Source organism: Pleurodeles waltl, chromosome 2_2 (assembly GCF_031143425.1).
Source record: "Pleurodeles waltl isolate 20211129_DDA chromosome 2_2, aPleWal1.hap1.20221129, whole genome shotgun sequence".
NCBI classification, from domain to species: Eukaryota; Metazoa; Chordata; class Amphibia; order Caudata; family Salamandridae; genus Pleurodeles; species Pleurodeles waltl.
Genome location: NC_090439.1, coordinates 88231834 through 88303922, shown reverse-complemented (window position 1 = coordinate 88303922; position 72089 = coordinate 88231834).

Sequence of the window (72089 nt, the reverse complement as noted above, 5' to 3'; positions counted from 1 at the left end):
GAAAGTTAGCTCTTGGTCCAAAAGCATGTTTTTTATGATTTGAGATATTAAAGGAAAAAGAAATATGGATATCTAGGGACATGTATCCTCAGTGGATCCAACAGTCCATGCTGATATCTAATTTGCTGCCAACACTTCAACCAGGAAGTGTTGGCAGCCATTTTAGGACTTCGTTTCAGAAGGGTGCCAAAGAAAATGTTCAAAAAAGGAAAAGGGGACAGGGTAGGAATACCCTGACCCCCTAGCCTTGGTTCTGGGGTCCCCCTGGTACACCACCAGGGTAAAACTATTTTTTGTTTTATTTTAGTCACAATTTGTGAAGGATGCATGAATCCGATGAAAATTTAAAAAGAAAACAAGTGTTGTCTCCTGTGCTTGTTCAATGTAGACCCTTGGTGGGCCAGGTCCTGGGGGCATGTGGGAATTATAAAACAAAGAAGGGGGCACATGGGCCGCTCCTCCTAAGACTGTTTAGGCCCTGAGGACCAACACCTTTCCCAGGGCTTTACTGTATAAGAATGAGGGGTCATGCACCCCCTCCTGGGGCTTTATTATGTCCCGGGCACCCCCACAGGGCTAAACAAAGAAAGCTGCTGGGGCTGCACAATCTCCCCGGTCTGGGGGCTTACCACCTCCTTGGGGCCAAGTACAAAGTTTGAAAAAGGAGGAATGCTCGGCCCCCCTCCTTTGCCATATACAGCCCTGGGGACTACCACCTGCTTGGGACCAGCCTATGGTAATTAAAGGAAGTGGGCCCTGCTACCCCCTCCTGGAACCAATAATGGCCCTGGTGACTGCCACCCCCCAGGGCTGGCTCGTCCTATCTCCCGAGATTCCCACTGTTGAGAGATAGCAGTTTGCTTTTGCTTGCCAGGAGCTGTGACAGCTCCTGCCAAGCAAGAGATAACACTAACTCTGCTTCCAGCAAGCAAAAGCTATCAAACTGCTCCTGTTTGCTGGAAGCAGAGTTTTTATCTGTTTCCCTGCCTGCTGCCATGCGAGCAGGGAAACAGATGAAAGATTGCTCCTGCACGCAGAGAGAAGAATATTTAGCAGCTCCCTGAGTGTGTGAGCAATGCCGTCTTACGCAGGAGAAAGGGAGCTGGCTAGGACCCTGTGGGCCATGAGACGTCCCCCACAGTCCCCATAGTTGCACACTGCCACCAATTTTGGAGACACATTCATGATGCACAGAAATATGATCACGTCTCTACCAAAGTAGCACTTACTTCTTTAAAGTACAAACCATCCTAATGTCTTGCGTATGGCCAAGGTAAAGCAAGCATGTTTTCTCTGCAGTTACACCTTGAAATGTTATCTGTAGTGCTCAATAGAGGTGGTTGCATCCTTGCTCTTTCAAGCACAATATCTTATGTGGTGATACTAGGAGCATGTAAAATGGCCCAGAAGTCCCACCCATTTGGCCCTGCCCCACATACATTAGTGGTATGCAACATCTTACCGCCCTTTTCCGAATGTGGTGGACAGCTTACTAACAACTGGAGAGTGAGAATAGCCAACATATGCGAATAGTAGTGAAGCATCTTAGAGAGAACCAGTCATACACCAAAATGCAGAGGTGTACCGAGCGTATGATGAGTCAGATTTCTCAAATTCTTCATCACCCCTTTTTGTGATTCAAATGGATGAATATAAGTTGATGTTATTTAGAATGCCCTATTCTGCTCCATCTTAAAGACATACAAAGTTTCCTGGGCTTCACTAGTTTTTATAGGTTTTTTTGCCTGCATTTGTCAAACATTGTTACCCCAACCACTCGTTACTCCGTTATATTGTTAGGGGTTCCTTTTGCATGGATTAACAAAGCCAACAAAACATTTTTGACACTGACACAAAATGTACTTCCTTCTCAACTTTGCACCATCCTGATCACAACTTCCATACACTATAGAAGCCGATGCTTTCTGATACGTGGTGAGATAGGTCTTGTCTCAATGATTTCCCAAGATGGGCTACATAAATCCTGTGGCATTCTTTTCCATGAAACTCTTACATGAGAAACTAAATTACAACACAGCTAAAAAATAATTACAACACATCAGAGCAGTGTTTCAGGAATGCAGGCATTACCACCTTGATGCCAGTCACACAAATACCATATATTCCGATGTCAAGAACCTAATGTTTTTTGGGGATCCAGACAAGCAATGGCCCCAAGACCAATTATGCTTTTTTTGTTAACTTGCTTTTGTGATTTCTCATCACCATGTCATCAACAGCACCAAAGCAGATGCTTCGTCCAAAAATGGGAACCCTGAATGTGAAACTTGCGAGGAGTCCACAAGATTGTCAGAACCCAAGATAAACTTAATAATGAATTTTTGGCACTAACCTGAGTTAATCATCCTGGCAGGAGTGATCTGAAGATAGACTGATCACAACCCTTGCCTTTCCACCAAGAGACTGGATAAAAACCACTCACTCAGGCTGAACATGCAGGAATGAGAGAACAACTAATAAACTGTATGACACCGTGTGTTTTCTCAAGTGGCTCTTGACCTCTTTTCAGAATGACATCCTTTCATTTGTGACCTCTGAATTGTAACCAGTGAATCAGCTGAAGAAAACATAAATTCCTTCTTCACTAAATAACTTGAGACATAATTGTTGTTTTTCTCTTTTACAACAAGGTTAATAACTGTGAAACATTATCTAGATATTAGTTAGCCATTATTGCTTTCAAAAACCTTATCTCAATGATAACTTTGAGTCTTTTTCCTGAAATCCTTTTGGTTCAAGTTGGTGCAGCTGCACAATCAATATAACCAGACCCAAGTTCCCAGTTTGTCTAAATATTGTTGTTAGCTTGTTATCTATGTCTTTTATCTTGCTTCACGGTTTGCCTTTAAAATCCTTCACAGCCGCTTCAAAATCTCCTTACCTGAAAGCGCCAATGTTTTACTGCTTGTTTTACTGTTTATGCGTTAGCACTAAAATTTAAAAAAATGTATTTGTACTTATGTTTCTCCATTTGTTATTGCAGGTTCATTCATGTGCCGGAAACACCCGTGTACGGCACAGGAGTGGTGTAGCAAAGCAACCAGGCCTCCTTATCGACTTAAGAAGACAGGTGAGTGAGATACCTTTTTTTACAGGTAAGTGTGAGTTGTTTGTTGTTTCCTGTATGTGGATAATTGGTTTTGCATTTGAGGATGCTTGTCTGCTGTATTCAAGGTCGAGCAGATGCTGGTTTACTGAATGCCAGGTTGCAAGGATGTTGCTTGGATGAGTGCTTGGCTGAGGAACCAAGGATGCTAGTTCCCTTCTGAAAGCTGGATTGCCTAGTAGGGTATGTTGAAGTCAGGCTACCTTTTATAGGGTTGACCCTTCTGGAGAGTTCCTCATAGGTTTCTATGGCTCCATGCTAGTATTTGAGAAAGGGATTCTACATTGTTCCTTATTGATTTCTATGGGCCCATGTTAGTCAATGGAGAAGGGATTCTTGAATGTCCCTCATTAAAGTATGTGAGCTCCAAGTTATCCAATACAGTGCTAGTGGTTTCCTCATTATAGTCTATGTCATTTGTTTCAAGTTGCCACAAATTTCATATCACATCCTGTTATAACAAATGCCAGACCCCCAAGATGTCATGCTCTAGTTATTTCAGTTTTAAGGGAAGCCAAATTAGCTGATGTAATCTCTTCTTGAGGGTGACCGTGACTCAAATATTGTCCAGGAGGGGACTGGTATTGGTTTTATTGACTGTAAAGAACTTCTTGACAATGTCAGTGTAGCCTCTGGTCTTTTGAAATCACCCAAATGGCTGGGGAAACCTAAATATTATATTCACTAAAATGTGTTGTTCAGAAGGGTTTACGTTTCATCCCTACTGAAGAGTTAAATGTGGCATTTGTCATTGTGTCATTCATCACTTTTAGCAAAGCATCCAGATGACCAAAAAACTATAGAGTCCTTTTGACAATGATTTTGGTGGAAACATTTGTCCAAAGGTGCACAAACATTTGTTCAAAACTGTATCATGTGTGCCCACAGCAAACCATTGTCCATTCACCCCACACCATGGCATACCACCAGTATGGAATTTGTTCCAGATGTATCCCTTGGAGGTATGTTTGGGGTTATACTGCTGATCCGTCCACCCCAGTGGTGCAGATACCAAGAAATATATTTTTGTAATCATTGAGATTAGGGCCAAGTACCTCACATCTCTGGGCCTTGGGATCCCCCCACCTTGGAAATCATTCAATCTTTCTTTCCACCCAGGGAATCGGATTGGGGCATTTACTCCTAATCTGCCCACCCTAAGAGGCCAGAAAGCCAACTATGACTCTGGATATTACATGCTTTTTTTAAAACAAACAATGGGGGACTTGAACTTCCTTTCAATCCAACCGGTTGTTAGATTTTGGAGTTACTCCTCATCTCCACATGCCAGGGGGAAAGTTGGAAAGCCCTCTAGATTCAAGGGAGTATTTGTTTTAATCAGTGGGGTCAGGGAACAGTCAATCTTGGCATTGTGCCTAACATCCACACCCTGGAGATCATAATTTATTTACAGCCTCATGGGGTGCCATATAAGGAGGTTTACCCACCTCTGCTGATCCATAGGTCAAACCTATGAAAAAGAAACCCCAACTTCCTCCTATTTTACTTGTGAGAGAGCTGCAGCCTGTGGGTTTAGCATTAGTTGGCACTGAGAAATCCTACCAATCCTGGGCATTTTTAACAACTAGAGTCCTTGGGCAATCCAGTGTGCTCTGGTGTACATGGATCCCAGGATATTTTCCTACACAGAACACGTTACAAACTTTAAAAGTGAGGGCCATATTTCTCATTATTTGATGAAACTCAGCAGGACATCTTGCTGCACTGTGCTACATGGACGCAATCAAGATACAGCACATTTCTGATCTCTGCCTGCACTGGTACACAAACTGTTACCTAGTGCAAATGCAGGCACCTTTGCACCAATGTGCATGGGTGCTTGCATTACAGGCAGGATTGTTTCTGCAGGAATGGATACCTTCCTGCATAAAAACAGTTTGTGTGAGCTTTTTCCTCTTACATAAAAAGGGGAAAGAACAAGGAGAAATAGTTATATTTCTCTTGCTACGCCTCCCTGGGTAGTTGTAGCAATCTAACACATTCCCAGGTCTACCAGTATTGGTAAACCTGGGTATGCTTCAGAATCCAGGAGTGGATGCATGGGAGCGCCCATGCCCCACCCATGGAATGCCTCCCTCTGGGAGAGTAATGCAAGGCAGCGACTTGCATTGCCTTTCATTTCTCCAGATTTACAAAGTCACGCAGGCCACACAAGGTGACCTTGCATGGCATGGTAAATCTCATAATAGGTTTTGCATTGCCCTGCCCTTGATAAATATGTCCCCAAGACTAAAAACACTCATCATCCTCTCACTTCCAGGGGGAAGCTTCAGTATATAGATACACCCTTTGCCGGAAACCAGGGAACCCTACAAAACCTGGCCAATTCTGAAAACTGGAGACCCAGGGGAATCCAGGGTGATGTGGGTTGAATCGCTGTGTGTTTATTTTTCCAGAAAGCCTGGAGAATTTCAAAACTATACTTAAAACACACAAGTCTGTCGGCCCGCCCGCTAGGGTGGTGAACTAGAACGGCGTGCTCAGTGAAAGTTCATTCATTCTTTGGAAGCCCACGCAGCAAGGGTTGGGATCGGGACACTGCCAGGGGGCACGAGGCGTCGCCGGGCAAGTGAACCTTAGCGTGGAGGACTGGCACAGTCAGAGAGGGCACCAACATGCAACTGTTAGGACTCGCAGCCACCCTGCTGCTGTTGCTGGACCTCGCAACGGGAGAGATGACATCAGGCACCGACTGCGCCAAAGGAAAGACGTGGAGCTCAGATCTGGGCAAGTGCATGAACTGTGGTACCTGCAGGGAGGCTCCCAAGAGTGACTTCTGCGGCTCATGCAAAACACACAAGTTCATCTTTATTTTTACTGAAGAGTGGATTCAGTATTCAGACTTAGCATCGGCCGGCAACCAGGGAACCCCACCAACTAATGTTGTGCAGTTAAGATCAAGATACAGCTTCTATGCTCAAACATGAGGCAGAAATGCAGGGCCTGTGATCTTACTGTACCTTGTAGTTTCCGCCCACGCATTATGACGATATACAAACATATTTATATATATGGAAATTAAATGCTAAGAAAAAATATTTTGATTCCCTTATAAATTCCCACCTATTGGAATCTATGAATCTAAGAGTAGTTTTGCTTCTCGGACTGTATTATCAAACGTGCTCTACTTCCAAATCGTGAAGGTCTGCATCTTCATTTTACGCCTAATTTAATTTACTGGGACGAAATTGCGTAGGCGTACTGTATTTTTCAGAGGCAAGCCTAGCTGGTGAAAACAGTAGGCTAAACAAGAGGTCTCTAAAGCTTTTAAGTCAATGTATGGGTGTGGAGCGAAATCAAATAGGAAACTGAGTTTAACCAGCAGAACAACTCACAGACGGCGTAAAGAAAAAATGCTATTTTTTTGCGAATTAAGGCACAGGTTTGTCTTAAGGTGAAAGCTTTTTGCAACGCTGGTCAATTAACCATGGAGCATGTTTTGTGTAAGCGGATTGAAAGGAGGCATTTTGGAGAAACACGGTTTCTAATGAGTACAAGATGAAGAAGAAGGTCTGTTGAATTTTCATTGACCTTTCTGAAAGGGAGCTTCGTGGCCCTGAAAGCAAATGTAGAACAGCGTGGCTGTATATTTCTTGCCGGCGCGAAAAAGGCTTCAACATCCACAAGACACTGAAATGGAGATTCGCTCCTCATCGCAGCACGCGGTCGTTTTCTCAGTACTTATTGTCTGGGACTAATAGAGCACGTTGCTTTCTACGTGAAAACAGAAACTCTTTGTTTCAGAGCCCATGGATAAAGTATGGAGGTGTTAAAAGCACGTTCTTTTCTTGTGAGAGGGCAGCAGCGAAGAGATCGATCATTGTTTGCATAAATGAAAGACAAAAATTAGGACAAATGGATTATACATATTGAAGGTGAGAGAAAATAGCGAGGAAATGGGACTCGGGGCTATGGCGTACAGAAAAAAACTGCATAATAAAGAATGAAAATAAGAGACTGGACTCCCGCAAGTCTAGTGAGTGACACTGGCTCCTACAGCCCTTGCGGCGTAGGGGGCCTACATCATTTGGGTTCCCTGTTTAGACTTATATCAGGGATATGGGAGTATCATGGGTCCCTCACCAGGGAGCCCCCATCATTTTGGCTTTAAGGCCCTGCACATAGTGCTTAATTTGTCAGAAAAGAAGTGCCAGGGCCGTCGTCAGATGATGACTGCAGCTCGCACCTCCCTTTGCCCCCGTCAGCCAGGACAATTCCAGTACCAACACAACTACTAACCATCACACTCCTCAGCCTCTTCCAAGCCCCCAAACTATGATAATGGCTTGGCCAGCAGGTATTACTCCCTTTAAATGTTTACTTAATTAATAAGAAACTGTGGCAGACTGGCATAAGTACCGGTGTTGGCAAGTAAGTGCCGCTGCTGAGCACCGGAAACCACTGGCTCAAACTGAGCACTGCCTGCATAAGCCCAGTACGTTCCAGCTTAGGGAGCTTTGTGCAAAAAGAACTGAGAAGTAAAGACTAGCTGTATGATGCTTTGCACTTCCCTTGCCTTAGTGCTTGAAATGGAAAAATTGAAGTGCAGGTACTCTGTACCAGAGTACCTGCTCGTTTCTGAGAAGTGCCGGCACTCTCCTATAAAAAGCATTATGTTTTTCTTGAGAAGTGCAGGTACTCTCCCTCTCAAAATAAAAAAAGTGCCGGTACTCAGTACCGGACAGTACTGGCCAATTTAAAGCACTGCCCTGCCTTTAAAATTCACTGGGGCTTCGGTAACTCGGATGGGAACTGAATATTCCTGTTTACAGAATGTTGGGGGAACAACGTTACACTATGTGTTTCCTCTCTGGTTCCCGCATGTCTTTGACCGGTAATACACACTGAGATTTCATCATCTTTCAGGATAATAACAGTATCCAAAAGTTTGTCACTGGTTCAAAAGCACATACTTGTGTTGACGCAGATATGCTAATTAGAAATTATTAATAAACGCTTATGTGTTATGGTTTATAAAAGTTCATAGAGAAATTAATCGTAGAGAAAAATTTGTGTGCATGTTTGAAAATGTGCCCACGGGGAATGTTAGCCACATATATACGAAATTGTACTAAAAGGACTAAAAAAGTGTGAAATAATGAAAATGTATAATAATAATGTAATAGTATGTTGTATTAAGATGTATAACATATGTTTTGCATCATATTGTAGAGTTAACTTAGCCGAAGTTGTGGCCTAGTTGCCAGGCCTCATACAGAAGCTGAATTTCTAGCGCACTGCAGAGAAGCTGGTGCATTGAACTGTCCCTGTACTGCAAACGCTAATAAAATCTGCTTAGCTAGAATTTTCTGCAATGGACTGATGAACAGGAGAGGAGGGAATAGGATATGTAACAAGTTTGGTGTAAGACAGACTTGATTTACTTTCCCAGGACTTGAACAATAGAAGCACTGAATGGAGAAGAAGATGCAACATTTTCGATACCGGATAATAAGGACATCGTACAGTGAACCACCCAACAAATTGGGGATGGGGAAATATTAGAATTCATGGGGGCATATTTACACTCCGTTTGCGCCGATCGTACATCAAACATTTTGACACACAATCAGCGCAAACGTTGCCCCGTATTTAAACTTTGACGCCCGAGCCCGCGGACGACAAAATTCCACAGTGTGCGTCATTTTTTGGATGCGGCAACCCGCCCTGCGTTAATGATATGCAAGGTAGGCGTTCCCGTCCAAAAAATGACTTAAACGCCTGTGCGTCGTATTTATGCTTCCGGGCAAAAATGCTGCACGGCCGGGAGGCGGAGCCAGAAAATGGCGCACAGCCCGGTTTTCATCAAAATTTAACACCTGGGTCACGGCAGGCGTTAAAATGGGGCAAACACATCTGTATTTAATCAGAACACACAGAACAAACAGCAGAGCAGCAGAGCAGCAACAGGGAGCCATGGAGGTCATTCTAATCCAGCATGCACGCAGACGCAGAGCCCAGCAGCAACAACAGCAGCTACAACAACACCAGCAGGGACCCCAAAGGCAGCGCAGAAGGCAGGAGAGGATATTCCGCCCATAAACCACCCTACAGGGCCTCAGGGAACACAACATCATACAGAGGTACCCGTTGAACTGGCAGGCCATTCAGCAGCTGCTGAGAAACATTGAACAGCAGTTGGCCCCCACTTTGGTGGCACCCCACACCATACCAACAGAAACAAAGCTGCTTGCCGTACTCCATATGCTGGCAAGTGGCTCTTTTCAAACAACTGGTGCTCTGGTAGGCGGAATATCACAACCATCATTCTCTGCATTTCTGCCTAAAGTACTGGATGCCATCATTCGCCTGACACCCCGCCCCATCTGCTTCCCTAACACACTGCAGAAGCAGCAGGAAACTAAACAGGGGTTCTACGCAATCAGTGGCTTCCCACACGTCCTTGGTGCAATCGAGTGCACACATGTACGCCTTGTGTCACCTGCTGCAACTGAACACCTCTACCACAACAGGAAGCACACACATTCCATCAACGTACAGGCCATAGTCGATCACCAAGGATTGATCACCAACATCGTGGCTAAATATCCTGGGAGTGTACATTACTCATTCATCTTCCGTCACTGCACCATCAACCAACACTTCCAGGATGGATGGTATGGCAATGGACTACTTGTTGGTAAGTACAAAAACCTACTTATATACACTCTGCACAGCAACCCTCTAGGACAAACAACACATACACCACAACAGCAACATCTAGACAGGAACACACTGAGGTCCTTACATCACTAGCCATGTTTCTTAAGTCACCATTGAACCTGTCACACATTGGATTTTACTGTACAGCCTAATGTGAAGACATTAATGATTGTGGTTTCCGAAATGTCACCTTGCAAATTGTAAGTGTCCCAATGACCTTTACATTAATACATTGCATAAGCCCAAAGGTATGGCATGTCCAGGGTACTTTGATATGGTCGTGTTAACAACACTTACAATTTAAACTCTACATGGAACTATCAACTCACCCCAAGTGAAGACACAAGGACACCTGTATCACAAGTCACAATGCTAGGGAGGGCACACTGCATTGAAAATCCCAAAACATACTGATGAAAAACGGTTAGCAGACAAACACTTGCTCAGCCAAGGAAACAACACAATGCAGATGGTCAAGCCTACAAGTATAGGATGTCACATCAGTACACAAAAGAGTCAAAGACAACACAAGACTACTACTGCCATGAAAGGTCTTTTCAATAGTGCCATCTACATCAACATGATCCCATTCTTTTTCTCTTTCAGCTGATCAGGGGTATGGCATCCAGCCATGGATAATGACACCATTTGGCAACCTGAGTACTGCTGCTGAGCGTGCATACAACGAGGCCCATAAGAGGACACGCAGCATTGTCGAGCGGACCTTCGGCATCCTCAAGTCAAGGTTCCGCTGCCTCAACATCACTGGTGGTAGCCTACTATATTCCCCCGAGATGGTCTGTAGGACCATCCTCACATGTGCAATATTGCACAACATTTGTGTCAAAAGGAACATTCCCCTCCTGGAACCAGACCCATACATGCCTGAAGACGAGGAAGAGGAGGATGCTGCCCTGAAACAGGAGGGGGAACAACCAAACACAGCTGCTGGAGTGCATAGGCGCCAACACATTGTGAACAATTTCTTTTTAATTATTATCACCATCACCACTTAATGAACTATTGTAAATAAACACTGATAACAAACACCACTTCATGGCCTGGCTATTCATTTCTGCACACTTTTAGTTCTAAATATCAGAAGAAGAGTGTCGTCTCATGGAGCATTAATGATATAACAATCAGGACACAGAAAATTCCACTACAAATGTGATGCCTATCATACAACGGTCACATACACACACAATGTAAATGACTGACATCCTGTACAGTTCACCTTTGAAGGGCAATAGCTGAGGACCACACCTATTACACACATACATGTTTGAAACATGGTTCATCACAGTAGATGGCACACAATTAAAACATCATCACTCAACTAGGGGAAAACAGGCCTCATACATCAGGCAGTTGACATGCTTTTGCTTCAGGAACAGGAATGTATGACCAGACTCTTGGCAGCAGTAATTCCAACTACATACAATCTTTGCAAAGACTATCTGTCACTAGAGTTACACATAAGCAGAACATACACAGCACAAGTGCCACACATACGACAAGCATCCAGCACATCACATCCCATCTACATGTCAGCCCTTTTCTAAAAACCTTACACACCCATTTGCCTGGTCAGACCCCACCTGTCTGAAGAGGTCCCTGGAATGCTGATATGTGTACCCTGAGATTCCCTCATCTACACACACACATTCACAAGAGTCATCCAGTGTGCCACACACATTCCTATGCCTACCATTGTCATAGTACCATCTCACTGCATGGAAGTCAGCTCAAATAATACACTGGCTTGGAGTTTTTAAGGCCTGGTATCACCTGTAGATTGATTCCCGTGTGAAAGGTACTGTAGGCCATTTTAAAGCAAATCTCATCCGACAGGACTTGTGAGACACTGATGGAGGCCACACCAGTGATCCCCTCCATGCACACCACCCAAATTTACATGCCCCGTCCCTGTTGATGCCTCCTACAGCATAGATGTTGTCATTTGGGCAATTACACCATTAAGCATTGCTACTAATGTTGCCGTGTAACACTTTATCAGGGTTCATGTGTCACCTTCAAAACAACACAGGACATACACAGTGTGACATGTCAACTGTCTACTGCTCCCTCTGACCAGTCCTAGTCAGACCACTGATCATGTCATTTGTCAAAGAGCTGGCTTCTGATTGACCCAGCATCCTGTCAGCCTGACTGGCATCTGTCCGTGGTTCACCCTAAAGATACCCGGTGGCCACATATGGACCACACTTGCTGTCCAAAACCTCTCTTTCCTCAGAGGCTAATTTGTCATTTGCCTCATCAATGTATACTCAAATACATTGTATTGCATCATCTGACTGTTATTCGTATCATATTTGTTACAGTGCCCTTGAATAGCGAATTCATGCCCCATCCGTTGTCTGGGCCTCATTAATGCCCAAACTACAAAGTGTGACAGTGTACCTGGGCCATAGCCTTTGATTGTGTACGTGGCCTCCAGCACAACCAGCAACTTCAGAGAATGTCCATGAAAAGTCGACACATATGAGGACCCTGACAGTTCACACGCTGAGTAACATTGTTCAAATAATAGAGATGGCTCGTGTGTGGTGAATACCAGCCATTTAATTCTGCACAGAGGCTATGATGTTTCCTGATGCATTTCCATCCACAGAGGCCAACTTGAGTACAAATGTTGCTATGACACATGCCGGATCCAGACATCTGAGACATTCTCTCACTCAGCACACCACGGTTGCCCAGTTGAATGTCTCATTACACATCTTCAGTGACAGCGTGGGACCATCCACGTGTAGGTTACCATCTCCTCAATGACTGTAGTCACATTTAGTTACAAACGATACTCATTAGATACACGATTAGCTGCCACTAACTCATGATGAGACCTGGACGTTACAGTGACAACATACACCTTAGAGGTTGATACTGGATCAACATTGGACCACACACATGTACATGTACCATCCAATCATCAAAATGGTTGCAAGCAGCCTATCACAGTAGTGTCCCAGTTGTAACCTAGCAGGAAGATTGAAACATGCCACTAAACCAGGTAATGCATAAAGGGTCACATACATCAAAAACCTATTTGCTATCATTACATAAGGAACGTTGAGAATTTGCATTTAAATCAATGCTAAATGGTATGTCAGAATTCTCTAAAGAAGTAATAGGGCAAACTTCAAATGGGCAAATGGTATTACAGATTTACAAAAAGAGAATCATACTCAATTTGCATCTATGGGCCTGCTGCCAATGGTTTAGCATTACTGAATTTGGGAAAACCTTTGATAAATTTGCAAGTCAGGAACAGTAAACCCCAGGGTGCTGGGGGCCTAAGTCCCCCTCTGCTGCTCCCCAAATAGACATTTTTTACGCACATGTGAAGCACACACATGCATAAGGGGCAGGTGTGCCCTACATGTCAATAGTGAAACATATTTTAGCTACATTCACTCGTAATTAGCACATGGTTACCCCCAAAAAAGGTTTAGGCGACAATTGCATTACCTAAATGACCTTTTTGCTATTTGGAATAGCTTGATACATGTGCTCACAAATTTGCTAATGAATACATCCTGTAATCTCTTTCATATTTTGAAAGTTGCAATCAGCAATTACCTACATATGTGCGCAATTATGAGTAATATCCATTCTGGCCAATCATTACTATTGCACTGTGATTACCTTCTATACATCCTATAAGGGACATTTGCCATAGCTAACACCAAGGTTTATCACTTAGCACCGTTTGGTCATGCAAAATTCCATTACTCTTTTGGACAAATGAAATACATATTTGTCATAATGCGTCATATTTTCACGCATACAGCTTGTGCATCATGATTTTTGACGCACAGGAGTGCAAATAATGCAGAGTCAAAAAAAAAAATTATAAATAGAAATTATATTTGGCTGCGGCTTAATTTTCACCTCTGGAACTGTAAATTATGCCGCAAACAAATATTATTGACCAATTATTAAAAATATTTTGACTCTGCATTATCTGCACTCCTGTGCGTCAAAAAATATGATGCACAACCTGTATGCATGAAAATATGACGCATAATGGAAAAAAACTGCGGCCATGTTATGCAGGATGTGATGTAATAGGATATCCTGTTTACAGAATCTGTACAGTGGGTGTATTTTTACTTTCACTTTGTAGTCTCTGATTATTCTAGACTGTGTGCCTGTGTGCAAAGTGTTGTCCTGTGAATTTGTGCTTTTGTGTCCAGAGTGCCATCTTACTTGTTGTTTTGTCATCAATATATTGTTGTAGAATACTGTCTGAGTGTGTGTTGTATACATTTGCCCAGTCCTGTGTTGTATTTATTGTCTGTGGGAGTCTGTTGTGGGTACTGTTATATAGGGGATAGTTGGGCTCTTCTATTTGTTAAGTTTTCTTTGTATTTCCTCACTCAAACTTTCCCCATTTCCCCCTTTTCTTTTCTACTACTTTTCCCTCCTTTTTCTGTGCCTAAATGTCTGGTAGGCCACGTCTTTCCAGGATGGGTGAGGAGGAATTGGGGGGATTCATATGGCTGGTTTGCCATTTCCTCCCACTGATGCTGGAGGCTGGGGGTAGGGTGATACAGGGGTATCACACGGAGGCCCGAAAAGTCCGGTGGGGGAAGGTGCGCCATCACTTGGTGCCGTCTGTATGGGAGCCAACGGAATGAGAATCAATTGAAGCACCGCTGGGCTGACCTGATCTCCAGGGAGCAAGATCTGCTGGACCACCTGGGAATCATGATTGGTGGGCCATGTTGGTGAGTACAGATCATGTAAATGTGCACAATTAAAAGCTGTGTAGCGACATGAGATGATTGGTACACAATCTGCCAGATAAGTAGCTGACTGTGTGTAATGCTAGGGAAACATACAGGGTAATTGATGCACTATGTGAAGGATGACAAATGCTAGCAGTCAGGCAGCTCATGTTTTCCACACTTACAGGTTGCTTGTTGCAGAATGTAATGTAGTGCTGCCTTTGTGTCAGACAAGCTACACATTAATGACGCAATCAGGACTCTACAGGTCACAATTGCCAGTGAAGTATGGATGTAGTAACATCATACCTACATATGTTGACGCTATAGCTAGACTGACATTGGAAACCCTACATGATGCTGAAAATGAGTGCTGCCTTCACGTCAATTGATGATAGCAATGTGGCCCAGACATATGTCTCATGTGTGTCTGGTTAGTGTGTAGGGAAAGTGTTCACAGAAGGGCCATGCCTGTTCGTGATAAATGTGCTCCTTCACATTTTATTGATACATGCCAGATCTGAACATGAACCATATTTGTAAAGGAGTCAGGTGCCCTCAACTAACATCTTAGGCAGGTATTTTTTGTTACTTGTGCCAAAAAAATCAGATTAGGGATGGCACTCCAAAGGTATGGACTAGGGTACAAACATCTATGTTTAGTGCCAATCACCATTGTTTGGACACATCAATTTATGAAACTGTAACAACATGAGGTATTGCCAAAGTACCTGGCCCTCTGTACCATGTACCTAACTGTCACAAATGTGTCATTACCACAAAGGCTGTTTGACAGGTCATGCAGTCCTCAAGTAACCAGCTTTTGGATGTCTCTATTGGATGCACATGATGAGATGAATACACACCTATATTGTTGCTGCACACTAATGGAGGTGCATGTTTGCCACCACATGACAGTCAGGGCCACTGCATGTGTGTAGAAGTGTGTGTTACTGTAGCAGGAGACCCATCCTATGTAAATGTTGCCCAGGAATTATTCCATGCAGTATGAGCATGTCTGAAAGTATTTCATTACTCATGTCAGCTTATCACATTTGTTTTTGAAATTGTTTGTCAGTGCACCGATTCTGAGCATATTCTCCCTTGCATGCTTTGCAGGTGGACCTGCACCGTACACAGTGAGAGAGGTGGCTCAGTTTGAGGACCCCGACACCTACAGTGAGTGTTGACATGTGTGGTATGTTTTGTGTTTGCTGGTGATGTGTGATGGACTACTGTATGTTGAACACATTGCAAGGTGTGATGCGCTGCCCAATCATTAGTCTTGTTCCATTAGTGGGATTTCAGTTATCACATTATTTAGAGTTGACCAATGCTTATCCATTTGTCTGATTTTGGGTTTGTAGGCCATTCCTGTAGGGCCCGCTAATGGAACTGGGGTGAGTCATGTGGAATACACTACTTACAATAAGAGTTGCACTGTGACTCGTCTCGGACTGAGTCTGCATGTCAGACTGACATTCTCCCAGATAGCTTCTGCAAATGTCTTGTCTGAAGACTGCTGCTTCCCTATTAACCGATGTACTGAGTACACTGTAGGTTGGATCTTCCGGGAGCATGTACTTCCACAAGTTATAGTAGAAGTGTGTGGGACTAGAGTGCAACAGCCTAGGTGTGCATGCTATTCATGATCATGGGTGTTCTTGCTCCTCTGTGTCTGTTGAAAATGATGCCTCACTGGAAGTATGTGATGTTGCCCTAGGTCTGTACATTTTGACATGTGTGGACCTTGGATAGGACAAGGTTTAGCTGACTCCAATTTGTTGATAGCCCTTACTGGTGGTGTGTGTGTGGAGCCAAAACCATGGTGAGCTTTCTATACACTCCTGGGTGTGCATATCTTTTGGGATTGTTTGTTGTTCTCCCCACCCCTCAAACACAGGCATGGGTTTGAGAATAGGGTACCTAGGACTGAAGCAACCAGTATGTTACACATACTTGTGATTATATGAAATATGGTTTTGAACCTAGTGTACACACTCAGTAATGGCACATGAGTACTATACTAGCAAATCCCATTACAAATTGCAGACCTTGAACTTTGTGATTGTTATCACATACACTGACATATGTAGTCCAAGCAATAGGCGGAGGATGTGCAGCATGATTGTTAGCTGCAACTGTCAGTACTTTGATGACAAGTTATTGCCAGTTGTTACCCATCATGTAGATTTTGTATGTGCTATGTGTGAGATTACCTTTGTAGGCAGGCTTTCCATGTACTTCCTCTGAGACTTTCAATGATCTGTATAGTGATATGAGCTGTTACAAGTATAGTAGATGTATTGTCAGATTGACCACTTGTGCTATTACACACAATGCAGTTCCTATGGTAAATAGTTGCCCTTTGTCTTCACAGCTGCAAACATGACTGTTGCACAGAGGCATAAATTTGAGAGGCGGGCCATGAGGTACCGACACATCCTGCAGGTGCAGTCGGGGTTCCGAAGGATGGCCCGTAAATACCAGTCGGATCGGGCCTCCGGAGCATGGTGGGCTTCACCACAGGGTGGCCCAAGGTTGCCCACTACAGCCACCACTACCACAACCACCAGTTCTCCCCAAGTGGCCCCAACCACAGCGGGGACAGTTGTCCCTGCCTCTGCAGCACACCCAGGCCCCAGCAGTGTGACAGCTGCAGGACAGTCCAGTGGGCTAGGCTCAACACGCCCACAGACCACCTCTGCCGGGACCCAAACAGCAGCAGCACCACCAATCGACCCTGCGGCATTCCTGGCTTTGGAACGCAACATGGAGAAAGTTATAAGGAAGGTGGACAATCTTAGCCAGGATGTCGCCTACATCAAGAAGCGGGTCAGGTCTATCAGGCGGACCATCCGGAGGGCCAACCTCTAGGACTGTTGTATTCAATGGACATAATTCCCTCCCCTCCCTCCTCTTTCCTTGTTATCATGATTAGTGGGCTTGGGGGATTAGTGTTAGGTTAGGATAGGTTGTTAGTTTAGTTAGTGTTAGGGAGGAGGGTGAGGGGTCCTGATTCTTTCTACTTTTCCTTATTAAGTGTGTGTGTGGGTGGGTGGGGGTCAATGTTGGGATTCCTGTTTGTTTTAAAAAATAAAATAAAATTAAAAAATAATAAAAAAAATATATCATTGTTTAGGATAGTATAGTATGTGTGTAGGTTAGTATGTGTTGTCCTGCATGTGTCCTGTCTCATAATGGTGGGTGGGGGGTTGATGTTTAGATCGATTCGTTATATGTGAAGAGTAAGTTTAGCTTAGGTTAGTTAGGGACAGTTGTGGGTAATGAGTAGTCAGGTTAGATTATTGTAGGTATGACTTTTCCCTTAGTGCCTCTGGAGTGATTAGTTTGGAATAAATATATAGATAACCCTTTGCATTATGTGTTAACTGCTACTTGATCATGGCCTTGCCATCAGTGTAGATGATTGTTGTTCTATGACATTTGTGTCCTATGCTACAAACAAAAACAAACTGTGGTGTAAAATGGTAGCTACCCCAGTGCTACCTTGGTAAGTATCCACCATTTGTTAGAACCACCAATCGGAGTTGACATGGATCACAAAGGATTTGTGTTGATGAGTATGTTTTCTACGTCACAAAGTGCGCTTCCAGACTTGGTATTGTGGGGACATTTTTAGGTCAGACTGCAGTGTGATGTTCAGGGACATCTTTGAAGATGAGGTCTTGTTAACACTCTTGTCTTCTTGTCTTCATAACTGACATAGATCATTTGTGCAAAAATTCAGCATGATTACCTATTTGGATGTTTACTCAGAAAGGTTGATTGATGCTGTGTTTTGTAGTGTTTGCTTAGATTAGACTGCATAGTTCAATGTGTTAGTATTGCATGGTGACAACATTTATCAGCCACTATTAGTTGACTTTGATTTCTTTTGATGAATCATTATTCTGTCCAACACAGCATGATGGTGTGGTTTCTCCCTTCATCAGTTATTCTCCTCAGAATGGGCAGGCTATGATGCAATCCTGGCCACTGCACAGACGTATCTGACTACATGATGTCAGGACAGTTGTATTGACAAGCTACATGATTGTCACATATGTGTTATCTACTGCACAGTTGATGTGTCAAATTACACAGAGACATATTTGGTGTGCAAGTGCTATTTATTGATAGGTGCTGTAGTGCAATATGTACATTGTCCATGTTTGCTGAGTCCATTCTAGTGCAATCTTACATGGTGATCCTACAGAAGGGGTGTAGATAATGCTACTGACATGCTGGGGTGAGGTTACAGACAGTGCAGAGGGACAGGAATTGCCGATTAGTAGGAGAGAGACATTAACTGGGCATGCTGACAAGTTATACAGTGGTTAGCAGAACAGTCATTGAGTATAGTTATTGTAAGACTGGCATTTGACAAAACGTAGGACCTTGGTCAAAGTAGGCCATGGTGCAGGAACTAGTGCTTCCGGGTACTCTTCCGTGTGAATGGGATCTGTTCCATGTCTTCTTCTTCTGATGTGTGTGTTGCCTGCTTTGTCTTTGTTGTTGTTGGTTGTGAAGGGGAAACACACACCTCAGTGTTAGAAGACTTGGAGTCAGACATCCCGGTCGGTGCTCCCTGTGAAGGTCTTAAGGGTAGTACTGCAGCAAGGAGGGTCTGCTGGTTTTTGAGAATAGCAGCCACATCACGATGGTAGCCAGCCAGGTCGGCCCTGAGGGAGTCATAATTGCATTTGTGCATGCAGTGGAATGTTTGGGGTGCGAGGTGTTGTGGCAACTACCTTACAGCAGTAGTGAATTCCTTGACAGTTTCTTGTAGTCCTTGCAGTATGGATGTTAGGCTTGCATAGCTGCTGCCTGGTCTGCAGATGACATCATGCACGAGCGCACCCCCTCAAGGCTGGCTGCCATAGTTTGCATCCCCACCCGCACCTCCTTGGCCAGCTCCTGCTGTACTCCAACTACAGTTCTTTCAAAGCTGGTGCCAGTGTCGTCAGAGTCCTCAGCTCTATTGGAGCTGGCAGGTCTTGCAATTGGGGTGGTGGGTGGTTCCTCTGCGCTGGCTGCTTGTTCTGTGCTCCTCCTTGTGACTGAAGGTGGGGTCTGGAGGGTTTCAAGGACCTTTTGGATGGTCTCCTGGGGAATGTTTATGGGCTCGTCATCCATGTCATCAGGGAATTCTGGGACAGGCATATCGGCAGGAGATGCGTCTTCCTCTGCAATGAAACAGGGTACAATTAGTGTGTCTGTGTTGTGACAAATTTGACGTGACGTCCCTGCCTTTTGATGAATTCACTTTGTGATCTTGTTTTGTATTGATATCTGCTGTCCTTCAGATGGGCATTCTTCCAGGCCTATGGCCCACCTGTGTGTCACATGTATCTTATTGAGTTATCAGACTTGTCAGCCTCATCGCCTCTAGGTGTAAATAGAGAATAGCCAGCTTTTTGTCCTACTCGACCCTCCGTGTATATCCATTCTCATGGTGAGACCTTTCACTGGCTGTGGGTGTTCTGATGGTCCTGGCAGCACACTTGACTCTCAGGACCTGCCCCAATCCCTGAGCGTTCACATTGACTTCATTGTAATTGACATGTAGCATATCCTATGCATGGCAATGTTATGATGTGATATGGATGTTGATATTGTTAATGTGTCCTGCTGATGTTGGGTAATGTGTGTTACATTGGATTGCCCTGATAGTCGTATCAGTGTCCTATTTCCCCCTCTGACTGTGCAGGTGTATTTCAGTGACCAGTTGCATTTGTCCCCTCCTCAATGCTGTTGTCTGAGCAGTATGACATTTGTGATGTTGCCTTGTTTGCCAGGTACGGGAAGGACCCTGACATATGCAGCATGGGTTTGTCCTTAGTGCTGTGTCACTCCTATTGTTGTTTACATTGGCTGATGTTTGTGACACCTATGGGCATTGACATTTGCGTGTACTGGGGCCTTTGTCTTGTTTCAGGAGATTGTTGCAGATGTCATCCTCACCCCCTAATTTAGGTAGGTATGTTCCATGGGGAGGTTACTGCCATTGGCTACTATAGCTGCACACAGATCAAAGGTGGTAGTGGCAACTGTTGTTGCAGTTACATTGCAGTTGTCGTTTTGGCTAGAGGATTGCTAATAGGGTCCTAGTTACTGTAGGAGATATGTTGGCTGACGAGTGCCAGGATGTAAGTTTGACGAAGTGGCCTTCCCTCCTGTCGAGGCTTTCCCTTTGCTCCATTGTTGGCATGACAGCATGCCCCCATGGGACTGTTGTTGGTGTAGTGTAATGTTGTGCCCCAGCTTATGTTTGTGCAGGCCATGCCCCCCTGCAGTACCCCTTTACCCATGCCACTCCATGTATATGATGACTTACATGCAATGTGTAGTAGGTATTTCCCCCCCTGCTTACAGTCAACATTATTGTATATTAATTCCCCATGCGACTTACCCTGCATATGTGTTGTCTCGTGGAAGTCTGCGCTGTCCTGTCCTTGAATCCCTGTGACGATCTCCTCAGGGATGACGGCTGCAACCATCTCCTCCATGTGGTCCAGGGCCTCCTGGTGTGCTGGACTCCCCCCTCCAGTCTGCAGTGCTGCCTTCCTGTTCCTGGCTATCTTTTCCTTGGTCCTGCGTTTGCAGTCATTCCAGCGTTTCTTACACTCGGTGACTGTCCTGCGTACTTCAGCCACACTGTTAATCTTGTCAACAATTTGTTGCCATATGGCCTGTCTCCTACTGATTGGCAACTTAGAGGTGATAAACAGTTGGTGCTGGTGTTCTGTTACCTCTTTAACCAGGATTTCCTGCTCCTCTGCACTGAAGCGACACTTTCTTTTCTTTCTATAAATGTCCTGGTTCTTGTATGGATCGTCCTGGCTGGTTCCTGGTCTGCTGTCATCTTCCTGGGGTCTGGAGTGGCATCTGGCATCCATTTTGGCTCTCCTCTGGTGCACTTGCAGTGTTCGCGAGTATTTTTTACGCTATTGTGTCAAAAAACAGCGCATATCCGGGTTGCGGTGTCGTAAATCGACCCACAGTCATTTCCGCCGCGTTAACATCGTTTTCCTTTATGACTTGACGCCGCGGTGTGCATCAAAAATAATGACTCCCACCTGTTGATTGCGCCACCGTGTGCCAAAGTTTAAATTTGACGCCCGCACGGTGCTACGAAATGGCGTTAGCCGGCGGTAAATTTTTGTACGCAAAACTGCGGCGGCGTAGTTTTGCGTTAAAAAGTATAAATATGGCACATAGATTTGTAAAATTAATTTTATAGGTTAGAGTCAGAACTGCCGATTGACTGACCAATTAGGAATTCGGGGGATGGACTGAAAAACTCTAAGAAAAAGTCATGACAAGGTGCTAAAACTTCTGATGTGAGGGGAGAATTGATGATGCCAGAAGACGCGATTTGAGATTATGTCTTTGGGCTCATGCTCTTGAGACTGACTTTGTTGCTTATCCATTCCATGGATAGGTAGCTACGACAATGTGACTGATTAACTTTTTGTGCCTTTCTTTCTAGGTACCAACTCCAAATTCATGTTTCTATATTGTTTTCACATGTAGTCCCACATGCTAGTGCTAATGTGGGTTAGGTAAGGATTCTTTGGGTGACTCTGACAGTAACAAATGATTGACGGACTGATTGCTGAACTCTGCTATTAATGCTGTTATATTCATCTTTATTGGCTTTTGTAGAAGCATTTGAGCATATGTTTTCTCAAGTTCTGATTAGATTATGTTATTAGTGGTCATTAATGAACTAATTCTGAGCTGATTGAATAAAGTTTGAATTAACCTTATAACTTAGTATTGTAACTAATAGGGAAATAAAATTGATAAACGTATAATTGAGTTGTGGTTATTCATGAAATGTTGATATATTGTCTCATGCCTAATGATTCTCTTAGTGGTTGTTGATTGATTACATTGATAATTGATGTTCATCGATTACTACATGGCTAGGATACTCCATGCAATCCAAAAGGTTCATCGGCCTATTTGCGTCCCCTTGTAAGTTTACTTACTAAGGACCAGGCGTGCTAGCACTTGTTTAAGTGGTTGACAAACAGTAGTAAGAAGCACTTCAGTAGCACAAAAAAGTACACACAGGTTTGCTGAAGAGCAACTGCTTGACTGCCAAGTCAAGGAGGTTGGTTAACATTAAGATGGAGGAGAGAGTTGGTGGGATGGCCATAAGTGGCAAAATATCATAGGACGGATGAGGTGCAGGAAATGGCTTACAATATAGTCTAGAGTGACAATTGGGAGGCTAGCAACTTTGGTAGTGGGTTGGAGTACCAGGCAGAGTGTGCTCCTTTAAATGGAGTGCGAACGGGCAGCTCCTTAGATAGTGCTGGATGTACAGTAAAGTGGTTTTGGCTCTGAGAGCCGCTGGTAGCGAGTCCCATAGGGGACTGGCAGCTCCAGAAAATGCTTGATGCTAGGCGTGCACTGCTTTGAGACCTAGTCTACTCTGACATTCCACTAGGGCTCCTATAACTATTCAGTTATTGTCTCTTTGAGCTATCCACTCATACTACTTCATAGTCAAGGGAATTCTGCACACCACTGCTGTATAGATATTTACAACAGAGTGGGCCTTGCATGTTGCTCCCTTCCTACTTTCTCAGAACAAATCCTCAACTCTGGAGCATTTTTGCTGATATGTACAGGTCGATAAAAGTATGATCTAAAGTTTCCAGTGAGGAAATGAACTCCACAAAAACCTAGATGGCCAAGCTGGCAGTGCAAATTTGCAAAGGTCATTTCAATTAACACAGCTATTCTGAGTCCACAAAAACCCTGCCTCCAGTTCATTTGGCCTGATTTATCAATCCAGTGACCATGAATCAGTGGAAGCCATGGAGCTGCAGAAAGAGCTCCAGGATTAAATTGGCAATGAGTCTCTACTGTTGCTACATGTGAAATAACGGTAACCCAATCTCTGCCCATCGAGCCCCCCCTAGTGACGCTGAAGATTTGCCCCTTCACTTATTAGGGTTTCATGCACTGGCTGTGGCTGATCACCCTGATTCTTAAAATGTTGAAAAAGTCTCCCAACTGGCACAGTTCTCAAGATGACATTTTGCAGTCACAGATGGTCCATAACCCAGAATTCCAAGACTTGATCTTAACTGTATGAGTCTTTGAGACCCGTGATTTCCCATACTGTAGTTGCTCCCTGTAGGAGGCTGGCCTGGCTTGTAGTGGGTACCAAGGGGTACTTACACCTTGCACCAGGTCCAGGTATCCCTTATTAGTGTAGAGGGGTGTCTAGCAGCTTAGGCTGATAGAAAAGGTAGCTTAGCAGAGCAGCTTAGGCTGAACTAGGATACGAGTGAAGCTCCTACAGTACCACTAGTGTCATACGCACAATATCATAAGAAAACACAATACACAGATATACTAAAAATAAAGGTACTTTATTTTTATGACAATATGCCAAAGTATCTCAGTGAGTACCCTCAGTATGAGGATAGCAAATATACACAAGATATATATACACAATACCAAAATATGCAGTAATAGCAATAGAAAACAATGCAAACAATGTATAGTCACAATAGAATGCAATGGGGGCACATAGGGAGAGGGGCAACACAAACTATATAGTCTAGAAGTGGAATGCGAACCACGAATGGACCCCAAGCCTATGTGACCTTGTAGAGGGTCGCTGGGACTGTAAGAAAACAGTGAGGGTTAGAAAAATAGCCCACCCCAAGACCCTGAAAAGTGGGTGCAAAGTGCACCTAAGTTCCCCAAAGAGCACAGAAGTCGTGATAGGGGAATTCTGCAAGAAAGACCAACACCAGCAATGCAACAATGATGGATTTCCAGACGAGAGTACCTGTGGAACAAGGGGACCAAGTCCAAGAGTCACAATCAAGTCGGGAGTGGGCAGATGCCCAGTAAATGCCAGCTGTGGGTGCAAAGAAGCTGCCACCGGATGGTAGAAGCTGTGGATTCTGCAAAAACGACAAGGGCTAGAAACTTCTTCTTTGGAGGATGGATGTCCCACATCACAAAGAAGCTTGCAGAGGTGTTTTCGTGCAGAAAGACTGCAAACAATCCTTGCTAGCTGCAAGGGTCGCGGTTAGGGTTTTTGGATGCTGCTGTGGCCCAGGAGGGACCAGGATGTCGCCAATTGTGTGAGGAGACAGAGGGGGTACCCAGCAAGACAAGGAGCCCACTCAAAAGCAAGCAGCACCCGCAGAAGTGCCAGAACAGGCACTACAAAGTGGAGTGAACCGGAGCTCACCTAAAGTCACAAAGGAAGGTCCCACGACGCCGGAGGACAACTCAGGAGGTCGTGCACTGCAGGTTAGAGTGCCGGGGACCCAGGCTTGGCTGTGCACAAAGGAAATCCTGGAAGAGTGCACAGGAGCCGGAATAGCTGCAAAACACGCGGTTCCCAGCAATGCAGTCTAGCGTGGGGAGGCAAGGACTTACCTCCACCAAACTTGGACTGAAGAGCCACTGGACTGTGGGAGTCACTTGGACAGAGTTGCTGAGTTCAAGGGACCTCGCTCGTCGTGCTGAGAGGAGACCCAGAGGACCGGTGATGCAGTTCTTTGGTGCCTGCGGTTGCAGGGGGAAGATTCCGTCGACCCACGGGAGATTTCTTCTGAGCTTCTAGTGCAGAGAGGAGGCAGACTACCCCCACAGCATGCACCACCAGGAAAACAGTCGAGAAGGCGGCAGGATCAGCGTTACAAGGTCGCAGTAGTCGTCTTTGCTACTTTGTTGCAGTTTTGCAGGCTTCCAACGCGGTCAGCAGTCAATTCCTTGGCAGAAGGTGAAGAGAGAGATGCAGAGGACCTCTGATGAGCTCTTGCATTCGTTATCTAAAGAATTCCCCAAAGCAGAGACCCTAAATAGCCAGAAAAGGAGGTTTGGCTACCTAGGAGAGAGGATAGGCTAGCAACACCTGGAGGAGCCTATCAGAAGGAGTCTCTGACGTCACCTGCTGGCCCTGGCCACTCAGAGCAGTCCAGTGTGCCAGCAGCACCTCTGTTTCCAAGATGGCAGAGGTCTGGAGCACACTGGAGGAGCTCTGGGCACCTCCCAGGGGAGGTGCAGGTCAGGGGAGTGGTCACTCCGCTTTCCTTTGTCCAGTTTCGTGCCAGAGCATGGCTGGGGGATCCCTGGACCGGTGTACACTGGCTTATGCAGAGATGGGCACCATCGGTGCCCATCAAAGCATTTCCAGAGGCTGGGGTGGCTACTCCTCCCCAGCCCTGACACCTTTTTCCAAAGGGAGAGGGTGTAACACCCTCTCTCTGAGGAAGTCCTTTGTTCTGCCTTCCTGGGCCAAGCCTGGCTGGGCCCCAGGAGGGCAGAAACCTGTCTGAGGGGTTGGCAGCAGCAGCAGCTGCAGTGAACCCCCGGGAAAGGTAGTTTGGCAGTACCCGGGTCTGAGCTAGAGACTCAGGGGATCATGGAATTGTCTCCCCAATGCCAAAATGGCATTGGGGTGACAATTCCATGATCTTAGACATGTTACATGACAATGTTCGGAGATACCATTGTGACGCTATACATATGTCGTGACATATGTATAGTGCACGCGTGTAATGGTGTCCCCGCACTCACAAAGTCCGGGGAATTTGCCTTGAACAATGTGGGGGCACCTTGGCTAGTGCCAGGGTGCCCACACACTAAGTAACTTAGCACCCAACCTTTACCAGGTAAAGGTTAGACATATAGATGACTTATAAGTTACTTAAGTGCAGTGGTAAATGGCTGTTAAATAACATGGACGTTATTTCACTCAGGCTGCAATGGCAGGCCTGTGTAAGAATTGTCAGAGCTCCCTATGGGTGGCAAAAGAAATGCTGCAGCCCATAGGGATCTCCTGGAACCCCAATACCCTGGGTACCTTAGTACCATATACTAGGGAATTATAAGGGTGTTCCAGTATGCCAATATAAATTGGTGAAATTGGTCACTAGCCTGTTAGTGACAATTTGGAAAGAAATGAGAGAGCATAACCACTGAGGTTCTGGATAGCAGAGCCTCAGTGAGACAGTTAGTCATAACACAGGTAACACATACAGGGCATACTTATGAGCACTGGGGCCCTGGCTGGCAGGGTCCCAGTGACACATACAACTAAAACAACATATATACAGTGAAATATGGGGGTAACATGCCTGCCAAGATGGTACTTTCCTACACTCCCCAAATTGGTTTCCTCACCACCTGAAATATTTGCTCCAGGCAAAAAAAAAATTGATGTACCTCAGGTAACTCCACAGTGGGTAATAACTGAAAATTGCTTTTACCTCCCTTTCACTTAATTTGAAATACTGGGGACACCAGGTGGTCCTTAACTGCTCTAATCCTGAACTGTGTCACTAAAGAACAGCAAAATTCCAAATTGTGTTTGTCTGGTGGGACTGGTCTTTTGAATTAAAGTGACGTTTGGACTTTCCAAATGGAAACCTAGGTGAAAGGTCTAAAACCTTCTGAAATATTAAGATGTATGCCCAGAATCATTAAGAAAAAAGGGCAGACAAATCATACCCAACTTGGCTCTTTGGCCTAGATTTTCTAATGCTTTGTGCTAGGTTTGTGTTACTTTTGTAACACAAACTCAAAGCAAAATGTTATCCTAGGATTTACTATCCAATGCAAATAAGAATTTGTGTTGGATTGTTTCCCGAAGTAACACAAAGATACGCAATGTGCTGCTTCAAGTTACTTTGTGTGAAAGGGTGTTCCATGGGTGGCGCATGGGCATTCCTTTGCAACTACTTGTGGTTTTTGATGCAAATCCCTATTTACAATAATTAATCAAAAGGGATTTGCACCAAAATCTTACAGCGCCTTGAGGCAGGTGTATCCACAAGAATCATTTGTATTTCTTCTTCTTCTCTTTTTCCCTTGTGTGCGTGTGTGCTGCATTATACAGCACGCATACAAAGCAAGGAAAGTGTTAAAGGATTGTTTTGTACTACAATGGTCCCCTTCCAGTACAAACACTATTCTTTTCAGAACTCACAAACCCTTACATTATGGCGCAAGGCCGTGTGTGTGGGTGCATGACAGCCTAAAGGGCACTTGTACAGGATAGAGCAGAACAGCACCATATCTTAGTGGAGCTGTTCTATTTCCTCCCTTACACACAATGCAACACAGCAACTGTTGTGGCTATGCTGCCTTGTACCTTTGTTTCTTTCTCTCTAGCACCTAGGCCTCAAAGAATTAATGAACATTACAAAAATATCCTGGAAACTAACTATTCAAATCTAAAACTATAGACTTATACTGGTGCAAATGGCTTTATAACAGAACCATATGAGTTTCTCCTCTACTTGCAAATGCTATATTTTTCTAACAAGTACTAAAATGTCGTAAGCCCATTTCAAATTATATATCAACTCCAGAAAGTCCAGGTATCTTCTATTTCTTTCTGTGTATTGCATATGTGTCTGGCCCATTTTATTTACTTGCAATCATGAATCCTATTAATCTTTTGTTTATACTAGTGGCTAGACGTTGAGGTATTGCCAGATAATTTTTGTTAGGTTCTAACCATTACCTCATAGACTAAACAGTGATGGTTCCACTGCACTACACCTAAATTGTCCGGTCCCCAAAAGGAGTATCTTGGTTATCCAATTGGAATGGGTGGGACGCAGGTTTTCTGCATTTATCTCTTTGTGAGAGGCTCTGAGAAAAGAACAACCACCTCCAGAAACCACATTTTTGGTGAAGGTTGCAACATGTGTTACAGAGAGGTTGCACTCTGGAAAATAGTGTCTGGTATCACCAGGAGGAAAATCCCAAAACATTGTGAGGTCCTGGATCCTAATTGTAGGAAAGCTCTTGACATGTTTGATTTGGGGATGATCCGACCTGGACCCAATGTGTAGCTGGCAAGACAGGAACAGAGGTAGAGTTTGCAAGGCTGTGGCAGGAGTTGGTAGTCCTGGAGGTGGGAGAATTGGATCTGAAGCTAGGCATTGCTGGGCAGCAGTTGAGCTGGCAGGACTTGCGCTTAACTGGAGCAGGAACAAATAGTCCAGCAGGAGGAACAAGATGTTTGACTTATGACAGACAAGTATATTCTTTATACGCTGTTAAAGCATGAATCATGTGAGAGGACGAGGTTGTTCTTCCCAAGTAATCCCATGTGAATCTGATTTAGAGCCGGATTTGTAGTACCATTATGGCCTTTGGAGATCGCAATATGGCAGATGAGATATCCATCACGTTTTGATGGTGTAACCCTTCTGCCAAACTCTAAATCAGGCCCTTTATGTGTTTGCTTTCAACTCTGGTTTAGCACTAAAGTCAAGCAGCAATATATTCAATTGCAAACTCAATTATTTTTTCAAAGTCATAGATTTCAGATAGCAAAGTAGGAAAACCTCAATCTTAAATATGTTGCTATAACAATTTCTTACTCACATGGTACTCCTTTTTCTCTTATGCATGGGTGTATTCAGCAATGCTACTAAGCAAAGCACCAAAAGGAAACACACGCTCAAGAACAGTGGTCAGTGATCCCTCTTGAAACTGTAGTAAAATGAAGGTTCAATTATCCTCTTCCATGGGGCTATTAAGCCTGACATATATCAAACACCTGAACCCTTTCCTTTCCACCCTTATGCGTTCTATTAACATGACACCTCAGAGCATATAGCAACATTAGCATGGGACTCTATGTTTGTTGTCTGTAAATGAGACAAACTATCTTCTTCTGTTGTGGAGATAGCACACAAGAAGCACATTTACTTGTTATCAGCTGGCATATACCTTCTTAAACGTTTGCTAGGCTATCAAAGTTAAGTGGCATATTTACTAAACCTCCAGGCAATGCGGCACAGCAAGGAAACTTGCTGAGCTGCATTATGTGAAAGTGAGGGAGTAGAAATGCTCCATATTTACAAAGATATGGAGCATTTCTGCTGTCTTCTTGTACTGGCACATCTCAGGCAGCCATATGGAGAACTTCCGCTGTCTACTTGTGCTGGCGCACTTCCGGCAGCTTAGCACCAACACAGGCAAACGCCCACTGTAGTGTAAGGGGGCCTGAATTACGGGCAGGATTGTTTTTGTGCATACCAGGAAAGGGATACCTTCCTGCACGAAAACAATCCACAGAGGCAGAATGCACCACACAGAGAAAGATGAAATAATGATGAGAAATAAAGATGTTTCTCCTCATTATGCCTCACTGGGGAAGGTGTCACATTCCCAGGGTAAGTAGCTTTAGGAAATTTTGAAAGTGCCAAAACCCATGGGTGGATGCATGGGACTACCCATGCTCAACTTGTGGAATGCCCTCCAGCTGGAATTGTAACCTAATGCAGCACAAAGAGCTGCGTTAGATTTCTTTACAAAGCCATGCAAGGCGGTGCAAATCACCCCTTGCAAGACTTTGTAAATCTGAATTAAGCCTTTGCGTTGCCATGCATCAGCTTAAGGGACAGAATGACAATGCAAAGGCTTAATAAATCTGAGCCTTAGTTCAAAATCCATGCCCAAGAATATTGGCAATCAATGTTCTGCGACTGCAGAAAAATAAATATGCTACATGCTCAGATTCAGGAGGGAGCGCTTTATATATGCAGCATTACCCTTGCTTAAATCAAATCAGTATTTTTGTACTACTACACCTTGTGATTTAAGCCGGGTACCAGTTCCATCAGAACCTCATTCAGCGTGAGTAACTTTGGGCAAGAGTCTCACTTCTCACACAAGAGAAGAAGTTGTCACCTGCTGCAGAGATCTTAACGGAGCGAGCCTTTTCAAATGTGGTAGAAGACAGAGGAGTTAGCCAAGAAAACATATGCAGCCAAGCACTGAGAATTAGCTCCGCAGATCACACTTAAATCCACATCTAAGGATCGATACTCTGATTACCTCTGATTAACAAATCTGTTAAAAATAAGCTATTGCTATAAACCAAAAGATGTGCTTGATTATTTTCCGGGTGCACAATTTTAGTTTTTAGGTTTATCTAAAATTCTTTTGCCTACTTAAAGTATGTAAACTGGATAGGCAATCATGAGAATAATTTTATCTACTCTGGAGCTAACCACGTGCCTAAAAGGCTATTGTAATTTTCACGGACCTTTAATTTCTTAAGTGTTTGATGAAGATAACTCAGTAGTTCCAAGAAAACATTGAAGCACCTGAAGCACACCCCAAAACCCATAACTCAAAGATGCATTGAGGATACCAAAATCATTGGAAGATGGCGTGCAATTGGCACAATATATTACACAACATTTAAGTCAATGGATGTATAATGTACTGGTTACTCTTGCCTAGGGTGCTTACAGTGAGGACACTGAGTGAATTTCAGGGACCCAGTAGAGACTCACCCTATCCACAGTTCAGGAGCCAAAGACTGACAAGTGAAAGGTTGGCACATTGTAGCTGACACATTAGTGTAGCATAATTCAGGAGCATGAATCCCTTTGAAAACTAGTTGAGAATAACAATTTCACTACTGTGGGTATCCCCAAGAACCGGGACACTCACTAAAGAAGCGTACACTTATAGTTACCATTTAGGTGATATCAAACTTGCAACTAACAACTTGGAAGCTATACATTGTAGCGAGGCACATTTCGCCAGCACCAGGCCTAAAAGATGAATAGCACTCAAGGGGCTTTGGGAGAAAAAGAAAGCAAAACAGTTACTGAGTAAAATTGTGAAATATAGGAACATTAGATGTAAGAAATAAACTGCGTTTGGTGCTTAGGCCTGGTTCTATTGCATTTTAATTGTTCATGATCATGTAGGGCTTTGAGGATTGTTTGGATTTACCAATACATTCATTGTATAACTGTGACTAGTGTTCCCATCGGTCTCAAATAAAGACAATAGATGTACCCACGAAATCACAAGGGGATTGCATGACTTCTTAAGTCCAATTTCTCTGCCAATTACTTGGGCCCATATTTATAATTTTTATGAGCTGCATTTGCGTAATTTTTTGATGCATAAGTGGCGCAAACGTACAAAATGCAATAATATTTTGTGTTTGCGCTGCTTTTGTGTCAAAACATGACGCAAATGCGGCGCAAAAAAGTATAAATATGGGCCTTAATCATGAACCACCAACACATCTCAAGATGGTGGAAGAGGAGTTAAGAGTTCATATTTAAAGGCAAGGTCAGACTCACCTGCAAGTCTAGTCATTTTGGTGTCACTCTAGGCCTTTAAATAGCCCTCTCACGTTGTAGATGGTCCTGTTATTGATCCAGGTGAGGTACACCGCAAATACCCATAACTGTTGGGTGGGCGCTTCCTATGACACATCTGTTATACATTTATTAGTAAAGTGGCCTTCACTTCAACTCCACCTGGTAACGGTAGCTCCCTTCATTCCCTGGCTGTCGAACCCTACATAATTCAAGTAGAGGACACATCTCCATACGTTTTATCTGATACATGGCCTAATCACCACCTCAAAGAGAATAGCAATGGAAGTACTATTGCTTACAAATCATTCTTTGTGCAGCTGCTGCTAAGCTTCCTGCAGTGGACCAAAAACTACCAGCTACAGTGGCTGTTCTAAGGACAGATAAGTTAGAAGTTGCTTAACCACACCAATGCAATGGAACCTAATTTGTGCTACAAACAGAATATCTGCAAGGAGGATTTAGTTCATGCAGAAATTCTGGGGCATATTTACAAGTCCCTAGCGCCACCTCGTGCCACCCTGGCGTAATTGTTTTTTATGCTAAGAAGGCATTAAGGAGACCATTCTCCCGCACCTTATGTTTACATTCCTCATTTGTAAACCATTGGGCCACACTATGCCTGCGCCAGGCATAGGATATGCAAGGGGGGGTTCTTTCTGACGCTGGGAGACTGGAAAATACCACAGTAAAATTTACAACATTTCACTGTGCCATTTTTTCCAATCATTTTTAATGCCTGCTCAGAGCAGGTGTTAAAATTACACACCAATTTTAATCAATAGGCCTCCCTGTGCTGTCCTGCAATGTGTCAAGATTTTTGATGCTAGTGCAGCATAGTTCCAAAATAGCATAAAAAATGTTGATGCCATTGTCCTAACGACCACCGTGGTGCACCATATTTTAAATACGGTGTAACCATGGGGTTGCTAGGTGGGGAAGGGGCGATGTAAGAAAAGTGGCGCATCTGTGCCAATGCGCCACTTTCTTGTAAATATGACCCTCTGTTTCCATTTATAAATTAACTTAGTACATAGCAGATTTGTGGGGGAGTGCAGGACACACCACAAGTAAGGAGAACAGAATGTCATTTAACAAAAGGTTCTGAAGACTCTTCCTATTGGTGTGTGATAAAAGGCTTATATCTTGGTATCTTAAAGAAAAGTAGCTTATTTCAACTTTCATTCCCTCCTTAGACTCCCTTTCTACCTTTGTATGGTTGTTCAGTTAGTGTACATCCTTGCCAAGTATTCCCTCATATAGTACTGATGGAGCAAGATAGAATTGCACTGAACACCTAAAGCGGTCTACAGCAGACAGGATAAGTCATAAAATGTTAAACAAAAAAGAGGAAAGAAATGCATCTCAAAAAGTAAAGGGAATTCGATCTGAGTAACACAATATATGATACAAACTGAGAGCCCTAGCTATACAAATTCCTCATGCCTAAAGCTGCTTTTCTCCTGGTATACACCAAGCATAGAACCATTATCCCAAACCAGCAGTTGGGCCATAATTCCTTGAGTGCCATTCTGTGAAGATGGTGCACATGAACACAAGAGCTCGATACTGCATTGATCTGTGACTTCTGGAAAAACCCAAAAGAATTAGCTCAAATAATTTTAAATATAGGCAGCCCTAAACAAAGAGGTCGCACAATGGTATAGTAGTGGACTGTTGTGTTCCTGATTACCAGTGTTAGACATGACAGCCTTAGGGTGGTCATCCTCAACTTTTTGCCTACCTCCCTCCACTGTTTGACACTCTCTCCCCTTAAAACTTGGTAACATTGGCTCATAGCCAATTGGCTTATTTGATTTACTTATAAGTCCCTAGTAAAGTGCACTACATGTGCCCAGGGCCTGTAGATTAAATGCTACTAGTGGGCCTGCAGCACTGATTGTGCCTCCCACACAAGTAGCCCCTTAACCATGTCTCAGGCCTGCCATTGCAAGGCCTGTGTGAGCAGTTTCATTGTCAATTCGACTTGGCATTTAAAAGTACATGCCAAGCCTTAAACTCCCCTTTTCCTACCTATAAGTCACCCCTATGCTAGGCCCTAGGTAACCCATAGGGCAGGGTGCTATGTAGATGAAAGGCAGGACATATACCTGTGTAGTTTATATGTATTGGTAGTGTAAAGCTCTTATATTATTTTTTCACTGCTGTGAGGCCTGCTCCTTCATAGACTAACAGTAGGGCTACCCTCATATACTGTTTGAGTGGTAGATCCTGATCTGAAAGGAGTAACAGGGTCATATTTAGTATGTCCAGAATGGTAATACAAAATCCTGATGACTGGTGAAGTTGGATTTAATATTACTATTTTAGAAATGCCACTTTTAGAAAGTTAGCATTTCTCTGCCCATAAATCCTTCTGTGCCTTACAATCTGCGTCTGGCTGGGTTAGTTGACAGCTCCCTTGCGCATTTCACTCTGACAACCCCAAACACAGGATGCTCAGTCACACCTGCACACATCTACATACTGAATGGGTCTTCCTGGGCTGGGAGGATGGAGGGCCTGACACTTATATGTCAAAGGACAGTGGACTGCCAAACCCCGTAATGGGACCCTGGCAGACAGGATGGAACTGAAAGGGGACCTTGTGCACTTCTAAGCCACTCTTTGAAGTCTCCCCTACCTCAAAGGCACATTTGGGTATTGAAACTGGGTCTCTGATCCTACCAACTCAGACACTTCTTTACAAGGTACCTCCTGGGAAAGAAACTCTGAACCAGAACCTGCAACCTGCTAAGAGAAGTTGCCTAGCTGCCCAAAGGACTCACCTGACTGCTTTGCTGTAAAGGACTGCTGCCTTGCTGTCGCCCTGCTGCCTTGCTGCCCTCTGGCTCTGCTGAGAAATGCTCTCCAAGGGCTTGGATAGAGCTTGCCTTAGGTTGATGAAGTCACAGGGCCAAAATGACTTCACCTTCTGCAAAGAAATCCTTGTGCGCTAAACATTGGCCCCCAGCCTGCTGGAAACAATGCACATCCTGCACCGTGATGAGAAAATGGCCACACAGCTGAACTGAAACGGCACAGCCCGACTTCGCAAGTGAAGATGGACTCAGCACCTGCATTGCGACCAGATATTCGCCACACAGCCCACTGGATCAACGCGCAACTGAGCCTGAATGATGTAGAATGACTCTCGGACGGAGAATCAACGCCGCACCTGCTGTGCGACAGAAAATCTGACGCAATGTGCTACTGGAACGACGGAAGCCTGTGACTTTGGCCCGCACGCCCAGGATTTCCACGCATCGTCCCTGGGTGCAACAAAGATCCCCGCACCGCAGTGTGGAATCCAGACCGCATGCCGAAGAAACAAAGCACGTCCTGTGTTGCGGGAAAAGAAACAATGCATCGTCTGTGGGCGCCGGAAAATCCAACGCACACCCTCTCTTTTTCCATGCAACCTCCTCCTCTGCGATCCCCGTGCGTGTAATTTTTTATGCACACCAAGTATTTTGACAAACCAAGCATTAACTGTTTATTTCTTATCTAAAGACTATCTTACAACTCTTGAAATTCATATTTCAAATTGTACTAATTTCAAATCTTGATCATTTTGACCTTATTTTAACCAGATACATATTTGATATTTTTCTAAACCTGTGTGGTGTATTTTTGTGGTGTTTATACTGTGTTATTGCATGATTTATTGCACAAATACTTTATACATTGCCTTCTATGTTAAGCCTGACTGCTCAGTGCCAAGCCACTAGAGGGTGGGCACAGGATAATTTGGATTGTGTGCGACTTACCCTGACTAGAGAGAGGGTCCTTGCTCGGACAGGGGGTAACCTGACTGCCAATCAAAGACCCCATTTCTAACAACCAGCATCTCAGTTTTGCAAGCAGTTAGTTAGAAGATTTTTGCCCATCCATTTATGCATGTCTGCCTAGCATTTCCTCAGTCTCAATGCAGAAATGGGAGCATGCTATTCTAGCTGTGGGATAATGAGAGTTATCTACACAAGATAGGACTTGACAGCCAAATCTCCTGATCACTTAATAAAATAGGTGGGTCTGATAACCCTATGGCACCTCAAACAGATCAGCTAATTTAGCTGAAATAAAAGGAGGCATGAAAGTGCCTGAAGCCACTCAACAAAAAGAGCCAAGTTTTTTGGCATGGCTTCCCGCTGTAGCACTATAATGTTTTTGACATTTTAACCTTTTCCACTTTTCAGCTTTATTTTAGTTTTTTTAATTCTTGCAGATTTGGATAGTTTGGGTAGAATATTGATTTTAATGACTGCAATTTCTTTTTATTAGTGATTTAAGTGTTGTGGGGTGTGGAGGAAGAAAGAAACCATTGTAATATTTAACTCTACACTTCTGCTAGAATCTCGGTGTTAGCGCGTCATGCTTTCAGTAACTCTCCTAATTCCTGGTTCCCTTCCTGGGCATTTTAGAGACGTAATCTTGGGAATCCTGCACTCTAGATGTTGCTGGGCTATCTCTACTTTAATATCCCTATGGTGTGGATGCGCAGTGGAACAGCCAAGTTGTTTGGTAAGGCTTCCCGCTGTAGCGCTATAATGATTTTGACATTTTTCACCTCTTGCACTTTTAAGCTTTATTTAAATCTTTTTAATTCTTTCATATTTGGATAATCTGGTGGAGTATTGATTTTAATGCCTGCAATTTCTTTTTATTAGTGATATTAGAATTTGTGGGGTGTGGAGAGGGGAAGAAGCTATTGTCATTTTTAACTCTATACTTCTGTTAGAATCTCGGTGTTAGCACGTTGCGCTTTCAATAACTCTCCTACTGCCTGGTTCTCTTCTTGGCAATTTTAGAGATGCCATCTTGGGAACCCTGCGCTCTAGTTGTTGCTGGACTATCTCTTCTTTAATAGCCCTATGGCACTGATGCGCCGCTGGTGCCCCAAAGGCAAGCCCATCTGCGCCCGTCCACGACCCTTACGCCGCCAACACTCCGTCCATCATTTTATTTTGTGATATTGCCTTGTGCGCCCTAAGTGGCTGGGGTATACCCAGACGTGGGTCCCTTGCTTGCTGCGCCACTGGATTCAAGCTAGCCTGGCTGATGAAGGGTTATACCCTGAAACCAGTACAAGTCTGCTTGAATCCTGTCCAGGGTGGACCCGGCTTGGCAGTTCGGGCTGGACTGCTCCCTTTGAGAGCAGGATCAAGACTGATTTGCATATAGCTCGGTTCGAACTCGGGTGGTGTGGCAAGCAAAATAACAATGGATTAAACCCATATCTGTGACTGGGGGTGAGTGTTTGAAAAGTTTCAACTCTCCGTCCATTATTTTATTTTGTGATATTGCCTTGTGTTCCATAAGTGGCTAGGGTATGCCCAGACGTGGGTCCCTTGCTTGCTGCGCCACTGGATTCAAGCTAGCCTGGCTGATGAAGGGCGATACCCTGAAACCCGGTCCCAGGATGCTTGAATCCTGTCCAGGGAGGACCAGGCTTGGCAGTTCGGGCTGGACTGCTCCCTTTGGGAACAGGGTCAAGACTGGTTTGCATATAGGTGGGTTTGAACTGAGGTGATGTGGCAAGCAAAATAGCAATGGAATAAACCCAGATCTGTGACTGGGGGTGAGTGTTTGAAAAGTTTCCACACTCCGTCCATCATTTTATTTTGTGATATTGCCTTGTGTTCCCTAAGTGGCTAGGGTATGTCCAGACGTGGGTCCCTTTCTTGCTGCACCACTGGATTCAAGCCAGCCTGGCTGATGAAGAGTGATACCCTGAAACCGGTCCCAGGATGCTTGAATTCTGTCCACGGAGGACCTGGCTTGGCAGTTCGGGCTGTACTACTCCCACTGGGATCAGGGTCAAGACTGATTTGCATATAGCTGGGTCTGAACTGGGGTGATTTGGCAAGCAAAATAACAATGGATTAAACCCACATCTGTGACTGGGAGTGAGTGTTTGAAAAGTTTCAACACTCCGTCCATCATTTTATTTTGTGATATTGCCGAACACTGCCAGCGCCAACCACGCTGCCTCTTAGCCAGAAAGTAATTGATATCTTGACACCACTTGGAAAGATATTTTAAAGACAGTGCCATATTGTGGCACAATTTTAATGCTTAGTAACTTAGAGGGCCAAGTTTCTTGTAAGAAATGTTCAAAGTGTTTTGGTACGATTGACCCTTTGTATGTGTTCCGCTTCCCCATCCATAGTAATTGTGCCTTACAGGGCGCCCTGGTCAATGCCCCGTCTCTGAACAAGCATGTTTACGAAATACATTACGTTATTTGTGATCTTAAGTTGGATTTCTTGTTTGTAACTGAGACTTGGCTGAAAGATTGTTGTAGCCCAGATTTTGCAATGTCACTGCCCCAGGATACTTTAGCCCTCATTACAAGTTTGGTGGTCAGCGTAACGCCGTAATGGAGTTGGTGGACGTACTGCCACAGGCCCGGCAGTGAAGACCGCCATATCACAAGTACTGGGAAGGCACCTGCAGAACACAGGTAAGTTACAGTTTGGCCCACCACAGAGGAAGGGCTGGCACACCAGGTGGCAGCCATTGTCAGCCTGGCAGAACCACCTCCAACAAAAGCCTAGCAGAAACTAACAATATAAATGGGAACACCTACCTTCAGGAACACAGGTACATTTGTAGGTGCCATGGCATGTGAATTGCAATTCCTCACAATCCTCCACCTGGTCCTGCAACTCCCAGACCAGCGATGGCGACCACGAAACTAACCGTAAGTACACCAGCCTACCACAAAGTGGAGGGAACAATGTCAGTACACACACACAACACACGACACTGGAAGCTATGCCTACACACACACGCAAACATACACCCGTACCTACACACACATACATACACACACCCATACACGCTAATACCCACAACCACCACACATACATGTGGAAGGAAAGCCAGGACAAGGTAGGTACCATCAACACCAACAGTGTTGTTGCAAAGATATATTAGAAAAGTCAACATTGTGAATGTACCTATTAATAAACAGGCCCAAGGGCCAGTCCAATAGGTGCCCTGAGCACACTGGGCACAAGGTGACACCTCAACTTGACTTCTTACTGCAAAGTGCAGGCCTGCACAGGGCAAGGGCATCAATGGGGAATACAGGCACCTCAGAGGTGAGGGGTTGGTGGGGGTGGGTTGTATCCTTTCATCTGGGCTTGGAGGGGGTTCCTTGGGGGTGGACTTCGATTGGTGGGGTCCTTGGGCTTGCCCTTGGAGGGAAGGGCTTAGCCGGGGGTGGACTTGCCCTTTGAAGTGGAGGGAGTGGGCTTGGCCTTGGAAGTGGAGGGAGTGGGTTTAGGCTTGGGTTTGGCAGCAGGAGCAGTGGATGTGACAGAGGCAGAAGTGGCAGGTCACAGAGGTGTATGGGCTGGGGGAGTGGCAGATTGGGTGGCAGGAGACAGGGACATTGGAAGGGTAACAGTGTGCTTGGGGGGAACAGGGACTGGGTCAGTGGTGGAGAACAGGGAAAACTCACAAAGGAAAAGTCTTTTGGGAACACATGGGAGGTCAAGGAAAGGACGTTTGGGAGTGGAGGGAGTGGGTTTCTTCGTGAGGTGTGTATGTGGAGGTGCCCTAGGGTGCAGATGCATGAGTGGATGATATGAGGTGCTGGGGGATTGTTGGGTGGGTGAGTGCAGGTGTTTAGATGTACTGGGAGGAGGTAGGGAGGAGATGCAGGGAGATGGCAGGGGGGACGTGTGAGTGTATGTTGGGGTGGTGTCTGCAGGAAGGGTGGATGTACTGCATGTGGGTGTGTTGACAGTTGTGGTATCTGTGCCAGTGGTGAATGGGGTGCATGAATGTGGATCAGAGGATGTGCTGCCAGCAGCAGTGAGGGCACATGTGGCAGGATCAGTGACTGATGTGGTGCAGACTGCAGGTGTGAGTGGTGTGCTGGGGGAGGTGGTGGGGGGCGGTGTAGTGTATGTATGTTGTCATATCTGTATGTGTTCGTTGAGTATATGTATGTATGGTGGTGGTGTCTGTGGTGCTTATGTCTGTCCTTGCATACCATGTCTGGTGATGTAGATGCATGTGTGTCAGTAGGTGTGCCTTGGATCGGTAAGGGGAGTGTGATGTGGGTATGGGACTGGGTAGCTGGAGGAGGGACAGAAGTAGAAGGAGCTCTGGCTCTTGTCAAGGAGGAGGCCAGAGCTTGAAAGGATCGCTGCAGGGCAGATAAGGCACTGTGAATGCCTTCCAGGAACGCATTGCACTGTTGCATCTGGGAAGTTAGTCCAGATAGTTGTCTGCCCCACAGAGATGGTCTACACGAGGTAAATATTCTCCTCATTGAGGGCAGCAGGGCTGACTGGGGCAGGGGCAGAGGTGCCTGCAGCGAAGAAGATGCCCACCCTCTTGGATGAGCATGCACGGGTAACTGGGTGGGGAGCTAAAGGGAGGGCAGTGATGGTAAAGGGGGTGGCAGACAAGGATGATGCAGGCATGGGCCCAGATGGGTCTGCCACCACCAGGGAGCTGCCATTGGAGGAGAAATCTGAAGATGGAGTTGTTGATCCTGTCTCTCCCATGGCACTCCCCTCGTCCTCTGTCCCACTGGTCCCTCCGGCTCCACTGGTATCAGCTTCCTGGGACCCGTGGGCTGCAGCTACCCCACTCGCTGGTACCCCTTCTTCTTCGCCAGATGATGTTGATGCACACAAAGACAGAGGAGGAGAGGGAGGGAAGGAGGGAGGGTGTGTGGGAAAGAGAGACAGGGGGCAATCGGTCAATGCCAGCACAACAGTCACACAGAGTAACTACCTCATCTTCTGATGCCATGCCATGATATGCCATTCCCTCACCTACACATGATACAACAATGGAACACCATGGGGAAAGCATAGCTATGCACATGTTTACCGCTGATACAGATGTAATTGTGTACATGACGAGGGGCATACCCACCACACATGCCCAGTATCTGCCCACTTTCCATGCCCATTGAGACACACAATTCCTGGAAAACCAAACCTACATAATCCTGCATGGGTAGCAGGCATGCCTACGAGGCCATTGTCTAATTGCACAGTGACATTTTGCCCCACCTCACTTCACAAAACACAGTACCTGCCAGCAGATTGAGGACTCAACATTCACCCCACATGCAATGATCCTGTTGGCATGAGCTGCCTAGACCTTTCTTGGTAGTAGGTGACAACACCTACTACCAAGAAAGTAGGTGTTGTCACCTACCTGGAGGTAACTGCCCTTCTATTCACTGACTACATGGCATGGCCACACATCTATGATGCCAATCCTGCCCAGTTGCCTAATACCCATAATGGACATGAATCCACCTAGTACTCATGCTACAGTTCCCCAATAGTATTGACCCGAGCCACCATGGCAACACATGTTGTGAGAGTGTATACTCACCCCCTTGTGGCTGTTGTGCTGCTGTGCTGCCCTCAAGCGAACATCCAAGGGACTGACGGGCAACCCGCTCACATTGGGAGGATGTCCTCAGCTGGTCCTCTGTAGTCCTCTGGCCCAGCGCCCAGGTCCTCCGACCTCTTTCTGTAGTAGGTGCTCCACTGGGCATGGACCCCCAGGGTCTGCACCTGCTTGGCGATGGCATGCCAAATCCCCTTCTTCTGATGGGCGCTGCCCATGAGGATGTCTGGTTGGACATCCTCACTGGTCTTCCATGCCATCAAACAGAATTGCACTCAGGAAACAGGCCCCCTCATCAGATGTCAGATCAATGATAGGATTGTCAGCACATCCACAGTGCAGTAGTGCAGAGCAGCTTCATGCGCAGACACATCCACGGGGCCAGCAACATCCATAGTGCCGAAGATGGCCCAGACATCCACCAAGGGCCGCTCATAAATGGCCTCCGGAATCAGCCTTAGTCTCAAGGGGCACAGCTGTGAATGGAGCCTCAGTGGGGACATCAGTAGCTCTTGGTCCACAGGAGGCACTGGCAGAACAGCAAGGCACACCGTAGGTAGATATTCAAAGTAGCACTCTGTGCAGTGAAAGACAGGCTGCACACTCCATAAGAGTGGTTGGAATGACAAGGACCAGTCACACTCCAGTTCCTCCAGAAACAGAGCTCCAAAGAGCTGTACCTTGCCATCTCGGCATAGTTGGGCTGATGGTAGTGGCTCCATTACTCCGCTTTGCAAGAAAGCCACAACCAATGTGTATCAGGTACAACAGCAGTAGTATCCGGCCTACTGATGCCAAAGTCACAGGGTAGTTGCAAAACACACTTGATGGCAGCGATGGATGGCTGTAGGAATGACCCAGAAAACAGTATGGAAGAGGGACACAAATCCAGACCTGGCAAACTTTCAGCATTGCATAATTCATATAGTGCTTGCAGTATTGGTTATACTGGATAGCAGCTCTCCAGAGTGCTCTGCGGAGTTGTAATGTGATGGGGATTGTGTCTTGGACAATTATCTTGCTATATGGTGAGTAAACAACTCTCTAGCCAAAGTCAACAAGAATTGTATCTGGAAGAGTAGCGCCTGCAGTCTGCTCAACTTGTCATTGGTTACATTTGTGGTATCAATGTGGGGACACCTTTCTGCTACTTTGATCTGTCGTGTGGGGGGTTGTAACTTGGCGGCAACACGTTACAATCTTTGAGACTGTGATCGCATAGGCAACTCCTGGTCTAATTGTGCTACAGCTGTGGTCTTTCAGGACCACATATTTTCCATTGTACGTGTATGGGACGCTCAATGTATCAAAGGGTCAGGATTACCCTTCTGACAACAGGCCAAGTTCGCAACTCCTGCATTGCAAAGGCCATGAAGGGACAACTGTTTGCATATCTTTGAATGACTAACAGTAGGCTCACAGTTGCTCCCCCTGTGGGAGACCTTTGTCTCGCCGCACCACCATTTATGTTGCAAGGGCAACTCCCACTCTACTTTCATGTAGCAATCTCCTAGCCACTCGTCTCTGCCCACTGCAAGATTTTTAATTAAGTTGAAAACACGAAATGTGGTAATGGACATAGTGATGATGCTATGCACGAGGCATACTGTCGGTAGACTCTCTGCAACTGTGAAAGGCATTTTCACGTACTTTTCTATGTGACACATGGCAAAACTTGCTTTCATTCTGGGACCATCCCAGGACCGTCCTTGTCCACCACCCCACTTACCAGCACCACCTTCCCAGTATCTCCCCACCCAGTTGCCAGTGCCCGCTTACCCAGCGAGAGTGAGTACTTACCCCTATCTTGTTGCTGTGCTACCCTCGAGCACCCATCCACCTCAGGGTAGGCCACTGTCAATTTGCGGGCCATTAGGCAGGTCAGGGTCCGACGGGCAACCTTCGCTCATTGGGGGCACATCCTCAGCTGGTCTTCTGCAGTCTACTGGGTCCAGTGTCTAAGGGCCTCCCACCTCTTTCTGCAGTGGGTGCTCCGCAGGGCATGGACCCCCAGGGTCCACACTTACTTGGCAATGGCATGACAAATCCCCTTCTTCTGGTGGGCGCTGACCTGTATGGGTGACATAGACAGAAGGACACAGTCATGTAGATTGTTATCCCTGGGACAGTAGTTGACAGCACAAAACACACTTCCACACAAACATGTCATCAGCCAATGTAGCCTTAGGCCCCTAACCCATGTCCTTGCTCCACACACACTGCCACCTACCAAGGTCCCCATCCACATGCTCACAATTCACATACAGGCCAATGGCATTGGGCTCACTTTCTGCTCTGGTGCCCCATACAACTGTCCATACAGGGGCAGGACCCCTATCCATGAGCCGCTCTAACTCTTCCTGGGTGAAGGCTTGGGCCCTGTCTCCTGCAGGACGTGGCATCTTGGCTACCTGACTCAGAACACAGCAGCACACGCAGTGGAGGTCTTCAGTGCATGAGGTTCAAGAGTCAAGTGAGCATGAGCACATAAATAGCGATCACGGACACTGCGGACATCACCGTCACTGCTGCTGGCGGTCACCATTAGCTCCTGCCACCCAAAGGCAACAGTGTTAACCAATGGTGAGTTGCATTGCAGTCATGACTGCCTACCACCAAGAAGTGTAACGCTGGTGGGATGATCTCTATTCCACCTGTCCCATGCATTCAGACAGGTGACTACCATTTTACATATCCAATGTGTAATGTGTGTGAAAGTTTGTGCATCATGGGTGACATGTGCTGGCCTGCGGCCACATTAACTCCATCGACACAGTCTATGGTGCACAACATTAAACCAACTCTCTCCTTTTCCAAGGTACGATGGACGGTTGATGATGAGCAATGCACTGGTGTACAGGCCCCTAGTAGACCTTGCCACCTTGGTGCAAGGGTGCCTGCATTGCATGCTGGATTGTTTTTCTGGAGGAAGGGACACAGGTGGGCACAAAAACAATCTGCATATACCTCAGTGTCTATCCAGAGTGTGTTTAGGCAACTGCTTAATCTCCTTTGTGGATTAAATTGTGTTTGGAAAGTGTATACACCACTTGTTTTTGGGTTGCAAAGTGAAATATTTGATTGCGCGACAAGCAGCATTTTAGTGGTTTCAAAATTGTCCCTTACCTGAAAAGTAGAATCTGCTACCTTGTATTGATTGGGCCTGTCTGTATCCAAGGAGGTTCTGAATAGTGGAGTACTCCACTCTTCCCTTCCACAGGGGCCTGAGCTTGGTGATTGGCTCTCTAGATCCCAGGCAACTTGAGCCCTCTTCTCACATCTACACTGGGCCTTTAAGTTTCTGGAGGGATCCCCAAGACAGTCAACTCTATTTTGTGAACCCAGCTTCTCTGCACCCTAAAACAGTCCAATGAGCAAGAGTCCTGGAAGGTGGTAAGATCACAGACTTTCTGCGTATTTGTGTTATTTGTAAACAAGTGTTTTTCCATACTCATGTCTGTTTACATTTGGCTGCCTGTTTTACTGCAAAGTTGGTGCCTTAAAACTCATGTTTTCTCTACCCGTAGCTGTTTACATTTTTCCTCCAAGTTTTTCACAGAGATTGCATTAAGATACCCCCTCACCCCCAGGTGTACTAAAGTCTGCCTACACCCCAGTGGCTAACCAGAGTGTGTTTAGCAGACCTCTTCATCTGCTCTGTGGTTTACACTGTGTTTAGAAAATGTATGTATGCACCACTTGTTTTTAGCCAAAGGTGATATTTTTGAGTGTCTAGCAAGCAGTATTTTCGTGATTATAAAATTATCCCTTACCTGAAAAGTAGAATCTACTAGCTTGGAAGTGTGGATTGTGCTTGTCTGTATCCAAGGAGATTATGAAAGGAGGAACATATCCCTCCTCCCTTCCATAGAGTCCTGGGCTTGGTGATTGGCTCCTCACTCACACTTGCACTGGACCTTTATGTTTGTGGAGGGAACCCCAAGACAGCTACCTACATTTTGTGAGCCTGGCTTCTCTGGACACTAAAACAGCTCAGTGAGCAAGAGTCCCTGAAGTGGTAAGATCACAGACTTTCTGTGTATTCTTGTTATTTGTAAAAAAGTGTTTTTCCCTATCCATGTCTGTTTACATTTGGCTCCCTGTTTTTCTGCAGACTTGGATCCTTTAAACTGCTGTTTTCTCGACCTGCGACTGTTTGAATTTTACTTCCTAGGGCTAGGATTCCTAATGCACAGAGGGTTTAGGGTTACTGTTCTAATTGGCTGTTCAGGCCAGGGTTGTGATTGGTTATTAGGGCCACGTTCCCCATTGGCTCCAGGGTTTCAGAATCAGATTGGTTAGGATTAGGGCTATGGTTCAATTGGTCAAGAGGGCTATTTAAGCCTAGGTCTCAGGGCATCTCAGCCCTTGCATTGAGTCTAAGAGGGGACAGGACAAGGGCAGTTGCCAGTTTTGGCATGTTTTGGACTGGTCAGACCTAGAACCAGAAATGCTGCCCAATTTTCAATTTTCAAGCAAGCACCTTCATCCCTCCACATCCTCCAACATCCAAACACAATATCAGCAAAGGCATTCTCCTTACATACTGAAAACAAACCTCATACAGATTTTAATGTCTCAACACCCACTACAAAACCACACAAACCACACCTTTACACCATTCTACCCCAACTACAACACAATGGTACCTTCATTCTCACACAAAACATAACTCTGTCCCATACCACTAACACATCCACACATTACAAACACTACACAAAGCCACATTATGCAAAATTATAAATCATCCAGGCACACGCTCCTTGATCATACTAAACACCAGCTCTTTTCTCTACTTACCAATAACAGACCCATTTTTTATCATGACTAAACCTATACTCAGCCTTCCATCACACCATCCACAAACACACTCCTCCTCTTTTTACCAATTAGATTTCTCACCCTCTAATCCGCCACACATATTACCTCTTCCAGTGATTAAATCTAATACAGACAATCATAGCTCTTTTCCATCCCCTCTTACTCGCAACATACACTCTTCTCCAAAATACATCACCACCCCCTATACTTTTCAAAGACCACTTACCTGCAGGAACTCGCACGCAAATCCTTCACAAAAAACACTACACCCATATCTCCTCTCACTACTCTACAAAAAAACAACACACACACACCAGTACATCAAAATCACACACACATTAAAAATACTTTCCATCACACCCAATCCCACCCTCCTGACTTCACAAATAACACAAATCCAAAATCAACTTGACTCCAAAATTCACATTCTTCACCAACATCTACCACAAACACCCCAACACAGTAACATTCATTCATCTGCCTCTCATCCATTGCACAATTTGAATCTGATCCACATGCTCCACAACCACCCCAACCCATGCTCCTTCAACCGTAGACGCAAACAAAATATATAACATGCCAATCTTTGCAATTTTGCATCTCCATGTCTGTTAAACAACAAGGATACTCTACAAAAAGAACACAACTCGCCATCTCACTCTCAACCACCATCTCCACCCCAGATACATGCAGACTCAACAAAATACCTTCTAATCATGCTGGACGAGGAACACAAATTAGAAAAACAACAGTATTGTGACCCTCATACAGTTAATATCAACACTAATGACACACCTGCTACAAGTTCCAAATATATCAATAACTTCTCTACAAATCAAAATTACACCACCACCAAAACATAATTTCTAAACTGCCTACTAATAAATGCTTGATTACTCTCTTAAAACAAGTACTACATCAACTGTCTACTCACTAACACACAACCTGTCTTAATCTTTATAACTGAAAAATGGTTGGGAGATGGCATGGCCCCAATGTTGCATGAAGTCATTCGTCCAGGCTATCAAACTATCACGCAAAATCATATAGGCAAAAAAGAGGTGGTCAAGCTGTTATATTCAAACAATCAATAAATCTCAGCAAACAAACAACATCTTCAAACAAGGCTTTGAGGCCCTCCTCACCAGATACAACCCTACACCAACTTCCTCCTGTAACTTCCGCCTCCTTTACAGATCACCACCTAGCAATTCTAAAATTCCCAGTCACATTTCGAGAGCAAGACAATCCATCCTCTGCACTCCTTCAAACAAATAACACAATATGAATTTATGACCTGATCAATGTCAGCAATCCTTCTGGCTGTCTTTCTGAACCTTGTCCACCACACATCTTTAAGAATATTCTTTTATCTACCCCTGCAGCCACACCAGTAAGAAGAATCATCAATAATTATTTAAATACGGAATCTTTCCCAAAGATCTTAAAAAAACATACATATGCCTGTATTAGAGAAAACAAACCAGGACCACATGATCCCATCAACTACAGACTGGTTACAAATGGTCTGTTCCTGGGCAAACTAATAGAAAGGGCAGCTTTTGCCCAGATGTCACAATTCATTGAAGATAACACCGTACTTTCAGACTACCAAACTGGATTCTGCACAGGAAAAGGCACGGAATCTGCCCTCATTGCCATATGGGATGATCTTAAAAATACAATACACCACAATGGATTTGATGCACTACTTCTCCTGGACCTCTAAGCTGCTTTTGACACAGTTGACCATGACACTCTAAAACAAAGACTCTGCTTAGCTGGCAAAGAGGAGACTGCGCTCAACTGAATCACATCCTACATTCAAAACAGAACAAATATCATCCATAATCCCCTCTTTCTTGTCCAAACCCTACTTCACAAAAGCAAGGGTCCCTCAAGGCTCAATCATCTTATCCATCCTCTTCAACATCTACATGATGTCATTACCAACACTGATCAATGAATTTCAACTCTTATGCTACAACTATGCAGATAACACACAAATTCTCCTTAAATTGGAATGACCCAAAGACATTGAAAACTCACAAATCTTCAGTAGCCTCAGAGATGTTAATGAGTGGATGGCATGAAGCCATCACAAACGGAATGCTTCCAAAACAGAAGTACTCATATGTGGCGTTTGGAAAAATGATGACCCACTCTTCTCCTGGCCTGACAGTTTGCGGCCACCTCCTAAACTATCTAAGGAAGTATGAAACATTGTAATTACCATGGACTCCAAGTTAACAATTAATGTTCAAGTTAACAAATTAGCAAGATCAAGCTTCATCACCATAAAAACTCTGGGACGCATCTTCTTGCATCTCGGATTTCCACACAAGCTGCAGGTTACAATCTCTCTTGTACTATCTAAACTGGATTACGCAAATGGCCTCTACCATGAATCACCTCTATCTACTACCAAAAAAACTACGATGCATTCATAACCTTGCTGACAGACTACTCCTACAATGTGAAGCCACCAGACCACATCCCTGCAGTCTTGAGGGCCCTACATTGGTGACCCCTTGCCAGAAGATCCACCTTGAAGCTGCTTTGTATCACCCACAAAGCAGTACATGGAACAGGATTGCTTTTCATCAGGAACAGATTCACCAAATACATTCATCAAAGAATCCTCCTCTGAAGATTGTCACCCAGCCTCAAAACACCACCATACAAGAAAAAGACAATAGATGGTACATCTTTCTTTGTTCAAGTGGCCAAACTATGAAATTCATTACCCCCAAATAGAAGATCCATGGACAACTATCTTATCTTCAGAAGACTACTAAGGAGTTGGTTCTTTCCTAAATAACCACCATACTCAGACAGAATGGACTGCACATCTCTCTGTATGTAAACATGTTATAATTTGATCATGTGTATATATCTAGATATGTGTGTTTCTTTGTACAAATATGTATAATAACTATTTTATCTTAAAATATATACATTCTCTTTAGGCCTGTTTAACAAATGTATATTTTACTTCAATTAAATATATATATGTATGAATTTGTATGTGTGGGTGTATGTATGTGTAAATATATTATGTGTATGTATGTATAAATATCTATCTGTATATTATTCTACACTTGACATGCTCATAGTTCATTGCATAGTTTCTATACATGTTGCTTGATTAGATGCTTATGAGCTTCTGTTTTATTTTATCTATCACAATAGATAAATATAACTTTAACTAATTATATACAATAATTTCACTATTGAAATATTGAGGAAAGATAAAATGTTATAAAAGTACACAAATAAATTAACTTCAAATACCTTACCTCCTTAAACCCTGTGTTTATACAATACAACTTTAAATCTCTATATATTATATCCTTACATATTGATTCTCTTAATTATGTAATCATGTATCTATATATTTAATACTGTAAACCTACTGAACAAGAGAAAAAGAAAGAAAGACAAATTTTGCTCTCTCAAAAGCTTTACTATGTCTGGCCATCACTCTATACCTCTATGAATCTGTCCTCTATCTCCACCCTCTGACTCATCCCAAACACATTCTACTACTATTATCTCCACAATAACCCTTCCCAGACTCTTCCCTCCTTTACCACCCCTCACCCCAAACCTCAGTTTACGACTAGGATTTCCCAAACGACCCTACTAAATTCTCCCTTCCTCACTCATTTATCTCTTCCCTGACTCATTCCAAACCCCATTTAACTATTATGATCCCCCAATGCCTCTCTACAGACTCTTCCATCCTCCACCTTTTCTTTACTCATCCCAAACCTCATGTTACAACTATGATCTCCCAGTTAACTCTTCTGGATTCTTCCCTCCACTATCCCTCCATTATTCTAATCAATCCAACTAACAGACTCACATGTCATCTGCTCAGATTAACTCATACCTCCCTACAATAATACTGTACTCATATTTCCCTATACTAATCCAACACTAACCCTTCAGGTTCCAGTGTAGCTTGCTACTTATGGAAATATGCCTCAACGTCTTGTCAGGGGTAGTAAGTGCTATATAAATACAACAACAATTACAATATTTCTCCTTGTTACGCCTCACCGGGGGACGTGTATCTTTTTGGTGCATTCCAAAGTTTACCTTTCCTTGTAAATTGTGGAATTTGTCAAAATCCATGGCTATTGTGTGGGAACACCCATGCAACATCCATGGAATTGTCTCCCTGATGCAGAGTAATGAAATGCAGCGATTTGCACTGTTATATTACTCGAGATTTATGAAGCCATTCAGGGCCACATAAGGTGGCCTTTCATAGCTTCATAATTCAAATTTTTCATTTGCGTAGCTCTTGCACCGTGCTGTGTAGTGCAAAAGCGACACATAGGGGCTCGTAAATATGCCCTTCAGGGTGGATAGAAATCTTCTCAGATAGTCTCATTGACTTTGAATTTCACATACATCTCTCTCCATTTCGAGGTGACTTGTTTGGTTAGTTGTCACAAAGTGCCTGGGAGGTGGGTTAAAAATTGAACACACAGTTAAGATTCCTAAATGCATTGAGGGTCAACAGTAAAATCCCTGGGAACTCTGGCCCTCTGGTATTTTAACACAAAATAGTTAGTCTTCAGCAAGAGCCAGAGCTATAGAAAAGAAAAAAACTTGAGCCTCAAAGAACCCTCCTCACTTACAAAAGTTATTTCCTTCATATGCGTTCTATCTCCCTGTTTGCAATTTGATTGATTACAAGGAGTCACAGAATCAAATTTGAGGATGTTGACCGGTACTAGAGTGTTCTAAGATTTCTGACCAAAGAAATCATAGTGTTTGCACCTTGTCCTAATTGGCTCACAACACTTTATGGTAAGTGAGTGTTTATAATGTTGCAATCTACATTTTAGGATTATTTGGATTACTTTTTCTGGAGGTATGATAATGTTATTTTTTGGTATCAATGTACACGTTTCTCCATACCTGTTGCAATTCTTAATGAAATTGCTATTGTTTATAACTTGCACTTTGTTCCACTGGTAATTTATGCAAGTGATTCAAGGCGGTGAATGGTCTTGATAAAGTATCTACTTTTCAGCAAATGTTTTGCACTGGAATGTTGCCTTTAGAGCAGAAATTTGCACTGCTTTGCTCTACTTTGCATCAAGGGGACATGCCATGGGTGGCACTTGGACATTCCAACACAACCACCTAGAATTTTTGACGTAAAGCCAGATCTATAAAGTTTGTCAAACCTGGTTTTGCATCAGAAAATAGCATCTCTTTGGGGTATGTGTTATGTAGGAGAAATTGATTTATTTTTCCATACTTGTCTTGCATTGTGTGCATGCTGCACTGTACTGCACACATCCAACATGTGAAATACAAATACATCTCCAAGCATAGGATTTGAACTAGAATTTTCCAGTACAAAACCTTTTCTAGGCAGCACACACACACACCTTTTCCCTATTGTGCAAAGGTGTGTGCCTTACTTTATTAGCCAGTTGGAAAATTATAGCTAATGACTAAGTTTTAACTTTATTAAGGGACTGCTTGGTTCTCAATGATAATAGTAATGTTACATTATTTTATATAGTGCTCTGTAACAGATGCCTGCTTTTTCTAGTTGCAGCATATTTAGGTGTTGGTATTATTCAGTTGAATAGTACCTGATTTATCAACCTCAAAAGGATGAAATTCTGACTTGGCCTTGTTGGAATTTAAACTTAAACAACCTGATTCACAAAGGTACACAAAGGTAAGCTTACACTTCTGTGTAAGTTGACTCTGTCAGAATCCACAAACTATGGGGCATATTTATACTCCGTTTGCGCCGAATTAGCGTCGTTTTTTTCGACGCAAATTCAGCGCAAAACTAACGCCATATTTATACTTTGGCGTTAGACGCGTCTAGCGCCAAAGTATGGGCAAATAGCGTCATTTTTTTCCGTGAACGCCTTCCTTGCGTTAATGAGATGCAAGGAAGGCGTTCCCGTCTAAAAAAATGACGGCGATGCAAATGCGTCGTATTTATACTCCCGGGCAAAAATCACGCCCGGGAGTGGGCGGGGCAAAAAACCCCGCATTTGCGCCACTTTTTAACGCCTGGGTCAGGGTAGGCGTTAAGGGGCCTGTGGGCTCAAAATGAGCCCACAGGTGCCCTCCCCTGCCCCCAGGGACCCCCCCTGCCACCCTTGACCACCCCAGGAGGACACCCAAGGATGGAGGGACCCATCCCAGGGACATTCAGGTAAGTTCAGGTAAGTATAATTTTTTTTTTTTTTTTTTTTTTGGGTGGCATAGGGGGGCCTTATTTGTGCCCCCCTACATGCCACTATGCCCAATGACCATGCCCAGGGGACATAAGTCCCCTGGGCATGGCCATTGGGCAAGGGGGCATGACTCCTGTCTTTACTAAGACAGGAGTCATGTAAATGGCGTCTGGGCGTCGTTAAAAATGGCGCAAATCGGGTGGAGGCGATTTTTTGTGTCAACCTGACTTGCACCATTTTTAAGACGCCCTAGCGCCACTTTTCCCAACGCCGGCGCTGCCTGGTGTACGTGGTTTTTTTCCACGCACACCAGGCAGCGCCGGTCTGCTTGCGCCGGCTAACGCCATTCAATAAATACGGCGCCCGCATGGCGCTTCAGAATGACGTTAGCCGGCGCAAAAATTTTTGACGCTAAACTGCGTTAGCGCAGTTTAGCGTCAAAAAGTATAAATACGGGCCTATATTTATCAGGACTGAGAGCTCTCCACATAAAAGGATAGGACAGGCTTATCTTTTTATGTGTGGAGTTCTCAGCCTCGACTGCAGAGTCTCAGTCGTCGTCGCAAAGTTACTATTAAATCGTAGTTTGTAAATACTGAAAAAGAGTGAACTTACAAAAAATGTTAGTGTACATTTGTGAATTAGGCCCGTAATGTTCAGAGAATGGCCGGTCTATGGCTAGTGTTGACTCAGACACATCTCGCTATTTTACTCCTGCATGATGCACTAATTTGCGGTTGTGTTCTTTGCTTTGCTTTGCTTTGCATTGCTTTAATTAATCCACTCCTTTGCACTTACTTGATTCTCCATTGATGCCTGTCAGCAAACCTATTGCTTGTGACACACGAGTTAGCAAATCATCTTTTCGCTCTAGCGCAAATTTACAACCGTGCAAAAGCTAAACTGTTCGTACATCTACACTTTCATGTGTACTTTTCCATTTTTCCCCTTAGTGTATCGAAAGCATTTTACACAATGTGCACAATCTGCTTGTAAGCATTCATGGCTACATATGTCATCGGGCAGGAACCAAATGGTTGGTGCAAAATGTTCACTAACATACCGCGGCAAAACGAATGATGTGCCAATTAATCCGTTGCGTTACAAAATCAGGATTCAACATTACAACACAAACCCTCCAGGTCATTGAAGAGACATATTGCGACACCATATAAGGGAAAGTAAAATGCGATTCTACATTTGCACTCCTGACAGGAAATTGTTTTTACCTGTCTTCTTTAAAAGGGCAAGTACTGTTTTTTTCCGGTCAGAAATTACTTCCCGGGAAACGGCTGCTCTCTCAACTTCTCCCACCTCCCTTCTCAAGGCCAACAGCTTTGCCCCTGTGAATAAGATAACACCCAATGAATACTTGTATCAGTGTCTGATCAGTGGTTTGGGACTGCAATTGCAGTTGCAAATAATTTGACGCATGCCAAAGAAACTCCCAAAAGGGATGTCGTTTTTTCATCCCTGACCCCATTTGCAATTCGTAATGGGTCACAAAAAACCCCTTCAGGTCAGTCTTTTCCGAGGCATATAGGGGCATATTTATACTCCGTTTGCGCCGAATTAGCGTCGTTTTTTTAGACGCAAATTCGGCGCAAAACTAATGCCATATTTATACTTTGGCGCTAGACGCGTCTAGCGCCAAAGTATGAGTAAAGAGCGTCATTTTTTAGCGTGAACGCCTTCCTTGCGTTAATGAGATGCAAGGTAGGCGTTCCCGTCCAAAAAAATGACTGCGACGCAAATGCGTCGTATTTATACTCCCGGGCAAAAATCACGCCCGGGAGTTGGCGGGGCAGAAAACCCCGCATTTGCGCCACTTTTTAACGCCTGGGTCAGGGCAGGCGTTAAGGGACCTGTGGGCTCAAAATGAGCCCACAGCTGCCCTCCCATGCCCCCAGGGACCCCCCCTGCCACCCTTGCCCACCCCAGGAGGACACCCAAGGATGGAGGGACCCACCCCAGGGACATTCAGGTAAGTTCAGGTAAGTATAAATATTTATTTTTTTTATATTTTTTTGTGGCATAGGGGGGCCTGATTTGTGCCCCCCTACATGCCTCAATGCCCAATGACCATGCCCAGGGGACATAAGTCCCCTGGGCATGGCCATTGGGCAAGGGGGCATGACTCCTGTCTTTACTAAGACAGGAGTCATGTAAATGGCGTCTGGGTGTCGTTAAAAATGGCGCAAATCGGGTGGAGGTGATTTTTTGCGTCACCCTGACTTGCACCATTTTTAAGACGCCCTAGCGTCATTTTTCCCTGCGCCGGCGCTGCCTGGTGTACGTGTTTTTTTTCCACGCACACCAGGCAGCGCCGGTCTGCTTGCGCCGGCTAACGCCATTCAATAAATACGGCGCCCGCATGGCGCTTCAGAATGGCGTTAGCCGGCGCAAAAAATTTTGACGCTAAACTGCGTTACCGCAGTTTAGCGTCAAAAAGTATAAATACGGGCCATAATGTGTTGTGCAAATAGCAAAATCCTCTTTTGCAGTCCAAAGCTTGTATATTTGCAATTTGGATGCGTTCCAGTCACAAAAGTGTTCATACATAAGACCCAAAGACTTCAAATTAGCCTTCCGTGACTGAAGCCTAATATGAACGAAGAAAGACAACTCCATTTTTTCCTGAGAGAAATGTGAGATTCTAAAGCAGATTTTAGGAACTAAAAAGCATCACGGTAGAGGGTCACATAGGGTCGGTGCTTCTTGAGAGATTCATGTATAAGTAATTTGGATAAAATAATCATTCTTTTTGATAAAGGCAATTTTAGTTAATTATTGATGTGAATATGCAAATCAATGAGCATTTAGCAATGGTTAGAGGAGGGAGGCGCAGTGCCTGTTCTAATATCTCAATTTCTTTCAATGGAAGAAAGCCAATCAAGTAAGGATTTATTTTACGACTTGGCTCTCGAGAGTGCAGACAGAGCCTTCACGTTGTCTGACTCCTTCTTAGTCTATTTAAAGTTTGAAAAGGCTTTGCATGTTTGCACGTTTTGATTTTAGACATGTACTTGCGAAAAGTCTATTTTTTAATTTCACCAATTTAGGGAGGCTTTTAGAGGGAGCCCAAAGCAGTCGAACGCAGTGCATACCAACAGGCCCAAGAACTGTAATCATTTAATATTCTGAAATTCGGTTTTCACTAACATCCTGATTGGAGAGCTCTATGCTGCTGAATAAAAAGGCAAAGGGAGAAAGTAGAAAAACACGTTTAAGCCGAGAAAATTGACACTCAGGATGAAATATGATTTTAATTGTTTTTACTAAGGTAAGGCACCTCACGCAGTGCCATCAGAAAAAGGGGGCAGTTGGGCTGTTTGCTCTCGGACCCACACTTTTGAGGGCCCTACCCTGTCACTGCTAAATGTGTTTATAGATCATGAAAGAAGGCTGACCATGCTTTTGTGATATACTCACGACGAGGAAGTAGCGTCAGTTGCCACCATATAGCGAATAGAGTCCCGGGCCAGAAAAAGCTAATAGCAGGTGCTAGTCTGTCTGACCTTAATAAGTAAACTTACAAGTTACTTACCACGCGAAAAGGTCGATGAACCTTTTGACTGCGCTTAAGATGTTCCCACCATATAAACCCCGTACCAATACTGATCAATTACAAATAATCAATCATTAGCATCAATAATCAATAGGAGCCAGTAAATGTCACACCCTATGACCTTGCAGTCACAAACAACCACAGTTTATGTAAAAGTTAGCATATTTATTTCTCTATATTAACAATGCTAATGTAATGCAGGTTAATCTCAAAATCAATTGATAAACATACAGAAACAACACTGACTGACCAAAATGGTGAAAGAACCACAATCTAATCAAAGCTTGAGCTACTACACATTCTAAAATTACGGTGCAAATTAATAGCAATAATAATTGCGCAAACGTAATAACATACATTTAGATTCAGCAAAGAAAAGACATCAAATGTTACTTCAGTTATTGAACTTCATTAGTAAGGACCCTAACTAACACCGGATTAGAATAGCATGTCTGGGATTCATGCAAAACAATTTAGACAACACAAATGCGGAAAAACATCTATCTACTGCTCCATGGCTCTATCAAAATAGCGTTTGGTACCTAGAAACAAAAGCAAATAGACATAGCAAACAATATTATAGTCAATATACCTATCCTCAGTTTAAATCAGCAAGCTGTCACAGTCTTCGTCCGCAGGTCATCAGTCTGGTCAGCAAGGCAACAGGATTCAGCATCAAAGTTCAGAAAAGGCAAAGTCTTTTAAGGAATAAAGTTAAGGACGTCTCTTCTCAAGACGGAAAATGGGCAAAAATGGTGTCTTCTCAGTGCAGTCTGGCTAAGTTAGATTTCCTAAAACTTTTTCCCAAGTTCCTATTGGTCAAGGGACCACATGTTCACACTTTGTTCAATAAAACTAAAACTTCAAATCTACACTTCTACTAGTAAATGGTTCACATGTCAATGACTGGCTCCTCTTGTCCTGTTCTCATCATCCAGCTCGTCAGGTAACAATATTGTTGCAGTTTATACTCCAGTCAGAGTCTCTATTGTATTGTCCTGGAAAAGTCAGTCTCACATACATTACATTAACAATGTTGCATTAGCAAGTACATAATCTCCTAGCAAGCATTCCTCATAAAAAACCTTTAGCTACAAGCATGTGGTCAGCACAGTGGAAAATCACAATTAAATTCTTTAAATAGCCATTTTATTAAACCCCAAAGAAATGCAGCTTGACATGAGGCCGTGCAACTAGGCCAAGACCGCCTAGTTAAGGCCTATAATTATTAAAGGTAATACATAATGCATAACCCTCAATGTGACAGATTACTACATTATTCAAACAAAAAGATCAACATTTCACATTAACCCCTTCGCTGCCAGGTGGTGAGGAAACCAATTTGGGGAGCAACAACAGTATGGGAAATCACAGGACTCAAAGACTCATACAGTGAACCCCTTCGCTGCCAGGCCTTTTCCCCCTCCTGTGCCGATCCTTTTTTTGGCTATTTGGGGCAGTTCGCGCATAGGCCCTCATAACTTTTTCTCGACATAAGCTACCCACCCCAAATTTGCATTCTTTTTTTCCAACATTGTAGGGATTCTAGAGGTACCCAGACTTTGTGGGTTCCCCTGACGGAGACCAAGAAATTAGCCAAAATACAGCGAAAAGTTTGTTTTTTTCCAAAAAAATTGAAAAAGGGGCTTCAGAAAAAGGCTTGTGTTTTGTCCCCTGAAAATGGCATCAACAAAGGGTTTGCGGTGCTAAAATCACCATCGTCCCAGCTTTCAGGAACAGGCAGACTTGAATAACAAAACTAAATTTTTTAACACAATTTTGGCATTTTACTGGGACATACCCCATTTTTACTATTTTTTGTGCTTTCAGCCTCTTTCCAGTTAGTGACCGAAATGGGTGTGAAACCAATGCTGGATCCCAGAAAGCTAAACATTTCTGAAAAGTAGACAAAATTCTGAGTTCAGCAAGGGGTCATTTGTGTAGATCCTACAAGGGTTCCCTATAGAAAATAACAGCTGAAATAAACAAATATTGAAATTGAGGTGAAAAAAACAGCAATTTTTCTCCACGTTTTACTCTGTAACTTTTTCCTGCGATGTCAGATTTTTGAAAGCAATATAATGTTATGTCAGCTGGACTTCTCTGGTTGGGGGGAAGAACCCTAGGTACCCAGAGCCAATAAATGAGCTGCACCTTGCAATGGGTTTTCATTCTATACCGGGTATACAGCAATTCATTTGCTGAAATATAAAAAGTGAAAAATAGGTATCAAGAAAACCTTTGTAATTTCAAAATGGCCACAAGATAAGGTGTTGAGAAGCAGTGGTTATTTGCACATCTCTGAATTCTGGGGTCCCCACACTAGCATGTGAATTACAGGGCATTTCTCAAATAGACATCTTATTTGCACACTGTCTTACATTTGAAAGGAAAAAATGTAGTGAAAGACAAGGGGCAATAACACTTGTTTTGATATTCTGTGTTCCCCAAGTCTCCGGATAAAAATGGTATCTCACTTGCATGGGTAGGCTTACCACCCGCCACAGGAAACACAAAATGGACACATCACATTTTCAGAAATCAAACAGAGCTGTTTTTTACAAAGTGCCTAGCTGTGGATTGTGGCCTCTAGCTCAGCCGGCACCTGGGGAAACCTAGCAAACCTGCGCATTTTTTAAAACTAGACACCTAGGAGAATCCAAGATGGGGTGACTTGTGGGGCTCTGACCAGGTTCTGTTACCCATAATCCTTTGCAAACCTCAAAATCTGGCCAAAAAAACACTTTTTCCTGTCATTTCGGTGACAGAAAGTTCTGGAATCTGAGAGGAGCCACAAATTTCCTTCCACCCAGCGTTCCCCCAAGTCTCCCAATAACAATGGTACTTCACTTGTGTGGGTAGGCCTAGCGCCTGTGACAGGATGTGCCCCAAAACACAACGTGGACACATCACATTTTCTCAAAGAAAACAGACCTTTTTTTTGCAAAGTGCCTAGCTGTGGATTTTGGCCTCTAGCTCAGCCGGCACCTAGGAAAACCTACTAAACCTGTGTATTTTTGAAAACTAGACACCTAGGGGAATCCAAGATGGGGTGACTTGTGGGGCTCTGACCAGGTTCTGCTACCCAGAATCCTTTGCAAACCTCAAAATCTGGACAAAAAACACTTTTTCCTCACATTTCGGTGGCAGAAAGTTCTGGAATCTGAGATGATCCATTAATTTCCTTCCACCCAGCGGTGCCCGAAGTCTTCCGATAAAAATGGTACCTCACTTCTGTGGGTAGGGCTAGCGCCCGCGACAGGATATGCCCCAAAACACAACGTGGACACATCACATTTCCCTATAGAAAACTGACGTTTTTTTGCAAAGTGCCTAGCTGTGTATTTTGGCCTCTAGCTCAGCCGGCACCTAGGAAAACCTATGAAACCTGTGCATTTTTTAAAACTAGACACCTAGGGGAATCCAAGATGGGGTGACTTGTGGAGCTCTCAACAGGTTCTGTTACCCAGAATCCTTCGCAAACCTCACAATTTGGCCAAAAAAGCACTTTTCCTCACATTTCGGCAACATAAAGTTCTGGAATCTGAGAGGAGCCACACATTTCCTTCCACCCAGCGTTTCCCCAAGTCTCCAGATAAAAATGGTACCTCACTTGTGTGGGTAGGCCTGGCGCCCGCGACAGGAAAAACACAAAATGGACACATCACATTTTCAGACAGAAAACAGAGCTGTTTTTTACAATGTGCCTAGCAGTGGGTTTTGGCCTCTAGCTCAGCCGGCCCTTGGGGAAACCTAGCAAACCTGTGCATTTTTTAAAACTAGACACCTAGGGGAATCCAAGATGGGGTGACTTGTGGAGCTCTCACCAGGTTCTGTTACCCAGAATCCTTCGCAAACCTCACAATTTGGCCAAAAAAGCACTTTTCCTCACATTTCGCCAACATAAAGTTCTGGAATCTGAGAGGAGCCACACATTTCCTTCCACCCAGCGTTTCCCCAAGTCTCCAGATAAAAATGGTACCTCACTTGTGTGGGTAGGCCTGGCGCCCGCGACAGGAAAAACACAAAATGGACCCATCACATTTTCAGACAGAAAACAGAGCTGTTTTTTACAATGTGCCTAGCAGTGGGTTTTGGCCTCTAGCTCAGCCGGCCCTTGGGGAAACCTAGCAAACCTGTGCATTTTTTAAAACTAGACACCTAGGGGAATCCAAGATGGGGTGACTTGTGGGGCTCTGACCAGGTTCTGTTATCCAGAATCCTTTGCAAACCTCAAAATTTGGCCCAAAAAACACATTTTCCTCACATTTTGGTGACAGAAAGTTCTGGAATCTGAGAGGAGCCAAGAATTTCCTTCCACCCAACATTCCCCTAAGTCTCCCGATAAAAATGGTACCTCACTTGTGTGGGTAGGCCTAGCGCCCGTGACAGGATATGCCCCAAAACACAACGTGGACACATCACATTTTCCCAAAGAAAACAGACCTGTTTTTTGCAAAGTGCCTAGCTGTGGCTTTTGGCCTCTAGCTCAACCGGCACCTAGGAAAACCTACCAAACCTGTGCATTTTTGAACACTAGACACCTAGGGGAATCCAGGATGGGGTGACTTGTGGGGCTTTGACCAGGTTCTGTTACCCTGAATCCTTTGCAAACCTCAAAATTTGGCCAAAAAATCGAATTTTCCTCACATTTTGGTGACAGAAAGTTCTGGAATCTGAGAGGAGCCATAAATTTCATTCCATCCAGCGTTCCCCCTAGTCTCCCGATAAAAATGGTACCTCACTTTTGTGGGTAGGCCTAGCGCCCGTGACAGGATATGCCCCAAAACACAACGTGGACCCATCACATTTTCCCAATGAAAACAGATCTGTTTTTTGCAAAGTGCCTACCTGTGGCTTTTGGCCTCTAGCTCAGCCGGCATCTAGGAAAACCTACCAAACCTGTGCATTTTTTAAAACTAGACACCTAGGGGAATCCAAGATGGGGTGACTTGTGGAGCGCTCACCAGGTTCTGTTACCCAGAATCCTTTGCAAACCTCACAATTTGGCCAAAAAAGCACTTTTTCCCTCACATTTCGGCGACATAAAGTTCTGGAATCTGAGTGGAGCCACAAAGCATTCCCCCATGTCTCCCGATAAAAATGGTACCTCACTTGTGTAGGTGGGCCAAGTGCTTGTTACAGGGAAGAGCCAAAAACATGTCGAAATTGAGGGGGAACCAAAGCGGGTCCAAAAGGGCAGTTTGATAAAAAAAACATTTTTAGGCTGACAAGTGCAGCAGAATGTTTATCAGTATAGATGAGACAATGCTCGGTGGTGGGAATTTTGTGGATTCCTGCAGATTCTGGAAGGTTCCATCACAAAAATGTAGGGAAAATGTGTGATTTCCAGCAAAGTTGGAGGTTTGCAGGGCATTGTGGTTAAGAAAATGGTGCAGGTGCATGTGAAACACACCACCCTGGAATCACCCAGATGTTTAGTTTTCAGATGTGTCTAGGTCTTGTGGATTTTTCTACATGGCAGCATCCCAAAGTCCATAAAGTGCAGCCCTCACCATTCCAAGTGGGACGATTTTGAGAGTTAGCCAAGCTCTCATGGCCCAAATGTAAAACGAAAACCCAAAATAATCAAATGTCCTCTTGCTTGCCGTGGGATAAGATGTTTTAGTGTGTGGGGCAGAGCTGAAAGACTGTTACCCCCTTCAGTTTGGGTGGGGGCATAACCAGGCCCATACTGGTTGGTTGCCCCCACCCCACAATTTTTTGTTTTTTTAAAATTCCCTGGCATCTAGTAGACTTTCTGCCCCCCCCGGGTGTGGATCAGGGGTAATTGCCCCATCTGCCCACTGGTGGGCAGAACAACTTTGTCCCCATTTATTTGGGGTGGGGGTATGGCCATACCCCCAACCTCTTATTTTGAAAAAAAAAATCTTCCCTGGTCTCTGGTGGGCTTTCTGCCCCCCTTGGGGGCACATGGGCCTTCCAAAAATAAGCCAATCTGCCCCCAAAGGGGGAAGATATGGCCAACAGTAATGTGCCCCCATGGGGAGCGACCCTTGCCCGAGGGGCTGCCCCCCAAACAAAATACACATACACACACACCAATCCCTGGTGCCTAAGTGGTTTCTAATAGAAATAGGCCGATCTGCCCCCAAGGGGAGGAGACATGGCCTAAAAGAAATCCCCCCCCAACAGGGGAGCGACCATTGCCTAAGGGGTCTCTCCCCTTGCGTGAAATTGGCACAAAAAAAAAATCCCCGTTGCCTAGTGGTTTCTGTCCCCCTTGGGGGCAGATTGGCCTAATAAAAATAGGCTGATTTAACCCCAAGAGGGTTATAAATGGCCTAAAATAAATTGCCCCCAGGGGAGCGACCCTTGCCTAAGGAATCGCTCCCCACCTCTAAAAAAAAAAAAAGTTCCCTGGCGCCTAGACTCCCTGGGGGCAGATCAGCCTAATAATAGGCAGATCTGCTCCCAGGGAGGGCAGAAAAGGCCTTTAAAAAAATGGCCCCCTGGGGAGCGACCCTTGCCTAAGGGGTCACTCCCCTTGCATGGAATTCACATAAAAATAAAAAACTCCCTGGTGTCTAGTGGTTTCTGTCCCCCTTTTGGGCAGATTGGCCTCATAAAAATGAGCCGATGGCCTTAATATAATTTGCCCCCTAGAGGAGCGACCCTTGCCTAAGGGGTCGCTCCCCACCTCTAAATAACAAAAAAAAAACACAAAACAAACAAAACAAATGATCCCTGGTGCCTAGAGGTTTCTGCCCCCCCTGGGGGCAGATCGGCCTAATAATAGGCTGATCTGCCCCGAGAAGGGGCAGAAAAGGCATTAAAAAAAAAAAGCCCCCCTGGGGAGAGACCCTTTCCCAAGCGTTCGCTCCCCTTATGCCAATTTCTTATAAAAAAAGAAATCCCTGGTGTCTAGTGGGTATTTTAGCAGTCGGATCGCTTCGCAATCCGGCTGCTAAAATGCTCAGAGAGACTTCAAAGGTAAGGAAATTCCTTTCCTTCCCTTTAAAGCCTCTCAGGCCTCCTCCACGTGATCGGAAGAGAAATGCTGAGCATTTCTCTTCTGATCGCGCTGGAAGCTGAGCTTCCAGCGCAATGAGAGGAGGCCTCTGTGAGGTCAGCGCGCGCTGACGTCACAGGGGGAGCGGAGGGCTCGGGGGCTGTGGGGGGTGGAAAGGGAAGGGTTTCTCCTTCCATCCCTGCCTTTGGGGGGTGGGAGGGAACCCCACGGAGGGAGCGCGAGCGCTCCCTGCGGGCTCCGGGCCGAGGATGTAATGGTTACGTCCTCGGCACAGCAGCACCGAAGGGGTTAATAAGCCATTAATAAGTATACTTCGTGAACATTGGTGGCCACACTGGTGGGTGCGCCTTCAAATTCGTGCATTATTTTTCTCTATATTATTACATTTTCTATGCAAATTCAACACTCAGAAAACATTAATATTCATTGGTTAAATCAACATTAACACAGGTCAGCCTAACAGCTGTTTAGCTAAACTCTACTACAAGAATATGACCTTTCCCTCAAACTCCAAAATGCCTGATGCCAAATTGCTAGTTATAGTACGAATTGTTTTGATTTGCTAATGACATTCTCTCATAATACTGCTGATGTTTAAGAAACAATTCTGTGCTTTATGATTTCTGAATGGTAGGTGGAGCTACTGAGATGGATGTGGCAATGACTGTAACCTTCAAGAACCAAAAGTAATGGTGTAATGTTAAAAGGTTTCTGGGGTAAGATGAAAATAAAGAACGGGAGGAGGAGGGAGACACTTGGGCCTCATTACCATTGCTCTGATAATCCTGATTCCATTGGGACCGGTAGATAACAGCCTAATCAGATGACAAGATCCACTACAACTCCTCAGCTCAAGAGTATTTAACTGGAAGACTTTGGCTGATTAAATCAGTCAAAATCTCCAAATGAAATAAAGGGCAAAATATGAGAGAAACAGTTTGGATATAAGGACTCCCCAAAATGCTTTATTCCGTGGCATTTCTGCCCTCTCCTCCAAGAATTTAAAGATAACCATGGCAAGGTAACTTTGGGACTGGTGACTGCAAGTAGTAGTGCAACGTCGTTAAAATCCCCTCTCATAGTAATGGGACCTTAAGGTCCTAGAGAAGATATTTTTATTCCTGTTTTGTCATATTCATATTAGTTGGCACAGTGAGCAAGGGACACACATCTGGGCATATCCTGGCCAGTTAGTGCATTTTTAACAACACAAAAGGATGATGGATGGAGTGCTGTTGCTAAAGTTGCCCTAAATGGGAGGCCTATGCCCATTTGTGGGTCTCATGCTCACTGTGCCACTGGATTCAAGCTAGCCTCGCTGATGAAGGGTGATACTCTGAAACCAGTCTTATGATGCTTGTTTCCAGTCCAGGGAGGATCTGGCCTGGCAGGTGGGCTGGACTATTCCCATAGGGAAATGAGTCAAGACTGATTTGCATATTGCTGGGTCCAAATTGGGGTGGTATGGTGAACAAAAGAATGATTGATTAAACCCAGATCTGTGACGGGGGTGAATGTTTAAAAGTTTCAGCACTCCATCCATCATCCTTTTGTGATGTTAAAGTTGTCATAAGTGGGAAGAGAATGCCTAGATATGGGTCCCGTGCTCACTGTGTCACTGGATTCAAACTAGCCTGATTGATGATGGCTGATGCTGGGAAACCAGTTGCAGGATGCTTGTTTCCAGTCCAGCGAGGACCTGGCTTGGCAGTTTGGGCTGGACTGTTCCCATAGGGACCAGGTTTAAGACTGATTTGCATACAGCTGGGTCCAAACTGGGGTGGCATGGTGAGCAAAAGTATGAAGGTAATGCTCAGACTGGGGGTGGGTGTTTAGAAAGTTTCAGCACTCCGTCAGTCATTCTTTTGTGTTGCCAAAGTTGCCTTAAGTGAGAAGGATATGCCCAGGCAACGGTCCTGTACTCACTGTGCCATTGAATGCAAGTTAGCTTGGCTGATGAAGGGTGATACTCTGTAGCCGGTCTTAGGATGCTTGTTTCCAGTCCAGGGAGGACCTGGCCTGGCAGTTTGGGCTTGACTGTTTCCATAGGGAACTAAGTCAAGACTGATTTGCATAGGGCTGGGTCCAAACTGGGGGGGGCGTGGTGAACAAAAGAATGATTGATTGAACCCAGATCTGTGACTGGGGGGTAAATGTGTAAAAAGTTTCATCACTCAGTCCATCTTCCTTTTGTGTTGCTAAAGTTGCCCTAAATGGGAAGGGTGGGCCCCTTTGTGGGTCCGGTGCTCACTTGCCAATGAATTCAAGCTAGCCTGGCTGGTGATGGGTGATACTTTGAAACCAGTCCCAGGATACTTGTTTCTGGTCCAGGGAGGACCTGGTCTGGCAGTCTGGGCTGGACTGTTCCCATAGGGAACAGGTTTAAGGCTGATTTGCATATAGCTGAATCCAAACTGAGGGGCATGGTGAGCCAAAGAACAATAGATTAAACTCAGATCTATGACTGGGGGCAAGTGTTTGAAACATTTCATCACTGCATCTATCATCCTTTTTTTGTTGGGGAACTGTAAAGTGTCCATATGCATTAAGCAAGAATTGGAACATTCTTTCAAATATGTGTTGTAGCTAAAATTGTCTAATTGTTCTCTGATGACTCTTGAGCTGTCATTTACTCTTATGTCTCCTTGGAGAATGAAACAACACTTTGAAGTTTCCAACCCATCACAGCGTATTGATAAGTGCTTAGGGGGGATAAACTGAGTTTATTCAGACCTTTAGGGAGGATAGCACTTATGGTTTAGGGATGTTTTTGTCTCATTGAGCGTGACCGGTGGCAAAGGAATCTCCATGCCTTTCAGAGGGTGCTTAGAACAGGAGACAAGGTTGATTTCTGTTGGGAAATGACTATTGCCCTGGGAGGGCCATTGCTTTGAACGTGCTTGAAACCTTGAATAGCATTGCACTTTGTGGAGCTAGCTATAGTTTAAAAAATGTATGCAGTGGTGCAAGTCACGTGCCCCTACTCGTTTGCAACCTCTGAGCAAAGCACCACAATTCCTAAAGTAACAAGAATTGACAAAGCTCATATTTGCTTATTGATTGGTGTGTATGTGAGAGAGCAAAGCTTGGCTGTGCCATTATGTCTCATAAAATGTGAAATACAGGAGTGGTTATTTTCCTTATGTGAACATGTGAAGTTGGCTTTTCATACAATGTGGAGCACTGAAATTCATACATGTATAGTGCACATATCAATATAACTTTTTATGTAAACCACATTTATTGATCGTTCTGCAAGTATGTTTGTGTCATAGTATTTTAGAAACATTATTTTCATAATCATTGTGTATTCACCATAAAATGTGTGTGGTAATAATTTAAACTAAAACAGTAGTCATCTACATTTTTAGATTGGCCAGAGTGAAGGCCCGAATTCTCTTTGTATTTTTGAACTTCAACATGAAAGCTTGTTTTTTTGCATATTTTCCTAAGCTAGAGGTGTTATGGTAGAAGTCTTTGGTTAATAAGGGCTCTGTTGTGCGCGGGAGATAAGAAGGCCTGGGAAGACAGAAGTGTTACCACGATTGAGAGGAGTAACTTGATGATGGCAGCCAAACTCCGATCTGAAATTCCTGACAGCAGGAGTGTTTAGTTTGCAGTGATTGTGAAGTTGGATGGTGTCTTGCAGAGCTGTTTTGTATGTTGTGTGAGTGTGGTGATTTATAAAAAAAGTTGAAATGGGTATTAGTTCTCACATGGCCTAAGATCTCCTCATAGTTTTAAAAGGTGAAGAAGACAAAATATTATATTGTCTGCTAGGACGTTGTATTCATTGTGAAATGTCAACAGCACAGTTCAGAAAGGGATTCCCTTTGTGTGAAAGTGAGGCAATTAGTATAGTGGACATTAATGCGCAAAGTGAAGCTGTACTGGTCTGGAGGACAGGTCGAGCTTTCAGCTGAAGTGACTGGAAACTTTCTTGTGTGTTTGAAACTATTCAGTCTTTAGTGGAGCAAACAAAGGGTTTTGTATTGTATTTTGCATATGTGATATTGTGGAGCAAGTGTGTGTGCAGACTGTAAAAGCGGGGAACTGCTCGAAGAACCGAGATCTACCTGACAGGGAGTCGTGCTATTATAGTTTGGTTGATGTGGTGCTGCACTGTTATTGGTTGACAATGTGATAAGGAGTTACGCTGTGATTGGTGGTTGCTTCCGAACAAGGGATTGTGCATATGGCATTGTTTTGGACTGACTTGAAGCTCTGTGATAATTGTTAAAAAATGAAAAGCTTTAAATTATGCGAGGCTTGTTTAGAGGTGATGGTCATATTCCCAGTAGGGAGGGTGAAGTGGCGCCTCCCAAAGATACCCCAGCTCATAATCTAGGGCTTTACACATGTGTTTTGCTTGGTCAAGGGCACAAGACCACAGAGAAGGAAGGTCCATTGAGATTCCCACAATATGTCACATTCATTTTGAGGATTATTGAAAATCTGAGGAGAGTGCTGTATGAAATAAAGCACTTAGGGCCAGATGTACCATCACGGCCCATTGCGATTCGGTAATAGCGATTTTTAAGAAATCGCTATTACCGACTCGCAAAGGGCCATGTATCACATTTGCAAATCGGTAATAGCGATTCCTTAAAAATCGCAAATGCTATTACCGAATCACAAATTGCGATACCGGCCCCATTCGCAGCTATGGGCCTGTTAGCTGCGAATATTTTGCATTTCCAAAATTGCGATTTCTGAACCAGAAATCGCAATTTTGGAAATGCAAAAGGCAAGGGTGCTGGGGGCCTAAGGCCCCCTCTCCTGCACCCCAAAAACAGTTTTTTCAACATGTAAGGTACACACATGCCAAAAGGGCATGTGTGCTTTACATGTTGAAGTTAAAAATGCAGTCTAACTGCATTTTTAAATTTTGCACCAGGTTACCACCTGGTTGCAAAGCATGGTATTTTGCAAGTGCAAAATGCCATTTTAGGAAAAAACGCAATTTGCGATTTTTTCCAGAATAGCCTTGCGTCCTGGAAATTGCGAATCGCAAATTGCGACTCGCAATTTCCAGGTCGCAACGCAAGAAATCGCTATTTTACCGATTTCTTAGTTGTGGTCTGAGAATGCATTTCATACATCGCAGACCACGGTTTTGCACTCGCAAACGGCCGATTTTACCATTTGCGAGTGCAAAATAATTTCATACATCTGGCCCTTAATGCTTCAGAACATGCTGCCCATGTGAGAGAAAAGGAAAACTATCAGGGTGGAGCAAAGAAAGCCATAAATTCTTATGCAGATGAAAGATGGGAAGTTGAGCTGAAAAGGTGGAAAACGGATATGATAGAAGGAGAAAGGATCATATAGACAATGGCAGTCATGTCGTCATAGGACTGCCACAATTGTAATGAGGGACCAGTATAACTACCTGTAGAATCACCATCAAACTAGCTTGAGGCCCTGGCCTAAGTTCAACTCCAGTTAGCTGGCTATGTACATAAACTCATTTACCACCAGGCACTGATATATCCAGAATGATGTACACAGCAAAAAACGATACCCATGCTGGCCATCCCTGAGTCAATCCCTGTGCTTGTGTCAATTTAGCTGTGTAGAAAGGAGCACCTTCCAGCACAGACAGAAGATGAAATGGAAATCTGCTAGGTCCATGTGTGCTGTGCTACGTAGCACACATACACATACACATGCATCAACATGAGGAGCTGTCAAAGGAAACAACAGAATAGTATCTTGGCAATGCCATCCCTGGGGTGCTGCAAGGTTTCAGTACCACACGGATGTATGTGAAACATGTGAGGCTGGGAAAGGGGCATAATGTCATGTGTGTTGTTGTGGCTTGACCACTGCAACACCCTTTACAAGGCCCTACCATGCAAATGGATGCATAGGGAGGGATGACAACAACAAGATGGAGTCAAGCCACAACAATGATATACATCACACCTAGTAGACATGACGCAGCCAATTGTGCCACCTGAGCTTCCCCTTATGTGACACTCAGGTGGGACAAGGGGCTGATAGACTGCAACCATGATGTACATGAACAATATTTGGGAAGTAAGATGACAATGAACCTCCAATAGCAAGTCAGTCACATGACATGTCAACTGCCACAACACAGTAAGATTAATTTTACACCATCTCATTAAAGAGGATGATGGCTCTCCTGCTGATCTGGCTGTCATTGAGTACCCCAATGACCTGTATGAACAGCTGACAACCATCAGCCAAGAGATCCTCCGAGAAGTCCTGGTATCCCTCCAGACACCACCTTCAGTCACAAGGAGGACAAAGAATGTAGCAGCCATCCCAGATTCCCCACCAAACACCCCAATAGTACGACCGGCCAGCACCAACACAGCTGAGGACTGCGAGGACCCAGGGACCAGCTTTGAGAGGACATTGGTAGAAGTCCAGCAAGAGCTGGCTAAGGAGGTGCGGGTGTGTATGGAGTCTGTGACATTGAAAATAAGTGATACACTGTTCCAAACACAGAAAATAGTGACCGGGGTCCTAAATTCTAGGAGCAAGAGGGCTCACACACCCATAGAGTGTCATGCTTCATCATAGGCACTGCTCCTCGTCAGACCGGCGCTGCAATGTTTGACGGGCACCACCCCTGGTGGGGGGGCTCTTTGCCGGAGATCTTAATATATGGAGGTGCCGTGACCCCAAAGGTGACTAAAGTGTCAACGGAGATCAGAAGAGAATGTGGTTAAAACTGACTCTCAGAACCGCCACTGAGACAGTAGATTTTATTGGACCCAATGGACGGTCAGGGCCAAGGTTAAAAAATAGAATCGGAAGAGTGAATAAAGAAGTTAAGATCAATCACTCTTGTAATACAGAGAATATCAAAGAGAGGAGTTTGGGAAATCTCCAAAGTCTACCCTCTCATGGGTCAACATGTTTCGCATCCTGGTGGTCCAAACGGATCCAGTGATGCTTCATCAGGACCTTATGTGACTGTATGTATCTCCTGAATAATGAGGGCCACATATATTTTCAAAGAAATTATACAAGTACCTCTAGACCAGCAATTAGTTGGGAGGCGTAATAATCACTTACATGAATATGGAATCAATAATTCCTAACTCGTACCCTGCAAAAAAGAAGTACACAGGTTATACCAGAGTAAGGGCGAGTCATGGCTTATACATATCGTGGGAAAGAGCGACCGTGCTGTGCAGTGCAAGTATTACCTCGTGAACAACACACGTGCAAATGCTTGTGAGTACAAGCTTACCGTCCTAAAATTGAAGACGAGCATCCTAGGAATACACGGACCAATAGTCCAGCGCTAAACAACGTCTAAAAAAAGGGGAATATGGAACAACAAAATTGATTAAATGAAAGGTAAAGTATCCAATCAAGTTACTCATATGTGTACTGCCATAGGGGTCTCAAGTATAATAATCAAAGATTCCTAATTGGCATCATCACAGAACACATGGTAAAACAAACGTAATTGGTGCGGCAGTGAATGTTAAGTGCCAGTAGATTAGCTGAGGGACAAAAAGGCCCATAGAAATCAATGAAGGTAGCAGAACACACTATGGGCCTGATTCTAACTTTGGAGGACGGTGTTAAACCGTCCCAAAAGTGGCGGATATACCACCTACCGTATTACGAGTTCCATAGGATATAATGGACTCGTAATACGGTAGGTGGTATATCCGCCACTTTTGGGACGGTTTAACACCGTCCTCCAAAGTTAGAATCAGGCCCTATGTTTATAGACACAGGTAACGTCCTGGTGAGGAAGCTAAACAGTAAATAGAACAATGAGCAGTATCAGTAGCTGCCTGAATTTAAGGGTAAAGTCCTTCCTAGCGGGAACCCGGATGGAGGGAAAAGTCAAAAACCAAGATCTAAGCGGAGCCACGGGGGTCTCCTCGATAAATATACTGTTTTTGCAGTAATACGTCCCCAGGCAGCAGGTATAGTAGCGTGGGGTGCCGGAGGATCAAGTATACATGTTGCCTATCATTGTGCAGAGCAACATGAGGAGAGGTACCTGCAGAAAGTCGGGTCCCGGATCAGAGGAAACGGGACTCGAATAATGCACAAAGAGGGGGAGAGCGGCGGAGCACTTACTTGTTGGAGCAGTTCTGGCCAGGCGGAAACCTACCCCGGTCCGTGGTTCCCGAAGTGTAAAGGAACCCGGGCCAATACGCTAAATATACGTAACATGCCGGAAATCGGAGATTAGAGATTCCGGTTACGGGCGTGGTCAGGCAGTCAGGCAACGCGGGACGCGTTGGTCTGACACTACCAGAAAGTGAAAAAAGACTCAAAGGGGGTCCCGGAGTCAACGTGAAAAGATAAGTCGAGATCAACAATAAACGTTGGTCTGACAGTACCAGACAATGAAACAAGACTCCAAAAGGGGGTCCCGGAGTCAAAGAGAAAAATAAGTGGAGATTAGTAATAGTCTGCACACGGCCTCGTGAAGTAAAGAATGGCACTTGAGGGGAGAGTGGGTGTCATGAGATCAAAATTCTTGATCAAAAGAGAAAAGGATAATAAATAAAAATCAAATGATCACGCCAGGCAAATTATGACTCAAAAGGCTGAAGCAAAAAAGAAAGAAACAGGTTGCAAAATAGACCAACTAAAGGGAATTAGCTTCCTCACCAGGACGTTACCTGTGTCTATAAACATAGTGTGTTCTGCTACCTTCATTGATTTCTATGGGCCTTTTTGTCCCTCAGCTAATCTACTGGCACTTAACATTCACTGCCGCACCAATTACGTTTGTTTTACCATGTTTTCTGTGATGATGCCAATTAGGAATCTTTGATTATTATACTTGAGACCCCTATGGCAGTACACATATGAGTAACTTGATTGGATACTTTACCTCTCATTTAATCAATTTTGTTATTCCATATTCCCCTTTTTTTAGACGTTGTTTAGCGCTGGACTATTGGTCCGTGTATTCCTAGGATGCTCGTCTTCAATTTTAGGATGGTAAGCTTGTACTCACAAGCATTTGCACGTGTGTTGTTCACGAGGTAATACTTGCACTGCACAGCACGGTCGCTCTTTCCCACGATATGTATAAGCCATGACTCGCCCCTACTCTGGTATAACCTGTGTACTTCTTTTTTGCAGGGTACGAGTTAGGAATTATTGATTCCATATTCATGTAAGTGATTATTACGCCTCCCAACTAATTGCTGGTCTAGAGGTACTTGTATAATTTCTTTGAAAATATATGTGGCCCTCATTATTCAGGAGATACATACAGTCACATAAGGTCCTGATGAAGCATCACTGGATCCGTTTGGACCACCAGGATGTGAAACATGTTGACCCATGAGAGGGTAGACTTTGGAGATTTCCCAAACTCCTCTCTTTGATATTCTCTGTATTACAAGAGTGATTGATCTTAA